At 41.7% G+C, this 71,757-nt stretch overlaps 3 protein-coding genes and 1 pseudogene across 6 annotated transcripts; 3 read left to right on the plus strand and 1 right to left on the minus strand.

Moving 5' to 3' along the window:
- Positions 1–4,930: 4,930 nt before the first annotated feature.
- On the plus strand, positions 4,931–10,688 carry LOC146960726 (protein NLRC3-like). 3 transcript variants are annotated; one of them, XM_085772113.1, is made up of 10 exons: positions 4,931–5,042; positions 5,260–5,370; positions 5,997–6,075; positions 6,262–6,490; positions 6,591–8,379; positions 8,502–8,675; positions 9,126–9,299; positions 9,425–9,471; positions 10,048–10,256; positions 10,421–10,688. In XM_085772113.1, exons 1-10 carry the CDS (start codon positions 4,933–4,935, stop codon positions 10,478–10,480), a joined length of 2,982 nt encoding a protein of 993 aa, XP_085628239.1. In that variant the 5' UTR covers positions 4,931–4,932; the 3' UTR covers positions 10,481–10,688. The 3 variants fall into 3 exon arrangements, with proteins under 3 accessions (XP_085628239.1, XP_085628236.1, XP_085628238.1); XM_085772110.1 differs by having other exon boundaries at positions 10,048–10,688; XM_085772112.1 differs by lacking the exon at positions 5,260–5,370 and having other exon boundaries at positions 10,048–10,688.
- Positions 10,689–11,779: 1,091 nt separating this feature from the next.
- Positions 11,780–38,630, plus strand: LOC146960727 (protein NLRC3-like). Of its 2 annotated transcripts, XM_085772115.1 has the most exons (12): positions 11,780–11,857; positions 12,454–12,551; positions 19,027–19,067; positions 20,290–20,392; positions 20,528–20,715; positions 33,302–33,378; positions 33,510–33,711; positions 33,864–35,667; positions 35,755–35,928; positions 36,107–36,280; positions 36,367–36,413; positions 37,965–38,630. In XM_085772115.1, exons 4-12 carry the CDS (start codon positions 20,304–20,306, stop codon positions 38,489–38,491), a joined length of 3,282 nt encoding a protein of 1,093 aa, XP_085628241.1. In that variant the 5' UTR covers positions 11,780–11,857; positions 12,454–12,551; positions 19,027–19,067; positions 20,290–20,303; the 3' UTR covers positions 38,492–38,630. The 2 variants fall into 2 exon arrangements, with proteins under 2 accessions (XP_085628241.1, XP_085628240.1); XM_085772114.1 differs by lacking the exons at positions 11,780–11,857; positions 12,454–12,551; positions 19,027–19,067; positions 20,290–20,392; positions 20,528–20,715 and having other exon boundaries at positions 33,292–33,378.
- Positions 38,631–53,346: 14,716 nt separating this feature from the next.
- Positions 53,347–68,767, plus strand: LOC146960728 (uncharacterized; the record flags this gene model as incomplete). Its single annotated transcript, XM_085772109.1, has 14 exons — positions 53,347–53,408; positions 54,738–54,836; positions 55,944–56,006; positions 57,024–57,099; positions 57,291–57,519; positions 57,661–59,464; positions 59,916–60,023; positions 60,428–60,535; positions 65,542–65,620; positions 65,818–66,046; positions 66,191–66,360; positions 66,481–67,976; positions 68,076–68,249; positions 68,705–68,767. Coding segments are annotated over exons 1-14 (4,760 nt in total), but the record flags the coding sequence as incomplete, so codon positions are not given.
- On the minus strand, positions 63,877–64,795 carry LOC146960729 (uncharacterized; annotated as a pseudogene).
- Positions 68,768–71,757: the final 2,990 nt, after the last annotated feature.

Here is a 71,757-nt window from a genome sequence, read left to right on the forward strand (position 1 = left end):
AAGCAGAAGTAAGTGATATATTTGTGTTAATATAAGTCTTAAATAGTTATATCTTCCGACAGCAATCACTTACATAGAGTGTTTGGTCTGAAACACGGGTCTGTCAGTCACTCTGCTCTGCTCTGAGCCGAGGAGAAAACATGTATCGTATCCTACAGTTTTTATCCAATGAGGAGAGAGAACGGCATGCAGGGCTGTGTGTGCAGCCAAGGGACGCCGTGAATGTGGCGACGTAGGGACGAGGACTGTTATGGTGCGTTCAAGGAAACTCGTATTTTTCCGACCGTGAAGTCGTACCAGTTCGATCTGGTACGAGTTCCCCGGTCGGAAGTTACGAGTGGCCGTTATAGTGACTTTCACCGGTAAAACAGGTCGGAAAAACACGAGTGGGTTGCCTGAAACGCTACAAAGTCGTAAGTTGTGACTTGAAGCTGTAATTTACGATTTCAAAAGCCTGCCTGGAACGCAGCATTCACGAAAACGACCAGACCACTTACTTCTGCTTTAAGTGTGTTAGCAAGGTATGTTGAGTCTAATGCCAGGCTCTCCTGTACTACAAAGGTGGCTTAACCCGGCTAGATCACCATGGTAACTTATACTTAGCTCATAACCTGGTCCCTCTGCTATGTTCAGAGTTTCATCCTAAAATCGGTTATAAAAGCACCTCTGTTTCACAATTTATGTAGAATAGGGAGTTCTGGTTTACAAGGGTTGGATAGTACTCACCCTATATATGATAATTATTTTTGTCTGGATCCAGCCTGTCTGATATCTGTTTCACTGTCTGGGCAGCTCTTGCAGCCTAAATCAGACATTACTGTTGATAAATTCAGAACATATTATCAACAATGAGTCTGTGGATTGATTCATTTAAAGGGATAGTTCAACATTTTGGCAAATTGGCCCATTGCCATAATCGCTATAGTCATAGCAGTAGGTTCATTACCTTTAATTGTAGGTGTAAGCTATTTTCAGTACGGCGGAGCGCAGCAGCTGGCTGCTCAGAGCTACGCTATGGAGGCTAACGGAATTTCTTGGTTTCCCTCATTAAACTCATCAAATTCAACATCCCAAAACTCCACAGCGCTTTTGTAGACAAGTTGTGACCTGCACAACCACCACGCTATGAGATAATGACGGAACGATACGAAACAGAGCCGTTTTCGAGGTAAATTCATACAAAACCGCTGATGCGCGTTGCGTTCAGGGACAGTTTTTCAGCAAGCAGTCTCCGTATTTACCCTGTATTTACCTCGAAAACGGCTCCGTTTCGTATCGTTCCGTCATTATCTCATAGCGTGGTGGTTGTGCAGGTCACAACTTGTCTACAAAAGCGCTGTGGAGTTTTGGGATGTTGAATTTGATGAGTTTAATGAGGGAAACCAAGAAATTCCGTTAGCCTCCATAGCGTAGCTCTGAGCAGCCAGCTGCTGCGCTCCGCCGTACTGAAAATAGCTTACACCTACAATTAAAGGTAATGAACCTACTGCTATGACTATAGCGATTATGGCAATGGGCCAATTTGCCAAAATGTTGAACTATCCCTTTAAAAAAAATGAAGTGTAGGCCTGTTTGGTCTGTGATGATCATCAGCAAGAATTCAAAATTGATGTTAAAATGCTTTCATAAAATTACAGTTACAGTTTTAGAGATAAACTGCAAGTTTGATCCAAATTATTGATGCTGAGCTGATCTTTATCTCGTTGGATTATCACTTACCACCATCTAGTGGACAGAGGGTAGAACTGCACCATATGATGTGTGATTTATCTAATACACAGGTTAGACTGGTTTTGATTTCACTCTGATGTACTTTAATGTTTGGACACGTTGTGATTCATTCTCAGATTAAACAGGATCAAACACTCGAGCTGCTTCTTTTCTCCAAATGTTCCCTCTGCTCATGAAGGTGGAAAGTGTTTGTAAGTCGATCTGAAGTAAATTTAAATTCAGCAGTCTGGAAAATCTGTGAGTGTCTGATGACCAGTGTCTCTTTGATCTCATTGTGTGGTTGTCATGTGTTGTCTCGGAAAGGTTTAGAAAGGTTTCTGCCGAGTGACTGGTTCAATTTATCTTTCTAATGTTTGAAAGTGTGAATTTCATGAGCAATTTCTATGACAGTTAATGTCAGTGAATTTGAGTGTGATGTGAATCTATTACTGAAGCTGCAGTAAAGTTAACTGACTGACTTCTACATAGTTTGTTCATTTTGTTTATTGCTCTCACTAGAGTTGACACCAAATTTGTTTGTTTTGTTTGGAAATGTCTCTAAATGTGATCACTATTAATTTTAACTTCACTAAATCATGATTTAAAATTTACATCAGGTAGTATGATTAAATTAATTCACCTAAAATGGGGTAGTGTTTCTGGGACTCAACTACGCTACAGTTCAATCGGAAACTAAGCGCTGGACATTACTGACAACATGTTTCAATTGGCCTGCAGCTTGGCTATGCTTGGCTGAGGTGAACAGTTACTTTAGAGTGAGTTTGAGTTAGTCTCTTTTTAGTATTTGTCACAACTTAAGTAGCCTAGTAGTGGGGGGAGGGCTATACCAAACTTCAAAATAAAACTTGACTATTAGCCTATATTATAGGGCCCATTCTAAAGCGTGTTCCCCACTTTTCTGCACAATACAGAACTGCTACCATTAACAACATTGTAAAAGACCAACACCACACATTTAGGCCCAGCTAACTGGGCCCCCACTGCTGCTGCTGCTGCTGCTGAGATGCACTGCCTGGCTGCCACTATGGCGGGTGGTCGTGGTATGTGTTACAGTTCATTTGGGTTCTTATAATAAAATAACACTCTTTGAGTTAATATTGACTTGTTGGCAGCAGCTTAACTTTACTGAGAGCGTCAGGTGATGAGATAATAACACAGGCATCAGCAATCGAACAACGAACTTCTCAGCCTAGGTCTGTCAAACCATACCAGAGTATAATATCACAGTATCGCGGCAAAGATACTCCGTAGATATCACCCATCTTTGATCACGGTATGTGGTGTGTTTCATGTGCGAGCTACTGCGCATGTACAACTCATAAGGAAAGTCTGCTGTGTTCAAAACAACTCGGAAGTCAGAATTCCCAACTTGGAAATGTCCGACTTCCGACATCATTGTGTTCACGCTGCAGTAACTTGAAAGAGAAAAAAACATTGACCAGTGTTTCCCATAGATTAATTTATTTGTGGCGACCCAGGTCAGGTCAGAACCTCTGGTTTCGGGCAGACAGGTTTTTCCGAAGACCTCTAGGGCGTGGTAAAAACTCATACAGTCCGATGGCTGGTCTTGACTACGCAAAAATGAGGGACGGCTGGCTTGACCGCAGTCCCAAAATAGCGGCATCTGCCACATCCCTGGTGCCACTCCTTAGATGCTACGGCAGATGTCACGGGTAGCGGCATAAGCAGTGGCACCAACGAACAGTGGTACAAGCAGTGACACCTCCAACAAACAGTGGCACAAGCAGTTCATGTTGTTCCCTATTGAGGTAAAGCCTTTTCAGTTCTTTGGGGCAGACAGCACTTTTTCTGCCCTGTTCCCTTCCTTTACTTTGCCATTGTCATTTTTGTTAATTAATAACCTCCGAAAAATAATACTATAAACCTATTTATCTGGTTGTTTTATGATACTTCCCTCTTCCCATCACAAACAGGAACTGGGTTGTAACACTGTTTATCCGTCACAGTGAAGCAGGAAGTGAGATTCTGTCTCAGCTTCTCTTATGACAGAATGAACACAGTCTGTTCTTCCTGTGACGACCTCTTTTCATATGGAAAGTTTTTCTCTGTCTTTATTTCACCTGCTTCTGTTCTGCTGTGGATGTTTTCTCCATGTGAAGTTTTGGTAAGTGACAGTTTTCAATGTGTTGTTGGGTCATTTAAATACAACATTACATCCTGTTTTATCATCAGCTGTTTCTGTCTTTTCTGTTTTGGATGTAAAATCTACAATTTGAAAGTAAGTTACTGGTAATCTGTCAGATGAATGTAATACATTTTTGTCTCATTTGGTTGTAGCAGAGGAGGAACTTTTTTTTTAAGTGTGTGTGTGTGTGGGGGGGGGGGGGCAGAAATTCTAAATACAAGAAAGAGAAGGAGTTTAAACATTTGTAAAAGTTTGATGCTGTTTCAGATCAGAATCAAACTGTCAGACGGTGGATGTGCATGTGCTCATGTCAGCTTTTCTTTCCCAACATTGAGCTGAGAGGTATCAGAGGGATCAAACAGGAAGTGAGAGAGGTTTTCATGTGACACATATTTGATCAAAACATCACTTGATGTTTTTCATTGCTCACTCAAATTTCTGCTAAATCTAAAGAGATGGCCTTATTCAAAGATTCACTTCCTCATCCACACAGTTGGTTTCAAACCACACGTCTGACCACAGTAACTTGTGACAAGTTAACGCCCGGGGAAAAATCCATATGAAGTCTCCTGACTGTTTTTGATAGAGACATAATGTGTGGGCTTTCTCTCTCCTTTCCTCTGCAGCTGAAGCTACAATGTCTCTGTGACTGGATGTATGTTCCGTATCGGAGATTCACCCACAGGAACAACTGACTGAAGCTCTTTCAGCGGGTGAACTTTCAGCTATGAGTGAGGACAAAGAGGAGGGAGCCGCTCCCTCTAAAACACACGAGAGCCAGTCCATGGCTCAGAGGTGAGATGAGGATCTATAACTGTTCTGAATGAATCTTCTCCATGTCAGAGCTCAGGACTCGCATCACTGTACCATCATATTTCACACTCACTGTCACATCAACTACTCAATCACAGGTTAGAAGAACTAATAACTAACCACCCTCTAAGTGAAAGAAAAGCAAATCACTGATTAGTGAACTTATCTGAGGTCAAATCTGCTCAAACTTGAATTTTTTTCAAGTTAAGAGTGGTTTTCATTTATCATGTGTTTGTATCAGGATGCAGCAGCACAGACCAAACTCTCCTTTACCCAGCGGTGTGTCCATGAAGAGTGACGGGTCTGTGGGTCGTCTTATTGACTTTAAAGAACGACAACCTGCTGATGGACGGTAAGAACTGAAAACTGAACGTCTTCATTATTCAACTCATCAGAACTTGAGAAATTAGAAACATCATAGAGAAAATCTCTCAGTACACAACTGTCTTTTCCACATTCTTTACTTGATGAGGATACAACTGACATCAATTCAAACTCTCCTCCTCCTGGGTGAAATATGCTACTTATAAACCAGTATAATATTCCCAATCTGTATCTGTGTGATTTAGGACATGGCAGCAGAGACCAGACTCTCCTGATCCCAGCGGTGTGTCCATGAAGAGTGACCGGTCTATAGGACGTCCTATTTTCTTTGAAGGTGTACAGACTGCTGGTGGACGGTAAGAAATGAAAAGCTGAAGAAGAACTGTTGGATTTTTAGAAGAGGAAACATGTCTTGGGCCAGAGCTTCATGGTCTATTGTTGAGCACTAACTCCACAGTATTAAGAGTGTAAAAATGTCAGAGCAGCATTAGAAGATATTCTGAGGTAAATCTGACTTGTCCACACCAGTGAGCAGTGAATTCCTCAATGGTTGACTGAACAGCAGCTGTATTGCAAATTATATATAGATTTGAAATTCATCACAGACTCTGAGATGCAAAGGACTGAGGAGCATCCAGAGAGACATGGACTTTATCCACCTCACTGCGTCTAAACAGTATCAAGGTCCTGTATTTAGCTGGTCAAATGGTAATGCATTTCCAAACCCTGGTATTGCTCTGCTTCTAGACAGACAGTTAATGTCAATGAGAAGTCTGTGGCTGTTCTGTTAGGGTCTGATTCACCTTGGTTTGGGAGGCACAAAAATACAACTCTGTGAACCATCCTCACTCTCTGGCTTGTGACTTATTGCTGAGTCGTCACCTGCCATCCTCAGTGGAGGACTTTAATATCAGTCACCTTCCATAAATTGTGTCAGATTTGAGTCATTCATTTTCCTTAAAGTTAATGTTTTTCTCCACAGAGTTCAACAGAAGATCTCAGAGGTCCACAGTGATCAGTCTGAACAGCACCATCAACCAGACCTGGACTCCATATTTATGGTCTGTACATGTACAATCACACAGTTACTGCTGAACTCCATCAACCAAAGATTAAATGTTGAACTCTCCTTCAAGTCCTAACAGTCTCCACGTTGCTCTGTTTAGACCAGCAGACCTTCAGGCTGATACATGACTCACTTCTTGTCTTCAGTTTAAATTAAATGATCAGTTTATCATCTGTTCCAGCTGCTGGAGGAGAACATTGTCACTTTTGTGAGGAATGAGCTGAAGAGAGTCCAGAGGGTCCTGAGACCAGATTACCCAGAATGCTTAGAGACTCAGGGGGAGGATGAGGAGATGTTGCGCAGTGAGGATGAAGAGCAGAGGAGGAGCAGCAGAGAGGCATTTCTGAAGATCACAGTAAACTTCCTGAAGAGAATGAAGCAGGAGGAGCTGGCTGACTGTCTGCAGAGCAGTAAGAGCATTTCAGTTAATATGATGGATACATTTACATAAGTCTTGACTCTTGACCTTATGGTTTATTCATTGACCTTATTTCTTGTGTTATCATTCAGAAATTCATGCTGCAGTTTGTCAACATAAACTCAAATCCAACCTGAAGAAGAAGTTCCAATGTGTGTTTGAGGGGATCTCCAAAGCAGGAAACCCAACTCTTCTGAACCAGATCTACACAGAGCTCTACATCACAGAGGGAGGGACTGGAGAGGTCAATGATGAACATGAGGTCAGACAGATTGAAACAGCGTCCAGGAGACCAGACAGACCAGAAACAACCATCAGACATGAAGACATCTTTAAAGCCTCACCTGGAAGAGATGAACCAATCAGAACAGTGATGACAAAGGGAGTGGCTGGCATTGGGAAAACAGTCTTAACACAGAAGTTCACTCTGGACTGGGCTGAAGACAAAACTAACCAGGACATAGAGTTCACATTTCCATTCACTTTCAGAGAGCTGAATGTGCTGAAAGAGAAAAAGTTCAGCTTGGTGGAACTTGTTCATCACTTCTTCACTGAAACCAAAGAAGCAGGAATCAGCAGGTTTGATCAGTTCAAGGTCGTCTTCATCTTTGACGGTCTGGACGAGTGTCGACTTCCTCTGGACTTCCACAACACTGAGATCCTGACTGATGTGACAGAGTCCACCTCAGTCAACGTGCTGCTGACCAACCTCATCAGGAGGAAACTGCTTCCCTCTGCTCGCCTCTGGATAACCACAAGACCTGCAGCAGCCAATCAGATCCCTCCTGAGTGTGTTGACATGGTGACAGAGGTCAGAGGCTTCACTGACCCACAGAAGGAGGAGTACTTCAGGAAGAGGTTCAGAGATGAGGAGCAGTCCAGAGAGATCATCTCCCACATCAAGACATCACGAAGCCTCCACATCATGTGCCACATCCCAGTCTTCTGCTGGATCACTGCTACAGTTCTGGAGGAGGTGTTGAAGACCAGAGAGGAAGGAGAGCTGCCCAAGACCCTGACTGAGATGTACATCCACTTCCTGGTGGTTCAGACCAAACTAAAGAAGATCAAGTATGATGAAGGAACAGATCCACACTGGAGTCAAGAGAGCAGGGAGATGATTGAGTCTCTGGGAAAACTGGCTTTTGAGCAGCTGCAGAAAGGAAACCTGATCTTCTATGAATCAGACCTGAGAGAGGCTGGCATCGATATCAGAGCAGCCTCAGTGTACTCAGGAGTGTTCACACAGATCTTTAGAGAGGAGAGCGGCCTGTACCAGGACAAGGTGTTCTGCTTCGTCCATCTGAGTGTCCAGGAGTTTCTGGCTGCTCTTCATGTTCATCTGACCTTCTTCAACTCTGGAGTCAATCTGCTGTCAGAAGAACAATCAGACTCTTTGTGGACTAAAGTGTTTGGAGGAAAATCAACACTCTTCTACCAGAGTGCTGTGGACAAAGCCTTACAGAGTCCAAATGGACACCTGGACTTGTTCCTCCGCTTCCTCCTGGGTCTTTCACTGGAGACCAAGACTGTTCAACGAGGTCTAATGTCACAGAGAGGAAGTAGCTCACAGACCAATCATGAAACAGCACAGTACATAAAGAAGAACATCAGTGAGAATCTGTCTCCAGAGAAAAGCATCAATCTGTTTCACTGTCTGATTGAACTGAATGATCGTTCTCTAGTGGAGGAGATCCAACAGTCCCTGAGATCAGGACGTCTCTCCACAGATGAACTGTCTCCTGCTCAGTGGTCAGCTCTGGTCTTCATCTTACTGTCATCAGAAAAAGATCTGAACGTGTTTGACCTAAAGAAATATTCTGCTTCAGAGGAGGCTCTTCTGAGGCTGCTGCCAGTGGTCAAAGCCTCCAACAAAGCTCTGTATGTGCACATACTGGTTTCACTGTGTTCTTTTTGTCTGTCAAAACAAAAATCACCTTTTTATATACAGTATACAGGATATGTATAACTCAGACCTTTTGGTTTCATTGTTTACTTTTCAGACTGAGTGGCTGTAACCTCTCAGAGAGAAGTTGTGAAGCTCTGTCCTCAGTCCTCAGCTCCCAGTCCTCTAGTCTGAGAGAACTGGACCTGAGTAACAACGACCTGCAGGATTCAGGGGTTCAGCTGTTGTCTGTTGGACTGAAGAGTCAACACTGTAAACTGGGAAGTCTTAGGTAGGGTGATTTTTCTCAAGGCTTTGATTCATGTAGCTCTTCAATAATTGTTGTACCTGCTGAAATCTTGATGATTTCTAATCATTTGTCTGAGTTATGTCCTCTTTTCTGATTAATTGGATTGTAATACAGTTCCAGTAACATGACCTTTACCTAAATACTCTGGTGAGAAGACCTGACACCAGACCTGATGTTTGGTGAATAATCACAGACCACAGTCAGTTTGTCTCAACAACTCTTACATATAGACATATAGGTTCAACCTTCTCCCTCGGCCTGCATGATATGAATGGACACAGATCTGTGAATGAACCAGTGGTGGTGAAGAATACTAGAAACAGCTGATACATCAACCAGTACAATTCACACCCCCTGTCTGTGTGTGTGTGTGTGTGTGTGTGTGTGTGTGTGTGTGTGTGTGTGTGTGTGTGTGTGTGTGTGTGTGTTCAGTCTGTCAGGTTGTCTGGTCACAGAAGAAGGCTGTTCTTCTCTGGCCTCAGCTCTGAGCTCCAACCCCTCCCATCTGAGAGAGCTGGACCTGAGCTACAATCATCCAGGAGACTCAGGAGTGAATCTGCTGTCTGCTGGACTAGAGGATCCACACTGGAGACTGGACACTCTCAGGTATGGACAGATGGACAGACAACAGCAGCTCTCACACTGTGTCTCTGTCTCTCTGACTAACTGAGGAACTCTGCTTCACGTTTCATGGTGGATGAAGTTGATCCTGACTTTGTTTCCTCCTCCAGGGTGGACCATTGTGAACCTCACACACAGAGACCTGGTCTGAGGAAGTGTGAGTGTTTTTCTGTCTCACCAGAGCTGCTTGATGTTAGATATCAGTCAATTTAAAATCCACAAAAAACAACAAACCATTGATCCAACAAAACAGTGGAACAGTGGGATGTCACAAAGATGGTGAAAAGATGAGTGAAGTGAGCTGTGTTTTTTTAGAGTCAGCTGCAGATGACTGAGTTGAGCTTTTTATAAGCTTTTCGACCAAAACAACCAGACTGTTGTGAAAGACGACAGTTCGAGATTTGATGTCAAAGGTGTGAACTCTGTGCTGAGTGTGAGCTCTTTGATGGAGGTGATGACAGTTTTAAAAAGGAGATGGTTCAAAGCTTCTTTGTGCTGCAGTGGAAGATGTTGATCCAGTTTCATTAGTGACACTTTATTCACTCACACCAGAAGATAAGCAGAACATTGTTGACGTCTTGACTCTCATGTTCAGTCACTGTTGATGTTGGATTTTAATTTAAATGTAGTGAAACATTATTCACAGCATAATAGTGTAAACTTGAATTATTAACTTTCATTAATTGTCAGTGATGTTGATGAATGAACAGATGTGTCTTGTTCTCTCCATCAGATGCCTGTGAACTGGAACTGGACATGAACACAGTGAACAAACACCTCAAACTGACCAACAACAACAAGACAGTGAGATGTGTGGAAAATGATCAGTTATATCCTGATCATCCAGACAGATTTGACTTCTGGTATCAGCTGCTGTGTAGAAATGGTCTGACTGGTCGCTGTTACTGGGAGGTCGACTGGGTAGGAGAGGTTACTACATCAGTGAGTTACAGAGGAATTAGAAGGAATGGAGGAGACAGTAAAGATAGTGTGTTTGGAGGAAATGATCAGTCTTGGAGTCTGAGGTGCTCGGATGATGGTGGTCGTTACTCTGTCTGTCACAACAACAGACCAACATCCATCTCCTCCTCCTGTGTCTCTCACAGAGTAGCAGTGTATGTGGACTGTCCTGGTGGCACTCTGTCCTTCTACAGTGTCTCCTCTGACAGACTGATCCACCTCCACACCTTCAACACCACATTCACTGAACCTCTGTATCCTGGGTTCTGTGTCAGTCTTGGTTCCTCTGTGTCTCTGTGTCCTCTGTCTGAGGGTCTTTGGCAGTAAAAGTGGTTTCACTTTGAAGCTTCTCAATGTGCAGGCCTCACCTCACATCTCAGACCTCAAAGCTCATCCTTCCAACATGCGCCACACTTGTGTCTAAAACTAAAAGCTGACAGAGCCTGCAAAGTGTCTTCTCAAAAACTATTGGACCTTCTGCCAGCTGATATCAGGTGAGCTCCCTCCATCTCCAGTTTCAAATTGAGGTTTTTAGTTCACTCACCTTCTTGTCCATTGTCATAAATATCTGCTTCTTATTTTCCTCCTTTTAATGCATTTACATGACACCTATATAATTTTTTTTACATTGTTGTACTGTATTATTTTGTGTCACCAACTTATTTTGTGTATTTTAATTGTCCTTTGTACAGCACTTTGGTCAAAGATGAAGAGAAAATGTGCTTGTTACTGTCTTTGCAGTACTAAATGTTACCCTTTCTCCACTAGCTTGTGATAAAGCATTTTGATTTAACCCGTTTTGAATTAAAAATTGAACTTTCCCTGTTTTAGTTTGTTCTTGAAGCAACCTTGTGTAATGGAGGTGCACTCACTCACCCATCTCATTAAGCTCTTGGCAAAACGGTTTGCATCGTCGCCTGCCGTGTGGGAGACCAAGGTTCGAACCCCACCTGGGGCAATCCTGAGAAACACAATGCAGAGGGCCAGATTGACATTGGTTACACTTGCATGCACCCTTAATGTTGGAGCTCAGGGAGAAATCAAATTCCCCCCAAATGATGAATGCATAGCGACAGTGTCTGAAGATAACATTGCAGCAGCTCCTCCAGGTGTATAAATCAAGATGGTGGCAGTCTGTGTCTTTGAAGAAGGACTGGGTTCTGGGAGTGGGAGTCTGATGTTTGTTGACTTTTATCAGTGAGACTTTTTAAATTACATCATTCCCAACTGAGCTGCCCATTAGATGTGTAGTTGCACCATCTAGTGGGCAAATACTAAAAATACTTTACTGCTCTTGTAGTTTTCTTAGTTCACTCACACACAAACTCAGGAACGAGACAGCATTCAGCAGCAACCGGGGTTTATTAAGAGACACAATATGACAGATTTTCCACAACACTCTCAAGGTTCTCTTGGCACAGACTGTGTTCTGTCCACAGGTTGGACCAGCTAAGTCAACACTGTCATGTTTATTTTATGCTTGGACTTTAGAGTTTTGAGGTTGTGACTCGTCCTCTGCTCAGACAAACAGGCACCAGGACTGACGAAGGAGAACCAGCAGCTTCTCTAATGTTTTAGAGACAGTAAGTAACATTTGTGCCTAAAAAAAGGAGGTCGGTGGAAGGCAGGGTAACGTGTTTATTATACACAAGAACAATTGTTTCTATAGACCAGATGTGTTGATTATGTTTAGGCTTTATACTTGCAAAGGCTTCACTCATAATAATTAACCTTTGTCATTTCAATCTGAAGTTTACTTCACCATTCTGCTGTGACACATACAATATGGGTCGACAATAGACAATAATACAATAGAGAGAACTGAATAATCTTACAGAAAATATTAAAGAAAATTGTGTGGGGAAGTGGGAAAAAAATAATTGAAATAAGGTCTGTAGGATTTTCCTAGAAAAAACTAAATACAGACTTATATGAAAAAAAAACCTTCTTAATCATCACCTATGGACTATGGACTACTCGTGTGTTGGTAACTGTCTGCAGAGCCACGTATTTGCACCTCATTTAGCCTATACGTCTATATATACTGTAGCTAACATTCGTATATAACAGTAAATGTTTGGTTTGCACCATCTAGTGGACAGACATTAACTACATCTCCAAAGATTGTGTCTCTGCCACAAATTATACGTGGTTTTGACGTCACTGATGTTTTTTCCAGACAGGTGCCCTCATGAGGGTGTAACTCACACAAACACCAGCCAGACGAAGGAGAATGAGCAGCTTCTTTTCATCCAAATGTTTCCTCTACACATGAAGGTGGAAAGCTTCTGAAAGTCAACCTGAAGTGGTTTTAGGTGAGAATCCTACCTGAGAAATCTGTAAATGCCTGAACAGGATCACTGGTCACATTGTGATGTATAATTATCTGACTGGAAATTATAAATAATTATTGATGATGATTAGCTGGTTTAGGATTTCTGTTTTTATTTGGTGCTTGCTGCTATAAATATCCTCAAGTCTTGATGAAGAATGATTTCAGGTTAAGCTGCATGCTTTATTTTAAGTGAATCTGACGCAGAACAAGCAGCAGTTTGAGTTGATCTGAGCTCACATGATCACAGAACAATGTAAGAACTAGTCTGAGAGCTTGAGTGAACTTGTCTGAGGTGCATTTTAACAACAACCAAATACCTGCAAGGATTAAAAGAGAGAGAAAGAGATTCAAACCCATGGCCACTGCATCTATTCATGTATAATTAAAATCACACAACACATTTACGTAAAAAATGTCTTTGAAGGAAAAGTAGAGGTTTAAAATCAGATACTCAAATGACATCATGATGGCCTCCGACTCCAACAAATGCACAATCCTGGTTCTACTCGATTTGAGTGCAGCGTTCGACACGGTAGATCACGGCATCCTTGTGGACAGGCTGAGAGACTGGGTGGGAATATCAGGGACTGCCCTAAATTGGTTTAGGTCCTATTTGTCCGACAGGTCTTTCTCTGTAGTTGTTGGCCCGCACAAGTCAGAGTCGGTCCCCTTTTCTTGTGGTGTTCCCCAGGGTTCGGTTTTGGGGCCCATCCTATTTTCATTGTATATGCTGCCTCTCAGGGAAATCATCTCAAAATTCGATGGCATCTCATATCATATGTATGCAGATGACCACCAGTTATATGTTTACTATGACCCTGACAGCACAGAACTGATTACTTCTCTGCAGGACTGTTTTACCAACACAGTCTCACCCCTTTGCGTCAAACGGTTGACGCTTGGTCAAGGCCCCTTACGTCAATATACTGACGTGGAGGGGGTACCCTCGAGGTCGTTTCTCGACGAATAGGGCCACTCATAGACTTGAATGCGAATCCCTCATCGTCGGATTTTGCAGTTCTCACTCCCAGTGCGTCAACAGCCTGACGAACGGTCACTGTCCCTCATCGTCACATTTTTTTTTTTTTTTTTTCTCAAAAAACTTTATTGAAAGTGACCAGCACATACAAATGCAAATACCATACAATACGTTGTTGCTGGTGTAAACATCAACACAACACCGAGAGAACAAAACATTAACAAAGAGATGAGAGGTGAAGGAAAAAAAAGAAAAAAAAGGAGAGAGAGAGAAAAATAAAAATAATATTAGCAGCAATAAAAGTAAATAAATAGTAATAAAATAAAGAGGTGCGAGAATAAGTTATCAGATTACGTAAATACCTTAAAAGAACAGCATACACTCAGAGTTTTGATTGCTTTTTTGTTTTGTGAGGGGGAAATTGTTGAAATATACTGTTCCATTTCTTTCATAAACACAGTGAAGTTAGGTTTTTTGCTTGTGAATTTACATTTGTGAATGTGAAATTTAGCTAACAGTAAAATCAGATCAATAAGAAAAAAAGCATCCTCATTTTTACAGCTGTGTTCATAACAACCAAATAAAACATTTTTATAGTATAAGACAAGGTCTGGGAAAATACAGGCAGCTATAAATCTATTAATCTCATTCCACAGATCATGAGTAAATTCACAGTACCAAAATAAATGAGAACATGTTTCAGGAAGAGCTTCACAGAAGGAGCATTTTACATCAATATCATTCTTCAATTTTTGTAAGAAATGCTTGACTGGATAGAATCTATGTATCAGTTTAAATGAAACTTCCTTTACCTTATTAGTTAGAAGAAACTTTTGTGGTAACGACCAAACTTTTTTCCAGTTAATATTACTAACAAAATTGCTCCAGTAAAATGTTGCTGCAGGAGCAGAAACCAAATCCCCCTGAAACAGGGCTCTTACCTTGGAATTCATACGTTTATTAAAAGAAAAGCAAAATTTACCTAATGGGGTTTCTAATGGATCAGAAGGTGACAACGACAAGGGTGGAGAGTGGTTAGCATTCTTAAATAATATACACAGACCAGATGGGATTGCATCAAAGATTACAGCGAATTCTTTTGGAGTTACAGGTAAATTATAACGGGCGAGAAATTCAGAGTAACTGTACAAAAATCCCCTACAATTAAACAATTGACTCACTAAAATAATCCCGTTGTTGAACCATTTATCATAAAATAGTGACTTATTCTTGTACAAGATATTACAGTTATTCCAAATATAGCATTTATGTGGGGAAAAATTATGTTTGTAAATCAGCGCCCACGCTAAAAGTACCTGCTGATGAAAGTTGGACAGTTTAAGTGGGATTTTTTGAATATTATAATTACAAAGCAGAATGAACTTAAGGCCACCCAAATGGGAAAAGACATGATGAGAGATAAAGTTCCAGATAGAGGTTGGATTTTTTTAGATATTGTTTAATCCAGTTTATCTTAAATGTATTATTAAGAGAGCTGAAGTCTATAAAATTTAGTCCACCTTTGTCATATTCATTTAAAACAACAGATTTTCGCATGTAGTGTGTTTTGTTTTTCCATAAGAAGTTGCTGACGATCCTATCAATAGATTTACATATGGAATTATTAACATACAATGATTGAGCAGCATAGGTGAGCCTAAGATGGCGCTCTAATCACCCGCGTTTGGACGAGCTCCGCAAACCTAACTGTTTTTTAAAAGTGTAAAGTGCGAACAGACGAACTACCTTAATTGATAACGACTGTATCTTCACTCGGATACTTCTGGAGAATGTCGAAATCCAAAACGAAAACTTCTGAGAAAAGAAAAAGTGATGCTTTGAAGATGCTAGCGAGCACTGCTAACTATCCTAGCAAGCTTGCTACGCCCACGCCTCCCGCTCCTGACGGGCTAACTGGAGCCAAGAATACACTCATTGACACCATGCATGACTACTTCGATGCGAACAACGACCAAGTACAGGTATCACTCATGGAAGAAGAGTTTCCACCTCTACCCATTACACCGTCGAAGCCTCCTGCAGTTAAACAGAGAAGAGTTGAAGACACGGACACGGCTGCCATCCTGTCCCAGTTCTCCTCTCTCTCGCAACTGATAAACAACAGAGCGGACGCCCTGGAAAAGATGGTTAGTGGCAACTCAAGAGTGATTGCAGAGGTATATTTCGGCTTTTCTGACTAAGAGGGTCTCTCAAGCTTTAAGTCTGACAGACTCTGAGTCTGAAAAGCCGAAATAGACAAAACACATTTCCAAAAGTCGTACAGTTCTGATTTCGTAATATATGGTTCGGGGGCCCAAGACGAACGCGTAGATGTGTGTTTGGTCCTGATTGAGCCATTACTTTTCGAGAGGCGGGGCTTCAAACAGTCGCATTCCTCTGTATCCTTGAGGCCGCCGTTTCCATAGAAACCGACCAAATCACTTGAAACTTGGCCTGTGGACTCATGGTGAGGCCCTTATCCATCACCCCGAGACCCAACTCTGTGGGAGCATGGGAAAGCCAAGTGGCCCCCCGGGGCCCCCTGGGGCCCCTAGAGCAACGGGACCAAAATATTCTGATAGAGGACTCTCTGATATACAACCTATTAATATTTCATGATGATAACTTAAAGCGTGTATGTTTTGTTGAGAAAAAGCAGGAATGGCTGGATTCACTTTGATGTTTGACCCCTGTGACCTTTGACACTTACCAATTGGCTTTATGCACAGCTCCCCTACTTCCTGATCGTACACCAGCTCCTTTAGCTAAAAATTCAGCCTGATAGGCCAAAGCATCTGGAAGCTATTAAAGAATTGCATTTCTCCTTTAATATGAGGTCAGAGAAAGGAGCATTGCTTTTTGGCTATTTGTGACCCTTCTGAATGTCACAGAGCTCTGAATCTTTTGCACACACAATCTACTAGACATTCTGGACCACATATTTAAAAGCTCATCTTCCTGCATCAAAGTCTTGGTGTTTTATTCAAGGAAACGGGGTCAAAAAGGTCACAGATCAGCGACCTTTGACACTTGTGAAGGTCGCACGGGTTTGAAATTGCACATGGTGGATGGCCTTAGGCCCCGGACAAATGCATGAAACTTTCAGCCTTATAACCCCAAGGATGTAGACGTTATTAGACAAAAGGCTTCTAAATCTAGGCTTTGAAGGCCGAGAAACGAGCCTGGACGGTCAGCTGTGACCCTTCTGGACGTCCGACAGGTCTGAAATTCTACAGAAACTTTGTCCCTAGTGCTCTGAACAAAATCAAATCAAAATCTCAGCTTCCCGCATCAAAGTCTTAGTGATTTATTCAAGGAAACAGGGTCAAAAAGGTTAAATTTAACACTAATCAGTGACCTCTGACCCTTGAATTCATAATAATGTTTTTCAGATAAAAAATAAAATGTCACTCATTTCACTCATTGAATTAAAAATTACAATAAATGTGATGTGATGTGGACCAGAAAGATGCTGGTGAAAATTATGAAAAAAAAGAAAAAAAGAAAGAAGTCAAGCCAACTTTTATGCACTTTATTGTTGAATTTTAACAATATAGCACTCTTTTTTTATTCAATGTTGAAAACAAAAAAGATGTTAAGACCTTTTAAGAAAATAATATAAGCTCAATTTGTTTTATTTTTTCATTTGCTGGTAACAGCAAGCTCAACCAATCAGACACGTCGCTGATAAATATGAGGATTATGGGTAATGTAGTGCTTCTCTGTGATATGACATTGGAAACAAAGCGTGTTTTCTTAAAATAAAGTTGATATTACACAGAGCTTTTGGACTCAGCAGAAGCACATAATATTGTTACACAGTCTTCCTTGGATGGTTACAGCGTTATGGCTAATAATCAGATCTTGCTTCAGAATATTGATTAAACAGAGCAGCTTTTTGAACGCGGAAGTGGTCTTCACCTGTAGAATCCACAACCCCCCCCCTCCTGGTCTGACGCAGCTTCCGACAAGGACGTAATTTATTTATTTATTGATTGATTGATTATTCTGCACCAAACACCATGATCACTAAATAAATAAATAAATAACCGAAAGGACGTCCTTGCCGAAAGCTACGTCAGACACAGCTCTCTGCAGAGAGAGAGAGAGAGAGAGCTGACGTGTAGCTCACCTGCGGCTCACCTGCAGCTGTCAGAGGAGCCTCGCTAGTTCTCTCTCTCGCCTGCACTTTGTTTAAAAGTTCAACATGTGAAGATCTAACTACCATCTGCACACCAGTCAGTTGAGCCAGTGGACGTGGCTGGTGTAGGCTCGCTATTTTATACTGTAACGGCAAGAAAAAAATAATCGTCCTCAATTGCTGATTGTCTGATAGTGTGTGTACATTTGTCGGGCTGATCTTCCATCATGGACTGCGCTGCATACTGATCATCACCCCGTCACCCTGTCTGTCACAGCTACAGCTATGGTCTAACTTCAGCTTACTCCCCTGTCCCTCCTCTCTCTTTCTGCCCGTTCTAACTCCATCTGACGAAGTTCAGCATCATATTCAGGTTCATAAAGGCTCTGTGCTCTGTGCTAAAACAATCTGTCATAGTAAAAACTTGTCGTATGTGCAGCATCGTGACCTCATACATTGTCCGTCACGAAGAGAAATTTTCTGGCATGTCAGAAATTTGTCGGGAGGACGACTCGTCTTTAGGACGTCGGGACGTGACGCAGAGCCTCACTAACCATACGTCCCGATTATGCTCACGACCCCGCGATCCCACTACGATTATGCAAATTAGGCTGCGACTCGTCTGGGACAAGAAAATTGTGGCAAAATCGTGCAGTGTAAGCCCGCCTTTAGCGACCTTGCACTGGCTCCCGGTAAAATTCAGAATTCAATATAAAATCCTCACCCTCACATACAGTACAGAGCCCTCAACGGCCAGGCCCCTCCATACTTAGCAGATCTCCTCTCTCTTCACCACCCCATGAGGTCACTGCGTTCCGCTGGAAGCCTACTACTCAGTGTTCCACACAGCAGACTGAAAACTAGAGGTGATAGGGCTTTTCAGTCTGCTGCGCCAAAATGGTGGAACTCTCTCCCTTTAGTGTTAAGAGCTGCTTCTTCTGCTGACACTTTTAAAAAACAATTAAAAACATATCTGTTTAGGCAGGCATTTGAATGAGTCCGGGGGTTTGTATTGGGTCGCTGTAAAATGTGGTGCTGCTTTTGTTGTTATACTTGTGTACCGTTGGTATGATGTTTGTGTTTTTATGTATCTTGTGAAGCACTTTCTGAGTCTTCTCTGTGAGAAGTGCTATATGAATAAATTTTACTTACTTACTTACTTACACCATCTGTTGATATTGAGGTTGTGTTGATTCTCTAAAGTTATGAGGATGTGACTCGTCTTCAGCTTAAACACAGACCCCGGACTGGCGAGGAAAATGAGAAGCCTCTTCTCTCCAAATGTTTCTACTTGAAGGTGGAAAGTGTCTGTGAGTCGACCTGAGGTGAGTTCAGCAGGTGAGAATCCTCCCTGAGAAATCTGCCTGCTGCGCAGCATCACACTCTGTTGTTTGACGGGACAGTAGAAACATTTCTGGATGATCTGATGAATGATTCAGTTTTTTATTGAAGAGTTGTATTCTTTGGTTTCCCTCTGAGTTAAGGCAGAGTGATTTGAGAAGGATTTTCATGTTTTACTGTTGGGAGTTGTTTGATTTTAACCTGAGCTCAGTGATCAGTGAAGCGTTCAAGGTCAGAACTGGTTGGACAGTTTGAATCAACTTGGCTGAGGTTTAATACAAACACATAACAATCTTGTGACTCAGATACACAGACATAATGTGACTGAAAGGTCATTTCCATGATCTATGTGTCCGGTTCAATGATTATTTTTGTACAAATGGATTTTACGAAGAATAGTGTGAAGTAGTAACATTCAATAGTTTGCATTACAATGTGGTTAAAGTAATTGTTAAAAGTGAATGGCACACACAGTAAGACACCAGCTGCACAGAAGTTTGGTGGTACAATGGATTTTTGTCTTGTCAGTGACAGTTACAGGTTGAAACATTTTCAGTGGCATGAAGTGCATGAAGGAGCATTTCACAGATCATATTGTCCAAAACTTTGAGGACTTTAATTCTCAAAAGTTGTTAAAGTTTTGGAAACAAACCCTTGCAATTCAATTAATACATTTTGAAAAAAAATTATGTCAAAAAAGTTACTATGGGGTAAATGTCCTCTTATTGTGTCAGTTAATACATGTTGGTAGTGCTATAGTAAGAGAAATAGTTTGTACATCAGTCCATGATGGTTCTCAATCATCCAGGTCATTTTATTCTAGTGGTTTGTACATCAATTTGTTGGACAGGAGAGGGACGTGTAGATTCCCAAATATAACTTTTTTTCCTCTTTTTTTGGCCTAAAAGGTCACAGGACGTAATTGTTGCAGCCATTAAAGATTTTTGTGCAAGTATCCGTGTGCGGGGGAGTCTGTATATTTGGTGGTGCTATTCTGAAATTAACAAAAACTGAAAAGGATTTAGAGGAAATTTAATGAGGTGTTACATTGCATTATGTAAATAAAAAAACCAAACAAAAAATAAATGTTGGCCACTATACCACTTTCATGGTGCTAATAAATACATTTTGGTGGTGCTAGAGTGAAATTTGTAAAAAAAAAAAAAAGTTATGAAACCTTTTGAAAATCGGTTGTTGTTGTGATGTGTTGTGTGTGAAGGTGTGGGCTCTGCTATGAATCAGTGTGAGGACAGAGAGGAGGGAGCTCCTCCTTCTAAAACCACTCTGTGGGGGGAACATGAGAGCCAGACCGAAGCTCAGAGGTAACTCACACTCACTGTCACAAAACTAGTAATCAGGTATAATAACTTATAATCAACTATTAACCACCAACCACTGATTAATTAACTGATTAAATTAAGTTAAAATCTAAATCTTTATTTACTGTTTTATATCAGGATGCACCTGCAAAGACCAGACCCTCCTGAACCCAGCTGTGTCTCAATGAAGAGTGACAGGTCTATGGATCATCCTATCTTCTTTAAAGGTGGACAGCCTGCTGAACCCAGCTGTGTGTCCATGAAGAGTGACAGGTCTATGGATCATCCTATCTTCTTTAAAGGTGGACAGCCTGCTGAACCCAGCTGTGTGTCCATGAAGAGTGACAGGTCTATGGATCATCCTATCTTCTTTAAAAGTGGACAACACTCTTTTGATGAGTAAGATTTGAAAACTCAACTTTGTTAAAATTGGACTTTTAAAAGACCAAACATGTCTTGGTCCAAAGCTTCATTATCTGTTTTTGGACGGGACAACCTTCTTAGTTAGCTGCTGATGTCTTTTGTTCGTTTGTTGAAAGTGTTTGTTTTCCAGGGGGAAAACTTCTCTTTGTACTACTGTTTTCAACAAATTTGACCAGCAAAACTTCACTGCTAATGTCAATGAGTTCTGATTAATTGCTTGATGAGTGTAAATGCACATTTTAATTGGATCACTTTATTCCACGTCCATGTAAACAGTGAAGTTGGAATTTTACGATCAGAATGATGACAATCAGATTGTAGAAAAAATGCACATGTAAACGTGGCTACTGTTGGAGTTGAAAGTCTGCAGTCCTTAGTTGACTGAGCAATGATATGAATCCAAAGTGATCTGTGATCTTAACTTCCACTTATGAGGACATTCAAACTTTAAATTTGTCAGCCAAGCCAGACTTGTTCACACCTTTGAACTGGGCCTTGGCTTCATGTGTGGTTGACCATACAGTAGCTGTGTCAGCTCAGAGGTTTTGCAAAGGGTGTTGACTGGTTTCTCTCCCACGTGTAATGGGTAGAAAGAAGTTAACAATCACTTCCCCAAAAGGTGTCAGGGACCTGGCAATCCGATGCTCTGCTGCCAAGGACTTTTGACACTGTAAAGTCGTTCATGGATTGTCTGTCAGGGATCTGTTCCACTAAATTTTGACTCATAGAATCAGCACTTTTACACCGTTTTAGTCATTGCAGCTGTGTTTCTAAATTGAAACTTTTTTGGCCACTATTCAGTTACTGTGGTGTTACTTTATGCAGAGGCCATTTTTGGCAATTTCCGCCTGTCTTTGTATCACTGCATTAAAGCTTTATAACTACAGAAGTACTAATCCCACAACTATGGTTTATGGCTTAAATGAAAGACAACCTTTGTCCCTTCACATATATATCTATAAAATATTGAATTGAGTCATTCCATAAAAAATTGAGCTTCTGAAAATACAATTTTTTTTGGAAAAAAAAAACGAGTTCGACATTTTTGGTGATATTTCAAAATCCTAATTATAAAACAGGTTGAATTTTACATATATGGTTCACACACTCCCTGTCCACATATGTACCAAATTTTCGGTTGATATGTAAAACTACTGAGGCACTATAGAGTTTTTCCAAACAGTGTCCCTTGGCGATGTCCAGTGTGCCAAACCTGTCCAAAATTGTCCAATTTGGCTAAAATGCACACTGCAAGATTTTAGTGAGATTTTTTTTTCCAACAGATAACCTATTGGGGCTAATCACAAACTTGATGGCTTTTAGGAACACCAGTTACATAAGTAAAATGCCATTTGAAAATTTAATTTAGGAGGATGAATATTTAGTGTCCAAAACCCATCCAAACGTGAATTTGACCTATTTTCGCCTGTATTATATTGTTATTTTCCTTTATAACTCCAGAAGTAAACATCCCACAACCACCAGTGATGGCTTAAACTTTTTGTGGAGACTTGTATTGCTTACTTGGTGACACTAGGGGGAGAGGCAACCAAAGGAACCAGCTGGATGTAGGCTTAAGATTTGCCCAATCCGGGATCATTATATATCAGGTGACACCTTAGAGTCTCTTCTTTTTGACGAAAAACATGTCACCCCCGTGACTTTGATTGACAGGCCACCAGACCTGTGCGACGCGGGTGCGCAGTCTGACGGAGAATGACTTTAGCATTAGCACTGCGGGGAAACGTGACAACACTATGGATTATCTGGTCACAATGGATAAAATCAAACCAGGCAGTATTGTTGAGGATATCTTCAGCTTTAAAGCAGTACTAAAGAACTTTCAGTTTTGGTTGAGTTTGGCGGTGCCAGTGGCCCAAAGCGGTAGTGTTTTGCCTGAAGGAAGACTCCATTTCCCATGAGCACTAGCTAGTGTTGTAGTACTCGAGAATGGTCTTGGTCTCGAGACCGGTCTCGAGACTGCATTTTCAAGGTCTTGGTCTCGCCTCGGTCTCGACTGCATTTTTACTCGGTCTTGTCTCGGTCTCGGTCGAGCTGGTCTTGGGATTTTTTGTCAAGACCAGCCGAGACCACAGCTGCTGTGATTTTTTTTTTAAACCGCAAGAACTTCCCGAATTAAAATGAAACAATACGGTATTTTATTTTGAAAGTGTTTACGCTGCCACCTACGTGTCAGAGAGGAGAAAAAGAGGGAGAAAGGAAGGTACTGGCTGTGGCAGAGATGCCGTCAAAGTCATCAATCATTCAATTTTATTATTCAGCCTACATTTATCTATCTTTTCGTTCCAGGGGACGGTAAAAGTTTGACGTCGCCCCAGCCACCAGCGAATGTCGCTTTATGTTACACTCGGCGGAGCGTCTTTTTTTCCCAGTTAATTTAAGCTGTAGCTACACACACACACACATAAAGATAAGCTGTCTGATGACAAAAGATCAGCCGAATATTGACCGTTTCAATCAAAAGTCGTGTGTGAGATGTGAGAGAGAGAGAGGGGGGGGCGTGGGGGGGAGAGAGAGAGAGAGAGCGAGAGAGAAAGAAAGAGAGAGAGAGAGAGAGACTTGAATCATTTTGAGAAAAATGACAACAACAAAAAAATCATGTAGGCTACAGTATTTTTTTTTTTTTCCATCAGAGAATCACCTTTCAAGTGTTGTTCTTCATACATTGGTTGTAAGAGCACCATTGCTGCTTTTGAAAGCACCATGTAAAAAGGGTTAAGTACTTCTGCAAGGCTGCGTGGCTTTACCAACAGTTTGAAATACATTTATTTTTCAATATGACAAATAGACTATAATTATTTTGTTTGGTCTCGGTCTTGGACTTGGTCTCGCCCCTCCACGGTCTTGGTCTTGTCTTGGTCTCGGCCCCTCAAAGTCTTGGTCTTGTCTTGGTCTCGGCCCCTCAAAGTCTTGGTCTTGTCTTGGTCTTGGTATACTCTGGTCTCGGCCTTGTCTTCGTCTCGGGTTAGGTGGTCTTGACTACAACACTAGCACTAGCGCGTAGCGCCGTAAACATCCTGATCTCCCGGTGCATGGAAATTAACAGAAGACGTCCAGACTAAGTTTCTGTTACCAGCGGATCATTTCACAGTAAACACACATACACAATCCGACGGAAAGGTGCCGCATTGCCTGCTCATCGTGACTCGCAAAAGTGAAAGTGAAACTTAAGTGAGAGCCGGGTTCCTAAAGTTGCTTAGTGCCAGTGAAGGCGATACAGACCCCCTCAGGCCATGACAGAGGTGTCATTCAACCTGTTATAAGTCGATGTACCATCACAAAAGTTATGAAAATATTATATGAAGGTTGAAAAGTTCCTTAGTGTTGGTTTAAGAAGAGGGTAAGCTTGTAATTTTATTCAGTGTTTTAGTGGGTCTTTGACTGATGAATGTCCGTATTTTTCGGCACTCGAAAATGACTTCCAGGTTTGTTTGTGTTCAGTGAGAAGGCTTGTTTAAAACTTTGATGGGATAAAAACCGTATTTTTGTTCTTTGCTTTTGTTTATATGACAGTATACGATTTTTTGGTGGTGAAAGAAGAGGTGTATGTACAGATGGTACATATGTTTAAATCACCTTCATTGTTGACGTGACGTCGCTTGTGGGCTGCCGTAGTCTGATATTGTCTGAGACATTTTCATAGCCTGACAAGCCAGACTATATCATTAAAATGTATAGTGTGGCAACGACCGGTAGACCTCGGCTCAATCCAGGGGGCGGGATGAAGGCTGTCTTTCAAACTGCCTCTGCACGCAATAGGGTAGCGCTACGACTAATCAGAGCAAAGAGCAGGATGACGTTAGCCTGACAAGCCAATTAAAGTGAAATTCCGGCATAAGTGTAAACCATGGTCAAACACACCGTAACACCGAGTTAGACCCCCCCTCGAGAGATCATTTGCCCGACCGCTACATTCACGAGATCCACCAACTTCAGCAAATACCGCAATATCGCCACACACGGCGCTCTCCGGATCCACTGTCTGACCGCAACCAAAACGCCACCATTTGCCCAAAATAATGCTCAGAACTGCACCAAATGTCATCAATAGTACACACAGGGTCCCAGCACGTAGTACGAGTTGTCAAACATCTGCTAGCTTTGCCTGTTTTCTTTAGCAAGGAGATGCAACTCAACTCACCTACTTCTCCTCCTGGAGCGGCTTGTTGGTGAGGAAGCCCTGACGAGTCGATCACCGAGTGCACCGGAGTTCCGCAGCTCTTAAAAATGCTCATTTGCGCCTATATCGTGGCCAGCACTCGATAATAATAGTTATAAAGTGATATGCAAGATAAAAAAAAACAAAACTCTGATTGTATTTCCATGAGGTAATTGTTGATTGAGCTGCGGAACTCCGGTGCACTCGGTGATCGATGTGGTATATTGATGTGTTGATGAAAAGAAGGGATCACCGCCGACACGTCTTCATTTGTATTTAAAAAGAAGTTTATTAACAAGTAGAAGAACAGTGTACAAAAAATGCCGAATCCTGAAGCATCCCTGGTGCCAAAGTGAGATCTTCCTCCCAATGGCTCAACACCATGATCATATATACTTTCTAACTCCAAAACTCCACCTTCTCCCAACATAAGGATATAGCTTACCATAATAGGCATTAAGTGTTCAACATTGCATAACATGAACAATTCCTGTAAGTGTTTAACATACACAGTTCATGTCTTGCGTCTATGGACATGAGACAGGATCTAGCCTATAGAGTTTTACGACCTTGCATTCATACTCCGGACAAGTCTAACATAAACTTAAGCAAGGCTCTCACAGGAAAAATGTGAACAACAGGAAAGATATTCTCCTAGGGTACATTTCACAAGAGCCACTCACTATCTAATCTATTACTGTTAACTAAACACCTAATGCAACATCTTTATATCTATAAATGTATGTGCGTCTTTCTCTCTTATAACATCTACCTTCGATTTGTTTACTTCTAAGCAAAACATATCCATGAAGCAGAGCACCAATTCACACTTTCCTTCAATTCTCAAAAAAAGGCACACATACAAAAAATAAACATAATACATGATGTTAAAGCTAAAAGTTCAGGTGAATAATACACTACATATTCCCCCCTTCGAGGCTCGTAGAGTCTCGACGCATAAAAGATATCATACACTTTAATGATTATCATAATGAAACTAACAGATACATATATACTGTATATATTGCTAACAACAAAACAATAATTAGCAATAAAACAATTTGTGGAGTGTGAGAGCGAAAACCTGCCAGGCAGCCAATCTTCCTTGAAGTTTCCATCAAACAATCAAGACAGGAAATTCTCTCACGGTCCCTCTGCCTTAGGCAACCACATTTTTGTACTCCAGACCAATCAAAAATAAAGAATTCTTAAAGCTTATATGAAATAACACAAGTAGATACATATGAAGACCTCAGACAAATAAAATCAAACAATATCCAATTTCAGGCTGGTCAACCCATCGGATCCTCCATTGGACCTATCCCTGCCTAACATTACTCTTCCTAAACGTCAAAAAGAAAAGAAAACATCTGAGGTTTCAATATATCCACATACTAGCAAAAACATATCATGGACAATGGCAAACTTACATACATGAAAACATGAAAACATAAAATCACATTATCAAGACACTGCAGCTCCTTCGCAGCGTCCGGTTCCCATTGTAGGCTTCATCAGTTCACGTTCAGTCCATTCTTCATTGTCCACAATCAGATACATCTTTTCAGGAACTCAGGGTCCCTGAAGAATCACTCTTATGGTTGTCTTCTTCCAATATCATTCTAAGAGGACAGAAAACACACAGCAGTATTTTTTGCAACAAACAACAAATACAAATTAAAACATCAAACGCACATAAACACATCACACTTAAATCCCTATTGTTACAAAATCTTTTTTTCTTTTATTTTATCCACAGACTCTCATCCATTATCTAAGAATGTTCAATCTAGAAGTCCTCATATATGACTTCTCTAGACAAAAACTTGGCAAAAACCTTGCAAAAAATTTTTTTGACAAAACTTGGTTAACTTGGCAAGTGACTGAGCATCCACCTGGTTATAACCCAATCAATCTATTTAAACAAGCAAATAAAATTCATACTATAACCTCCCCCCTTGCAACATGGGCCAACCCATGTGCTTCTTGAATCGTCAGACCTAAGAGGTCTAAGAGCACTATTATCAATCCTTCATGATTCTCCAAAGACCAATAGAATCTTAAGTGTCACCTCTGTCTAACCACAAGAACAGCTTCCTGTTTGTAATTATCTCAACTTTCTAAGGTAACCACACAACTTCATATTGTGTAAATTAAGCGCTTTGGATATACTGTATGTTGCTGCAATGAGTGTAGTAAGCTTGCTAAATTTCAAATTTTTCCTTGTATTATTTAATTATACATTTTACACTGGAACTTTAAGAGGCAGCAGCCTCACACGTTGGCTCAAATTGGGCCACTGACCTGAGTGAGTAGTGGATCCCACACTTGTACTGGAGACACACAATTTTCTTACCATGTCATGTTCTGTCCTATTTCATTTTTTTTTATGAGAAAGCCAGTTTTGTGGATAATTAATGTATTTTTTTTTCAACAGTAAACCAACTAATCAACATTTACCAACACAATACTAAAACCACTACATGCTAGAAAGATTTGTTATGCAGGCCTACGTTTCATTTTATTACACTATGGCAATAACAATAATTCTTAACTGTATGAAGGAAAAGATGGAGAATGAAAACAACAACTGTTTAGACTTCAGAAATTATACTCATACTGTACTACATGTTACTGCCAAAGCAGTGCAATTTTACTGTCTTTACTTTAGCATCTGATGCATGTCAGTTTGGTCAATAAATGCTAAACTACAACTTATGAATTCTAAGAGGTTTCATTACTATCAACAAAAATCAAAACAATACAACACATGAGTGTTGAGGAGTGGCTGTTCAACACTGCAACATTAACCTCATTCAGACAAGTATAAGTCAAAATATGTCCTTATCCTGATGTTGATATTTTACCCTGCACTTCCTAAATGTTTACATCATGTTTTAATAATATGCCAGCCAATGCAATGGACAGTTGAGACGTAGAAGGAGAACAAATTAACTGGTTTTAATGCTAGTGTCATCACAGAACACAAAGCATCTCTTCCCAAAAGAACAGATAGATGTATGCTCCTGATTTTTCTAACAGAGATCTATTTGTTTTTGTAAAAGGTCTCCCTAAAATCCTAGCTCCGGACCCCTAAAAGGATTCACTGGTCCCCAGAATGTCATTGGCTGACCTCTAAAGCCTCCTCTTGGGATTCCTCTGGAGTTTCCTCTTTTTCTGTTACATGAACGAGACAAATGACCAACTAGTCCACAATTATAACACACTTCAGGGACTTGTTGAAAATTTGGATTGAAATTTCCTCTTGTTCTCCCTAAATGTCCTCGACCTCTTCCTCTCCATACCTGCTGCTGACCAAAGGTTGGCTGTGAATTAGGAAAAATTGATAAAGGCTGTGGTGCCGGACACTGAAACTGATTTGACTGTAGTTGTGGCTGTTGCTGTGGCTGTGGCTGTGGCTGTGGCATGAACTGATTTGTCTCAGGCTGGTTCTGCATAACTACTTGCTTCTCCTCCTTCTTATTATCCACCAATTGAATTTGATTGAGCTTTCTGAAGATCTCCTGATCTTGCTCCTTCTGTTCATGCTCTTTCTTTCTATACAGCTCTACTTGGTGTGCTATGTGATCTGTATAAACACTCTTTGTCATGCTCCCTAAGCCAACCACTTCTGCTAACTTGCTCCTCACTGACAGGGGCAACCCCTTCTGAATCTTAGCTCGCAAGACTGATTGTTCCAGCTGACTCTCCTCTGGATCATTCCCTGTAACATTTCTCCATAACTGATAGGCTCGACACATAGGATCTCGGATTTTCTTCTTGTCCTAATGATTCAACATGAATATTATCAGGGTGTACATTTGTTGGAAATGTATCTCTTAACGCTCTATACAGTCGACCTCTATTTGCTGCAAACAGCTCTGAATCATTCACAGTAGAACCCACATATCGATTATATCCAGCTTTCTGTAAAATCTCTTCCATGGCTGGTACCCCAATAATGTTTACCAGAAGTCTCTTAAAGTCTCCCATGGTAGGCTTCGTTCCCAACATAATCTCTTCCAACTTTAAAATCCAAGGATGTGCTCCATCCTGGAGAATGGGTAATTTCTCAAATAAATCTTGCATAACTGTATCATCCCAAGATTTATACACCAGATTCTGTCCTCTGATAACCACTGGACAGATCTTATCAGACTTATCTTCGTTCCTTGGTGATTTTTGGGAGGCTTTTTTCAATAACTTTTTCTTTTGCATTTGCAAGTCCTGTAATTGTTCCTGTAACAATCTCCGGCCTTTTGGTGTGGTGTATTGGTCCAAATATTTAAGGCATTGATCTATACTTTTATCAATCCTACTTAAAGTTTGTCGTCTCTCTTCTTCTTCCCTAGAAACAGGATTTTTCTTGGCATGCCTTCTTGAAAATGAAGGATTCTCATTATCCATCTTTGACCCTCCTTTTCAAGCAACTGGAGAATGTCAAGCTCTATTTGTCTCTTCTCTTTATATATATTTTTTAAATATCTTTTATTGATTTTTTATTTATTTATTTTTATTATTTTATTTTTTCCGATCACCTTATATATGAACACCAGCAACTTTATTGTTTAAATTATATCTCTATTGAGAGTTTCTTCCACTAACCATGGATAATCAATTACTCTACTACACTAGTTCAACAGCAGTAACTACTTTTAGATTGTTTACATCTATTTTATCAATGTCATGGCTCCCATTTATTCTTGTGCTTAACTTTAACTTAACTTAACTAATTAAATATTATTTAGTTTATTTTTATTGATTAATTCATTTATAACCTCTGTATTGCCAAGGTCAGCAAAAGAAAGAGGAAACAAATAACTTCAAAGGAATTCAAAGTCTTATCAGATCTATCAAATTACAAAAGCTCAACATCAGTTAGCCTTGATTAATCAGTCAGTTGCCAAGTCTTCCTTCCAAATAACATACAATTTTGGGTTTTATGTATGTGAGCAAATGAATGCACTCTGTTAATCCAAACTACCAATCAAATTAAATGTGCAACCAAATGTACACACTTTCATTTAAAAGCAGGTATTCTATTACAAAGAGTTTGTGGATAAAATCACACTGGCCTTAATCACTGGCTACAGATGCATGCGCTGTCGTCCGCAAGCCTCAATCCTTGTGATCCAAGCCAGCTGTCCTCTGTCCTCCTCTAGACACACCTCTTAGGCTCTGGTCTCCTCCTTGAACTCTCGCTCCATGAAAGGAAGACAGACAAATAGTTCAGTGCTTTATAAAATCACAAGATGCACAAAACACATTCCTACTGCAAGTTTTTCCTTTCTTTCAAAAATTCTGTATTATAACTTTTGAACGTTATAATTTTATAAAAACATTCTCACTTCAAATAAGTGTTTTCCCAAAATTAATCAGGCTTTATCAAAAAATTCTCCACCACATAAAAAGTTCTTCTTCCAGGGTTCATAAGTTTCTTACAGATTTATTTTCCAAAGTCTTCTAAACAGATCTCTACCAAAAAATCCCCATAGAAAGCTCATAAATTCTATCAAACGTCCTTTAAAGTTCATTTAGACAAAATATCTTATCTCATAAATTCCTATTAATGTATATATTATCATTATTACTACTATTACTATTATTATTATGTTTCTCAAGTTCTATTACCTCTTATGCCTTATTCAACATAGAATCTATCACATTGGCCACATACATACAACAAAAATCAACAGACAACAAACACAGAACATTCAAATGTACCGGTAAGTGATCACATATGTCTCTACCTAATGGCTGAAGCTTCTTTCTTTCTAAATTTTAACTTCTTTTTAACTAGAAAACTATTTCAATTTCATTTTCTTCTTTTATCTTCTTTTTATCATTTAGGCTTACTCTTTATTGTCCTCTTTTAATCCTTCACTTAACTTCTATTTTCTTTCCTTGTTCTTATTCTTTATAATTTGTTACTTTTAAAATTTCCAAATTCCCCCCTGGGCCCAGGAGTTCTCTTCTTTCTTTACTCTTATTTAATTTTCCTTTAATCCAATTCCATTTAAAACCAATTCCTTTTAAAGCCAATTTTCACATAGCGACCAAAAACACATGTCTTACTATTTAGGTGTACAGGCTCCTCTACGTAACTCTTTATGTTTAGTAGTTAAAGGAAACTATATCTAACTCTTGCACTGTATCATACACATGTCTTACTGAGTAGATCACAGACGCCGTCACCAATTTTTGCTGCTTTTTAGTTCAACTCATGTTACTAACTCAAGCTTTTTACTCTTATTTCTTCTTCTCTTATTTTCCTATTTCTTCATTCTCTTATTTACTCTTACTCTTATCTGTAGGCCTGTTTTACTTCAAGTTTCCTATATTCTTCCTATATTCCTATTCTCTTCTTTATCCTTAGTTCTCTATTGTCCTAGGTTTCTTTTTTTTTTTCCTCTTGATTCTCTACTTCCCCCCTTTTTGCGTTGCCTGCAACACAAACAAAAACCAAAAACCCCCTAATTTAGATAAATTTAGAACGATAACCTTCTTCTAATCATCAGAACAACAATCACCCACACAAAGATCTTTAACGGTGTGACCCAGCAGCAGACAGCAGCTCCAACGAGCAAACCAGCACACAATATTGTGAAAAACTCACCCTTTTAATAAGCCGCGGACAGTGCGGAAGTCGGCTGGTCGAAGCTGAAGAAAAACGCTGAAAGGGCCACAAACACGCCCAAGTTCGTGACGCCAAAATTGTGGTATATTGATGTGTTGATGAAAAGAAGGGATCACCGCCGACACGTCTTCATTTGTATTTAAAAAGAAGTTTATTAACAAGTAGAAGAACAGTGTACAAAAAATGCCGCATCCTGAAGCATCCCTGGTGCCAAAGTGAGATCTTCCTCCCAATGGCTCAACACCATGATCATATATACTTTCTAACTCCAAAACTCCACCTTCTCCCAACATAAGGATATAGCTTACCATAATAGGCATTAAGTGTTCAACATTGCATAACATGAACAATTCCTGTAAGTGTTTAACATACACAGTTCATGTCTTGCGTCTATGGACATGAGACAGGATCTAGCCTATAGAGTTTTACGACCTTGCATTCATACTCCGGACAAGTCTAACATAAACTTAAGCAAGGCTCTCACAGGAAAAATGTGAACAACAGGAAAGATATTCTCCTAGGGTACATTTCACAAGAGCCACTCACTATCTAATCTATTACTGTTAACTAAACACCTAATGCAACATCTTTATATCTATAAATGTATGTGCGTCTTTCTCTCTTATAACATCTACCTTCGATTTGTTTACTTCTAAGCAAAACATATCCATGAAGCAGAGCACCAATTCACACTTTCCTTCAATTCTCAAAAAAAGGCACACATACAAAAAATAAACATAATACATGATGTTAAAGCTAAAAGTTCAGGTGAATAATACACTACATCGACTCGTCAGGGCTTCCTCACCAACGAGCGGCTCCCGGAGGAGAAGTAGGTGAGTTGAGTTGCATCTCCTTGCTAAAGAAAACAGGCAAAGCTAGCAGATGTTTGACAACTCGTACTACGTGCTGGGACCCTGTGTGTACTATTGATGACATTTGGTGCAGTTCTGAGCATTATTTTGGGCAAATGGTGGCGTTTTGGTTGCGGTCAGACAGTGGATCCGGAGAGCGCCGTGTGTGGCTGTTGGTGGATCTCGTGAATGTAGCGGTCGGGCAAATTGATCTCTCAAGGGGGGGGTCTAACTCGGTGTTACGGTGTGTTTGACCATGGTTTACACTTACGCCAGAATTTCACTTTAAATGTCGTCATCGCATTAAGCCCGCCCAACAACTCTCTAAACAGATGGAGCGCTGTGATTGGTGAACACAAACGGTGTTCGAGACTCAAAATGTTCCTATGGCTCGTTTCTAGACCCACCTATGGAGCAAATATATTTGCTGCAGCTAGGGTGCGTCTAGATTTCTAGGCTAACATTTTCAGTGACTGTGAAAAAACCGTAGCACCTAGAAACTTCTTTTTTTTTCTACATGTTGCCAAAAGTGTCCTTAAAATGTCTGTGTTGAAATCTTCATTACACCATGCCTACTTTCATTGTATAAAGGATGCCTTTCATGTGTTAATTAATTTGGGACGCCGGCGTCCCAACCACTAGGGGGCCTGCGCGAACAGGTTAACTTTGTGACTTCTGTGAACCATCCTTATTTCTTTATTTCTCTAGAGTGATGACTGAGTCGTCTGAGTCAGTTTCCATCCTCGCTTCATCAATGTTGGAATTTAAACTCATTTAGTAATTAATTTCCCTGTGATTTTGATCTTTTCTTTGCAGAGCTCAGCAGGAGATCTCAGAGGTCCAAACTAGTCAGTCTGCCCAGCAGCATCAACCAGACCTGGACTCGATATTTATGGTTTGTACATGTACAATCACACTGTTACTGTTTAAAAATCACAGATTTAATGTGGAAGGATTTGAGACTGACACGTGAATCACATGTGTTATTCAGTTTAAATTCAATGTTCATTTTATCATCTGTTCCAGCTGCTGGAGGAAAACATTGTCACTTTTGTGAAGAATGAGCTGAAGAGAATCCAGAGGGTTCTACAGCCTAAAATGGAGGATGAGGAGATTATGGACGTTGAGGATGAAGAGCAGAGGAGCAGCAGAGAGGCATTTCTGAAGATCACAGTGAACTTCCTGAGGAGAATGAAGCTGGAGGACCTGGCTGACTGTCTGCAGAAAAGTAAGAGCATTTCTCTAAACATTCAACATGATGGAGAAATGAGACATTTACTGACATGATAGGGGAAAATATGTTTGAAAGGAAATGTTTATACATAGTTATCATATCAGATATAATTGATTGATTATTTTATTTGTTGCTTGTTCATTTAGAAAGTCATGCTGCAGCTTGTCGACATAAGCTCAAATCCAACCTGAAGAAGAAGTTCCAGTGTGTGTTTGAGGTGATCTCTAAAGCAGGAAACCCAACTCTTCTGCACGAGGTCTACACAGAGCTCTACATCACAGAGGGAGGGACTGGAGAGGTCAATGATGAACATGAGGTCAGACAGATTGAAACAGCGTCCAGGAGACCAGACAGACCAGAAACAACCATCAGACAAGAAGATATCTTTAAAGCCTCACCTGGAAGAGATGAACCAATCAGAACAGTGATGACAAAGGGAGTGGCTGGCATTGGGAAAACAGTCTTAACACAGAAGTTCACTCTGGACTGGGCTGAAGACAAAGACAACCAGGACATACACTTCACATTTCCATTCACTTTCAGAGAGCTGAATGTGCTGAAAGAGAAAAAGTTCAGCTTGGTGGAACTTGTTCATCACTTCTTCTCTGAAACCAAAGAAGCAGGAATCTGCAGCTTTGATCAGTTCCAGGTCGTCTTTATCTTTGACGGTCTGGACGAGTGTCGACTTCCTCTGGACTTCCACAACACTGAGATCCTGACTGATGTGACAGAGTCCACCTCAGTCAACGTGCTGCTGACAAACCTCATCAGGGGGAAACTGCTTCCCTCTGCTCACCTCTGGATAACTACAAGACCTGCAGCAGCCAATCAGATCCCTCCTGAGTGTGTTGACTTGGTGACAGAAGTCAGAGGGTTCACTGACCCACAGAAGGAGCAGTACTTCAGGAAGAGGTTCAGAGATGAGGAGCAGTCCAGAGAGATCATCTCCCACATCAAGACCTCACGAAGCCTCCACATCATGTGCCACATCCCAGTCTTCTGCTGGATCACTGCTACAGTTCTGGAGGAGGTGTTGAAGACCAGAGGGGGAGGAGAGCTGCCCAAGACCCTGACTGAGATGTACATCCACTTCCTGGTGGTTCAGTCCAAAGTGAAGAAGATCAAGTATGATGGAGGAGCTGAGACAGATCCACCCTGGAGTCCAGAGAGCAGGAAGATGATTGAGTCTCTGGGAAAACTGGCTTTTGAACAACTGCAGAGAGGAAACCTGATCTTCGATGAATCAGACCTGACAGAGTGTGGCATCAATATCAGAGCAGCCTCAGTGTACTCAGGAGTGTTCACACAGATCTTTAGAGAGGAGAGCGGCCTGTACCAGAACAAGGTGTTCTGCTTCGTCCATCTGAGTGTTCAGGAGTTTCTGGCTGCTCTTCATGTTCATCTGACCTTCATAATGTATGGAATCAATCTGTTGTCAAAAGCACAATCAACCTATCGGTGGTTAATGGTGATTAGAGACAAACATGAACCAACACTCCTCTACCAAAGTGCTGTGGACGAGGCCTTACAGAGTCCAAATGGACACCTGGACTTGTTCCTTCGTTTCCTCCTGGGTCTTTCACTGGAGACTAATCAAACTCTTCTACGGGGCCTGATTTCAAAGACAGGAAGTAGCCCACAGACCAATCAGGAAGCAGTCCAATACATCAAGAAGAAGATCACTGAGAATCTGTCTCCAGAGAAAAGCATCAATCTGTTCCACTGTCTGAATGAACTGAATGATAGTTCTCTAGTGGAGGAGATCCAACAGTCCTTGAGATCAGGACGTCTCTCCACAGATGAACTGTCTCCTGCTCAATGGTCAGCTCTGGTCTTCATCTTACTGTCATCAGAGGAAGATCTGGATGTGTTTGACCTGAAGAAATACTCTGGTTCAGAGGAGGCTCTTATGAGGCTGCTGCCAGTGGTCAAAGCTTCAAACAAAGCTCTGTACGTAGATGCAAAACCTGTTATGTATGCTTAATATTTTACTTTTGGCAAAAGTTTTCTTGGTGTTAATTACTCTTCATTCTCCAGACTGAGTGGCTGTAACCTCTCCAAGAGAAGCTGTGAAGCTCTGTCCTCAGTCCTCAGCTCCTTGTCCTCTGGTCTGAGAGAACTGGACCTGAGTAACAACAACCTGCAGGATTCAGGAGTGAAGCTGTTGTCTGTTGGACTGACGAGTCCACACTGTAAACTGGAAACTCTCAAGTAAGGATCATGTTACATCATGCTACAAAGGCAACAACATTCAGTGTTGTGGCACTGCAATGTGTCCTTGAGCATCTGGATAGTAGTTGTAATGTGCATCTAATAGCCCTAATGCCTGGTTATGTAGGTGGTGGTGGCTTTCGTTTATTTCACAAAAAAATTGTGTTTATGTGTTCAGTCTGTCAGGTTGTCTGGTCACAGAAGAAGGCTGTTCTTCTCTGGCCTCAGCTCTGAGCTCCAACCCCTCCCATCTGAGAGAGCTGGACCTGAGCTACAATCATCCAGGAGACTCAGGAGTGAATCTTCTGTCTGCTGGACTAGAGGATCCACACTGGAGACTGGACACTCTCAGGTATGGACAGATGGACTCTGCTTAATTTTTCATGGTGGATGAGTGAAGGTGGATGAAGTTGATCTTAACTTTGTTTCCTCCTCCAGGGTGGATCATTGTGGACCTCAGAGACTGAGACCTAGTCTGAGGAAATGTGAGTTTGTTTTATGTTTGATTCATGACAACACAGCTGCACGTGTTACACTAGATTTTTATATTTTCCAGACGTACAAAGTCTGATTTCTCCAGAGTTTCATTCAGGATTCAGTTTTCGTTTGTGTCAGTGTGGCTGGAAAAATGTTAGAATCCAATCAATTTAAAATCCACAAACAACAAACCAATCACATTGATCCTATGAAACTAATCAATACTTCTGTCAGGACCACGATGTCAAAATAAAATGTATTTACTTGCACGAGTTTTATTTGGCGGTATGGTACTGTTCTGGGACCCCCTGTTCTTCCACGCGCTTGCGTGGAAAGCCTGAGGTAGGAAGAGCACACCTTCCTGCCCTTCATGAGCCATCATGAACGGCATAAGCAGAGAGCGCAGCAGCAAAGAAAACCCAAACAGAGCAGAGCAACCAACAAGATACAATGATGAGGTTCATGACAGATAACAGGAGGAGCTGAGGTGGAGGTGGGTTGCAAATAAGCCAGCTGAGGAAGCAGCAGAAGGAAGGTGACATCGGGCTAGAGCAGTTTAAATAGCGCGCTCTGAGTGCAATTCCCCAATAGGAAGCGGCCACGGGGAGTCAGCTGAGCCATCAGTTGATCTGCTCGGTGTTGACAGCTACGCTGTGCTGATTTAGAGCTTGACGTCATGGCCTGCCAGAACTAATGCTACGCTTGATATGTTATTAACAGTGGAGCCAACAGAAACCCTAATCACAACAGGATATAATTAATGTCACAAAGATGTTGAAAATATGATTAAAGTGATCAGAACACACACTGTTAAATACATGAACTGGTGTCAACATTGATCTCCCAATTTACAATTTCAAATCACCAATCAAAGTCATATTGATGAGCTTCATGATTAGATAGTCACATCCAGAATGTTGAGAAACTTGTGTGTAGCAGACGTCAGTTTGAGATTTGGGGCTCTAATTTCGTGGCGCAACGCAGGGTGGCGCAGCGCGGCGCAGTGGTAATTTCGTCCGGCAAAAGCCCGCCAGCTCCAACCACTCTCAGCACAAGGCAAAGTGCAGCCGGCGCAGTGGTAGTTTGGCTGACCGGCGCATAGTGTGCACACGTCACCAAGACCTCACAGGCAGGTTTCCACAGTTCCGGGCACATTTAAATGCAATAAAAAATCACAACGACCACTATTCAATGTTACGGAGCCCCCTAGGGGACAATGTAGCTATCTGAATCAGCACATAAATTAATATCTATATCAATTGTCCCGTCGCATCTGATGACTGTTGCGTGCATAATGGAAACTCGACCTGACTGAATTAACACAGATGAAACCAGGGACTGACTGGGACTAAAAAGCAGCTGCGGATGTCCCAAGAGCAGGACTGTGAGGGTGGATGACTGCATGTCGCTGCTGTGCTGACACTACGTACTGTGCCGTTGTGATGATCCGCTCTGTTTATTTATTTACCCAGAGGAACACAATTGTCAATGAAGCTGTTGATACAGTAGATGAACAGATGATAAACTGCAGCTGTGTTGTGTCTTGTTCTCTCCATCAGATGCCTGTGAACTGGAACTGGACATGAACACAGTGAACAAACAGCTCAAACTGTCTGACAACAACAGGAAGGTGACATATGTGACAGAGGATCAGTCATATCCTGATCATCCAGACAGATTTGACCACAGGCCTCAGCTGCTGTGTAGAAATGGTCTGACTGGTCGCTGTTACTGGGAGGTCGAATGGAGAGGACGGGTTCATATATCAGTGAGTTACAGAGGAATCAGAAAGAAAGGAGACAGAAAAGACTGTTTGTTTGGAAAAAATGATCAGTCCTGGAGTCTGATCTGCTCTGATGGTCGTTACTCTGCCTGTCACAGCAACAGACAAACATCCATATTCTCCTCCTCTGTCACTAACAGAGTAGCAGTGTATGTGGACTATCCTGCTGGCACTCTGTCCTTCTACAGTGTCTCCTCTGACAGACTGATCCACCTCCACACCTTCAACACCACATTCACTGAACCTCTGTATCCTGGGTTCTGGATCTGGTCTGATTCCTCAGTGTCTCTGTGTCGTCTGTAGGTCTCACTGTCTCTCCTGAGGACAGAAACTCTGCTGACTCCAGGTCAGATGCTGAAGTCAAAGTTGACTGTGTTCACTATCACACACTCTGTACTATGAAGCAGATCTCTATTAGACACACACACTAAATATTCATTTGTCTGATAAGATCATTGTGATCAGTATCGTCCTCACCATCATCACTGTAGTCACAGTCATGGCTTGGTCAGGTTTAGGAAAAGACAATAACAACATGTTTAAATTTGTTCTGAGGTTAAACAAAACTGCAGGTTTCAACCAGGTGATGTTAACCCCCGTCGCTTGCCGAGTTGTTTGACACGGGTCGACGCGGGTTGGTGCGCCTTTCCCACTGCCACCAAAAGCCGATTGTTAGCTAATTTAAACAGGTTTTTTGGCCAGTGGGAAAGGGGCATTAGTGGGTTGAGTAGGTGCCCCATATGCAGAAGCTATAGTCCTCGCAGCAGCCAACCCCAGTTCAAATCTTGAATCCGGTGGCCCTTTGCTGCATGTCATTCCCCCTCTCTCTGCCTCCCCATTTCTTGTCTCTCTCTGCTATATCAATTAAAGGCAAAAATACTTTAAAAAATAAATAAATAAATAAAATGTTGTTTTGCACTTATTTTAATAAGCCCACTAACGAATCCACTGTTTTCAATTTGATGCTAAATCTGAAAAGAAAAATAGATGGATGGATGGCAATGGATCACGCCTGGGTGTGATAGAATTTCATGTTTTATCTAATTTCAATCATTGATGTTTAAAACTGTGGAAACAAATTATATTTAATTGGTATAAAAAAAAAGACATATCGTGCACATTAACTGGGACATTTTAAAGTGCCAATATTCACCTGTCATCATCACTGGACAAAGTCACATAGTTTTGAAATTATATTCATTCATCTAATTTTGCACTGAGTGAGTGCAGTTTCTTTTACGGTATCAGGTGAAATATACAGTGATTAGCTCTATTAATGGAAAGAAAAGATGTATAAAAGGAAAACAAACTGAAAAGTGTTGGGTAACTTTCTGTTACTCATATCATAAATGTGTTCAGTGAATGTTGCTATCGATAACTGACAATGCTATTGTGGGTTAACAGTTGTGTCAGAGTTATTTTTTGTTGGTTCACATGTACATACAAGGTGATTTTATTTTGTTTTGCTGCTTGTATGTTTAGTTTTTATTTTCACTGGGCTTTTCTGAACATGTCGGGAGAGTCAAGATGAAGTGTCGAATGGAATTCCCTTCCGGGTCACATCTCTAAAACCCAGGGCAGAAACAGAGTAGTTTCAAAAAACAGGTGAAGAAACACCTCATGACTGCTCACACAAGGTTGTAGTGTACCCAATTAATGAATGATTTATTTCCTGAGTGTATCGCTGTATCTGATTGTGTGTTTTGACACTGTATGTGTGTGTCTCTATATCTGATTAGATGTTTAGATTATTGGTTATATGCTGTCACTTTTACATACTGTATGTTGTCTATGTAGACTATTTATGGAGAATTTATGTGTGTAAATCTTTTGTTATGCTTTGCTTGTGTATGTGTATTTCTGAATTGTATTTTTTTTATTGTTACACTGATCAGACCCCAGGAAGAATAGTTGATGTGTATTACATCAGCTAATGGGGATCCAAATAAAATCAAATAAATAGTGACTGACAAGGCCTTTGTTTCAGTCTCTAGTGCTGGTGGTTTTACTGTGACATCTAGTGGCAGTGACAGTAGTTGTTTTGTTTTTTGTTATTTTGTTTTTTTACATGTTGGAGTAAATCACTACAACAACAGTTTATAAAGAACAATGAAATTAACAACTACAAAATAAATTAATAGATAACAGAACTTTACTCTGGCAGCCTCAGCTTGTGCTCCAGTGTATAATTCAGTTGATAGTGAGTATTACTTTTTTAATAAATATTTAAACATTGGGTTCAGTTCTTGTTCTAATTCATTCTGTTATTATTTTGTACTTTGCCAATAAGGCATTGCAATTGTAACTCCTAAAACTATAAAGCAACACCACGGAAAACAAAACATTTAAAATTACAATACATTTTTAGAGGTTTCCCTGAGCTACAGCAGCAGGTCTGGGAGCAGCGCTCTGCCTCGATGTCCAGGCTGCAACTAACAGCTCATCACTGTCAACAGCATGTAGCCTATCACCTCAGTATCTCCAAGACATCCCTCAATATCATAAAACATGCTTTAAATATCCTGACTGATTATTTTAACACATAGTGGAAAGAAATAACATATAACTGAATGGTTAATGGTTAAACACAATAACACAGCTACTTAAGCTAACCCGGAATATCCCTTTACCCCAGTGTGGTAGGCCCCCATGAGGAAACACTGGAGCTAAAAAAAAACGGAGGGACTAAAACAGTAACATAAGATAAGAGGTACAAAATTAACAATATAGATAAAGTGCTCCTTGGCTCATAAAATTAATAATATTAGTAAACCTAAAAATAAATTAATACATAAAAACATGTAACATGTAGCTAAAAATAAAAAGAGAGATTAAATATGATAAGAACCCTGATTAAAAGGAACAAAATAAATCAAACAAATCATTTAAAAGCCTGATTAAAAAGGTGAGTCTTGAGCCTCTTTTTAAAAACATCAACAGTTTCTGTGGCCCTGAGGTTTTCCGGCAGGCTTTTCCACAATTGGGGGCCATAATGACTGAAAGCCGCCTCCCCATGTGTTTTGGATCTAACTTTTGGAATGGTTAAAGCCAGTGCCGGAGGACCTCAGGGTCTGCAAGGGTTAATATGGTAAAAATAAGTCAGATAAATAAGAGGGCCCAAGACCATTAAGACATCTAAAAACAAGTAAAAGAGACTGACAGACAAGACTGTCTTTAACATCTTGTGTTGAATGCTTCAGTGTTTGTCTGCTTAGTTTTGTTTCTTGTTCGAAACTTATTGGAAATGGTCACCTGTTTGGATGACCTCAAGTTGCATATCATGACTTTGTTTTACAGACAAACACCCTCTGGCCTGTAGAAGACAGTGACAGTGACACTGACACTGTTCAACACCACCATAATTTTAGAGTCTCTCTGTTTTTCATATAAATACCCTCATAAATTCATAGTTATGAACATAGGCATAGGATTCCATGGGTGCTCCGGTGCTGAACAGGTTGAGCACCCACTGGGGGCAGACCACTGATTGGATTGGATATTTAATTAGATGTGCGACCTCCCCTGAAGTGAGTTCAACAGGTGAGAATCCTACCTGAGAAATCTGTAAACAGAATCTATGTGGTCACATTGTGATGTAGGCTATCACTGTTTAACTGTACAATAGATGCTGAATGGCATTTACAAAACGTGCTTAAAAAAAGAAAGAAAAACATAATAACTTCTGAGAATTAAAGAAGCTAATACCTCGGGAGATGCTAACAGTTCATCACTGTCAACAGCATGTAGCCTCACCTCAATATCCCAGAGACATCCCTCAATACCGGGTTCTATGTTCCCCCATAGGGGGAAAAGGGTCCTATGTTCCCCGGTCACAATACATACTGGCGAACATAGGACCTTTTTTCAAAAAAAGAGTCCTATGTTCCCCGCTGTTGCCGGTCGATGGACTCTCTCTACTTACTCTCTCTACTAAACAATTCCACTTCTCACTCAAAATCACAACTCAACTTCTCACTCAAAAATAGGCAAAAATCTGCAAAGTCACAAGTCCACTTATGGAGGTATGGGTACAAAAATTGCATGTTCCTTGGGTCCTTTTGGGGAAAAGTGGGGAACATAGGACCCTTTTTCTAAAATAGGGTTCTATGTTCCCCGGTCCGGACACAGCAGGGAACATATGACCCGGGGAATATAGGGATGACCCCCTTTAAATATCCTGACTGGTATTTTAACACATACTGGAAAGAAATAACATGTAACTGAATGGTTCATTAAAGCAGAAGTAAGTGGTCCGGTCGTTTTCGCTAATGCTGCATTCCAGGCAGGCTTTTGAAATCGTAAATTACAGCTTCAAGTCACGACTTACGACTTTGTAGCGTTCCAGGCAACCCACTCGTGTTTTTCCGACCTGTTTTACCTGTGAAAGTCACTATAACGGCCACTCATAACTTCCGACCGGTGAACTCGTACCAGATCGAACTGGTACCACTTCACGGTCGGAAAAATACGAGTTTCCTTGAACGCACCATAACAGTCCTCGTCCCTACGTCACAACATTCACGGCGTCCCTTGGCTGCACACACAGCCCTGCATGCCGTTCTCTCTCCTCATTGGATAAAAACTGTAGGATACGATAAATGTTTTCTCTTCGGCTCAGAGCAGAGCAGAGTGACTGACAGACCCGTGTTTCAGTCCAAACACTCTATGTAAGTGATTGCTGTCGGAAGATATAACTATTTAAGACTTATATTAACACAAATATATCACTTACTTCTGCTTTAAGGGACACAATAAGGCCCCATTCACATGGAGCGCCTGAAAACGCGTGCAAAACGGCAGCTGGAGCGTTTTGCACGCGTTTTTCAAAGCGCTTCTGAGCTCGTGTCTATGGTCGCGTCTGCCGTTACTAAGCAACCAAAAGAACCTGTCACATTTTTACATTTATAGTGGTGTGCTTCTGTCATTTAACCAGGAATTGAGTAAACACAGAGCTGATCAGATTTCAAGCACTGTGAATCCCTCTCAGCAGCTTCACTGCTCGATCTGTCTGTCTGTCTGTCTGTCAGTTTGAACAGAGGACTCACCGCCGTGTGGAGAGGAGGGAGGCAGGCGAGACGTGAACTCCCTACCTTGTGTCTAATAAAAGTTAAAAATGCGGTTAAATGTACTGGTATCACACTGCTGCTACGGCAGCTATGGAGTAGAGATCCGGGCTGGACCGGGGGAGAACTGAACTGCCGCTCGCCGAGAGGGAGCTGCTGAAAGCGGGCAAGCACTGAGAGCCGGGCTGCTTGTTGCTGCTGGATTCTGATCACATGACACGCGGTGCGCGTGCGGCATTCGAAAAAGTTGAGATATTTTCATCTCGGTGCGCCTCGGACGCGCACGGAAAAAAAGGCGCGTCGCACCGCGTGCGCGTCGTCGTCGCTTCGGATTTTGTGCGCGTTTACATTGAAAACAATGGAAACGCTTGCGCAAAAGACGCTCTATGTGAATGGGCCCTAATACAGCTACTTAAGCTAACCCAAGCAGCTAACTCACCAGGATGATCTTCAGAAATTTGAAGAAACACTTGGACAGAGTTTCTCCTACAGCTAACCTCTATCTCACAGGATACTTCTTCCCTCTCTCTTGTAGCGACACTTCTAACGCGCGTTCTCTCTTAAACATCAATCACGAGAAATGATCGTGTCCTGTGCTAATGTAACGGAGTTAAGAGTGTGATTCCACTTGCCATAAAAACTCATCACACAACACAAAAACTTGTTTTTCCTATGGTAATTAAATGCAGCACCCCTGTGGATTAGGGTCGTGCACCCCGGGGGGTAACAGCAGCCGGACCTCGCTGTCTACCTGGTATGAACTATGAGCTCCGCCATTGTTTCATATTAATTACTTTAATTTTAATACTAAGGGGTGGTTTAAGTTGTATTTTTTAAGCATATAGCTCTCGAACAGTCGAGCACGTCCTTTTTCATAAAAAGTTGACCGTGTTTTTCTCTTATTTTTGGCAAGGTAAAGAGGGCCCGGGCGGGGATTGACACCCACACCTCCCGGGTAATAGTCATGCGCGCTTGCCAGCCAGTCACCCAAAGGGACATCCCCTTGGCCAAGTAGCCAGGGCGCATGATCAATTGGAGGCATAGTGGCAAGACCCGTCAACTGTCACATTTACAAAATGGCTAGTGCTACACGTTGTTAGCTAACCTGCACTTTCTTTTCATTTTACATTTTTCAGACGTGTATACATGTGAGAGAGGAACCGGGACTGACTGTATTATTAATCCCTCTGCCAGGTACGCTTTGTATGTTATTATATGTTCATTTTGAAACTAGTTGAGCAGTCGGACCTCGCTGTCTCCCTGGCATGTATATGTGGGTGTGAGAGGAATCGGGACTGACTGTATTATTAATCCCTCTGCCAGGCCAGCCCATGTCCAAAATAAATGGCAAGACTGCCAAAAGTGAAGGTCTCCTTCGTCTATAAAATTACACAATGCAATGATACAACGCCACTACAAGTATAACGGATGTGCACTCACTCACCCATAAAGGACGTGCTAACCCGATCGCCAAGTAGTCATTACCCTCTTGGTGAAACAGGAGACCAAGGGTTCGAACCCCACCTGGGGCAGTCCGTACCGAGAGAAGCAGAGGGCCAGATATGACATCAGCTACACTAACATCAGCAGCGGCTCTGTGGCGCAATCACATTTCTCTGTCTGTCTCACCTTCTTCACACACCGACAGGTGACAATGATGCTTGTACAGAACCTCGGAAATCTCTAAACTGACAGAAAATGGCAACGAAGATAAGGTAGAAAGCAGTGACGCTCCTTTCCTCATCATTGAATTCATCCAGTTCTCATTCAGTTAGGAACCTAAGGCTTTGAACTGAACCCTTGTATAGACTTCACTTTAAGCAGACAGGTTTTTATCATTATTTATTATTATTTAAGTAGCTACAGACTTGAGGGAGATTTTAAACAGAAAAAGAACTTTAAATCATCAGTCAGCTGTGTCTCTCTCTTCCTCACAGTGGCCCTCATTTATCAAACTTGCGTACACCAAAAAAATGGGTGTACACCAAATTCACCGCAAGGATCGGCATTTATTAATCTGAGCGTGAGCGTACGGTACGCACAAATCTCACGCCAGCTCTGACCAGGTGTACGCACATTTGGAACCAGCGTAGAACATGCAGGAAGGAGTGCTGCTGTGTCAAAATGATTATTAAACCATAGTCTAATAACGCAGCGATGTGGACCACATGTTGTTGTTGTTTATATTGATAAAAAGATAAAAAGTAGCCAAAAAAAAACGATACAACCAAGTCCGTGTTGAAAATTTAACTCGACTTTTATTTTGAGCAACTGAGATGAATTAAAAACCACGATGTGACAGATGCTCGTTAATCAGCTGTGTAAACAGAAACAGTCAATGACAGACAGACCTGTTATTGTAGATCACACACACACAAACTTCCAACATCTGCAGCACCAGAGCATGACCGAACGGCTCCTCAGTCTCTCTCTCTCTGCCGGACACCGGGGAGCCCCGTTTGGGGGGGGGGGGCTGACTCCGCTACCTGTCCAGGTGCAGCTGATGTCCGCGGCGGAGTGTTTTTTTTTTCTTTTTTCCCCCCGTCACCGGGACCTGTCAGCGGGAGATCGGGCCGGTGTTTCACATCCCTCCATCAGCCGAACCATGCCAGCGGTACTGATGGTCATAAAGTAGCGTTCGCAGCAGTAATATGCCTATATGATTTCTCCTCAGTCACTTGTGTTTAGTAAACTGCAGGAGCATTTCATGAGGTCGCTGGGTTTCCTGACGTGGTCGGTGACACGTGCGTCTGCAGCCTCCATCCACCGGGATGACGCTTATCAATCACAAAATCTATCAATCTATCAATGTCCAGATATTTAATGTTGCCGCCCTCTCCCTGTTCAACGCGGTAATGTCAGTAAAGTCCCTCTTCTTGGCCGTCTTCCGTGTCTCCATGTCGTAAAAGGGGCAGGGCGACGCCTCTAAAGCTGGAATATATCGGGGCGTGACATTTAAATTACGCTCGTTTTCAGCTGCCGGATTTATCAACACCACGCCGGTTCTATGCCAAAATCAGCAGCGTACACACTTTTAGTAAATCACACGTGACACTTGGCGTACACTGATATTTACACCAGAATCTACACCAGATCCTGCGCAAATTTGATAAATGAGGGCCACTGTCCCTCACTGTTCCTCCAGTTTTTCATCTGTCTCCAGACCCAACACGTTCTCACTCCCAGTGCGTCCATAGCCTGACGAACGGTCACTGTCCCTCATCGTCACATGCCTGACTCATTAGGTACCCGTTTTTCGTCAGGTTTTGACGCGCTCGGCTTTCAGTTGATTCCAATGCAATCCCCTTCGCGGCGACATGTGACGCTCAGAGCAAGTGATCCAGCCGACCCGGCGTGCGGCACTGAAAGACGCTGTGAGCAGAGGATAACTTTTTTTACTTTTCCTTAAAGCTTTATTGAACCTGATGCTGCTGTGTCTGACGTAGCTTTCGACAAGGACGTCCTTTCGGTTATTTATTTATTTATTTATTTAGTGATCATGGTGTTGGTGCAGAATAATCAATAAATAAATAAATAAATTACGTCCTTGTCGGAAGCTACTACAGCACTACATTACCCATAATCCTCATATTTATCAGCGACGTGTCTGATTGGCTGAGCTTGCTGTTATCAGCAAATTAAAAAATAAAACAAATTGAGCTAATATTATTTTCTTAGTAACTAAAAGGTCTTAACATCTTTTTTGTTTTCAACATTGAATAAAAAAACGTTGCTATATTGTTAAAATTCAACAATAAAGTGCATAAAAGTTGGCTTGACTTCTTTCTTTTTTTCTTTTTTTTCATAATTTTCACCAGCATCTTTCTGGTCCACATCACATCACATTTATTGTAATTTTTAATTCAATGAGTGAAATTTTATTTTTTATCTGAAAAACATTATTATGAATTCAAGGGTCAGAGGTCACTGATTTAGTGTTAAATTAAACCTTTTTGACCCTGTTTCCTTGAATGAATCACTAAGACTTTGATGCAGGAAGCTGAGATTTTGATAGGTTGTTCAGAGCACTAGGGACAAAGTTTCTGTAGAATTTCAGACCTGTCGGACCTCCAGAAGGGTCACAGCTGACCGTCCAGGCTCGTTTCTCGGCCTTCAAAGCCTAGATTTAGAAGCCTTTTGTCTAATAACGTCCACATTCTTGGGGTTATAAGGCTGAAAGTTTAATGTATTTGTCCGGGGCCTAAGGCCATCCACCATGTGCAATTTCAAACCCGTGCGACCTTCACAAGTGTCAAAGGTCACTGATCTGTGACCTTTTTGACCCTGTTTCCTTGAATAAAACACCAAGACTTTGATGCGGGAAGCTGAGATTTTAATATGTGGTCCAGAATGTCTAGTAGATTGTGTGTGCAAAGATTCAGAGCTCTGTGACATTCAGAAGGGTCACAAATAGCCAAAAAGCAATGCTCCTTTCTCTGACCTCATATTAAAGGAGAAATATTTCAACAGCAATTCTTTAATAGCTTCCAGATGCTTTGGCCTATCAGGCTGAATTTTTAGCTGAAGGAGCTGGTGTACGATCAGGAAGTAGGGGAGCTGTGCATAAAGCCAATTGGTAAGTGTCAAAGGTCACAGGGGTCAAACATCAAAGTGTAGTATTAAAAAATTAGAACTGTACGACTTTTGGAAATGTGTTTTGTCTATTTCGGCTTTTCTGACTAAGAGGGTCTCTCACGCTTTAAGTCTGACAGACTCTGAGTCTGAAAAGCCGAAATAGACAAAACACATTTCCAAAAGTCGTACAATTCTAATTTTTTAATACATAGTTCGGGGGCCCAAGACGAACGCATAGATGTGTGTTCGGTCCTGATCGAGCCATAACTTTTCGAGAGGCGGGGCTTCAAACAGCCGCATTCCTCTGTATCCTTGAGGCCGCCGTTTCCATAGAAACCAACCAAATCACTTGAAACTTGGCCTGTGGACTCATGGTGAGGCCCTTATCCATCACTCCGAGACCCAACTCTGTGGGAGCATGGGAAAGCCAAGTGGCCCCCCGGGGCCCCTAGAGCAACGGGACCAAAATATTCTGATAGAGGACTCTCTGATATACAACATATTTATATTTCATGATGATAACTTAAAGCGTGTATGTTTTGTTGAGAAAAAGCAGGAATGGCTGGATTCACTTTGATGTTTGACCCCTGTGACCTTTGACACTTACCAATTGGCTTTATGCACAGCTCCCCTACTTCCTGATCGTACACCAGCTCCTTTAGCTAAAAATTCAGCCTGATAGGCCAAAGCATCTGGAGGCTATTAAAGAATTGCTGTTGAAACATTTCTCCTTTAATATGAGGTCAGAGAAAGGAGCATTGCTTTTTGGCTATTTGTGACCCTTCTGAATGTCACAGAGCTCTGAATCTTTGCACACACAATCTACTAGACATTCTGGACCACATCTCAGCTTCCCGCATCAAAGTCTTGGTGTTTTATTCAAGGAAACAGGGTCCAAAAGGTCACAGATCAGCAACCTTTGACACTTGTGAAGGTTGCACGGGTTTGAAATTGCACATGGTGGATGGCCTTAGGCCCCGGACAAATACATTAAACTTTCAGCCTTATAACCCCAAGAATGTGGACGTTATTAGACAAAAGGCTTCTAAATCCAGGCTTTGAAGGCCAAGAAACGAGCCTGGACGGTCAGCTGTGACCCTTCTGGAGGTCCGACAGGTCTGAAATTCTACAGAAACTTTGTTCCTAGTGCTCTGAACAACCTATCAAAATCTCAGCTTCCCGCATCAAAATCTTAGTGATTTATTCAAGGAAACAGGGTTAAAAAGGTTAAATTTAACACTAAATCAGTGACCTCTGACCCTTGAATTCTCTAACCCTTTTCAGATAAAAAATAAAATTTCACTCATTGAATCAAAAATTACAATAAATGTGATGTGATGTGGACCAGAAAGATGCTGGTGAAAATTATGAAAAAAAAGAAAGAAGTCAAGCCAACTTTTATGCACTTTATTGTTGAATTTTAACAATATAGCACCGTTTTTTTATTCAATGTTGAAAACAAAAAAAGATGTTAAGACCTTTTAGTTACTAAGAAAATAATATAAGCTCAATTTGTTTTATTTTTTCATTTGCTGGTAACAGCAAGCTCAACCAATCAGACACGTCGCTGATAAATATGAGGATTATGGGTAATGTAGTGCTTCTCCGTGATATGACATTGGAAACAAAGCGTGTTTTCTTAAAATAAAGTTGATATTACACAGGGCTTTTGGACTCAGCAGAAGCACATAATATTGTTACACAGTCTTCCTTGGATGGTTACAGCGTTATGGCTAATAATCAGATCTTTCTTCAGAATATTGATTAAACAGAGCAGCTTTTTGAACGCGGAAGTGGTCTTCACCTGTAGAATCCACAACTCCCCCCTCCTTGGTTTGACGTAGCTTCCGACAAGGACGTAATTTATTTATTTATTGATTGATTATTCTGCACCAACACCATGATCACTAAATAAATAAATAAATAACCGAAAGGACGTCCTTGCCGAAAGCTACGTCAGACACAGCAGCATCAGGTTCAATAAAGCTTTAAGGAAAAGTAAAAAAAACAAAGTTATCCTCTGCTCACAGCGTCTTTCAGTGCCGCACGCCGGGTCAGCTGGATCACTTGCTCTGAGCGTCACATATCGCCGCAAAGGGGATTGCATTGGAATCAACTGAAAGCCGAGCGGGTCAAAACCTGACGAAAAACAGGCACGTAATGAGTCAGGCATGTGACGATGAGGGACAGTGACCATTCGTCAGGCTGTTGACGCACTGGGGGTGAGAACGTTTTGCCAGACCCTGTCTTTCTCTGTCTTCCTGTCTGATTAGTGCATTATTGTTGACAGTCACCTGACCCTTTTCCTCTGTACACCTGCCGAACAGGCCAACAGTACACTCAAATCAAATCAGAATAATAAAGTAAAATTTTATTTTATATGGCACTTTTCATACATAAAAGTTACACAAAGTGCCTCACAGAGGCTAAAAACAACATGGACAAAAAGCCAACCCTCCCACTCCCACAAATACAGACAGACAGACAGACAGACAGACAGACAGACAGACAGACAGACAGACAGACAGACAGACAGACAGACACTCACTCTCTCTCTCTCTCACACACACACACACACACACACACACACACACTAGCTTTCATTAGAGAGACATGGCCGGGCACCGAAACCTGGGGCAAGGAGAAAGCTACCTTTCGGGGGCCAACCACAGGAGAGCACCCCTATCTGTAGACCAAAGAGCAACTCCCAGTGTGCTAGGCCCCCCATGAGGAAATACTGGAGCTAAAAAACTGAGGAACTAAAACAGAAACATAAGATAAAAGCCAAGGTATAAAATGAACAATATAGATAAAGTGCTCTTTAGCTCATAAAATTAAAAACATTAGTAAAACTAAAATTAAATGAATAAATAAAAACATGTAGTTACAGTAAAACACGTAGCTAAAAATAATATAAATGATAGATTAAATATGCTAAAAACCCTGATTAAAATGAATAACAGAAATCAATTAAAAGCCTGATTAAAAAGGTGAGTCTTGAGCCTCTTTTTAAAAACATCAACAGTCTCTGTGGCCCTGAGGCTGTTCCACAATCGGGGGCCATAATACTGTAACTGAAAGCCGCCTCCCCATGGGTCTTCAATCAAACTTTTGGTATGGTTAAAGGCCAGTGCTGGAGGGTCCGCGAGGGTTGATATGGTAAAAGGCCCAAGACCATTAAGACATCTAAAAACGAGTAAAATAGACTGACTGACAAGACTGTCTTTAACATATTGTGTTGAATGCTTCAGTGTTTGTCTGCTTAGTTTTGTTTCTTTTCTAAACTTATTGGAAATGGTCACTTTGGATGACCTCAAGTTGCATATCATGACTTTGTTTTACAGACAAACACCCTCTGGCCTGTAGAAGACAGTGACAGCGACACTGTTCAACACCACCATAACTAAAGTCTGTTTTTCATATAAACACCCTCATAAATTCAGAGTTATAAGCATAGGCACCGATTCCATGGGTGCTCCAGTGCCCGAGTAGACAGTGAACAGGTTAAGAACCCACTGGGGACAGGGCCTAATTTGACTGCCAACCTGAACCGGTACCTATTTGATTGGATGCGAGACCTCCTTAGTCATTCAAAATCTATGGAAAGTGTCTGAAACTCGACCTGAAGACCTGAAGTGAGTTCAACAGGTGAGAATCCTACCTAAGAAATCTATAAATATCTGAACAGAATCTGTGGTCACATTGTGATGTATTACTGTTTAACTGTACAATAGATGCTGAAGGGCTTTTACAAAATGTGTTAAAAATCACAATAACTTCTGAGAATTAAAGAAGAATGATTTGAGATTCACTTACATTTATGTTGGTCAATTAAGTTGTCATGGGTTAGCAGTTTTAAAGTTTATTACAGCTTGAGAAAGTCAAGGTTTTAAAACCAGTCATATTTCCTGGATTGGACAAATTTGACCAAGGAGGATGTAAATTGATATTTTACTGTAGCTGATAACTTGTTAAGTAATATTGAGCTGCCTATGGATGCGCTACTGTGTTTTAACATTAACTGTAAAAACCCAAATCATAGTATCAAATTTTGTGGCATGTACGACAATATAGTGACTGCCAGGCCTGGAATTTCGTCATTTTAGGGGCAGGGCCACTTGGCCTTACGTGTTGTCAATTTTTTGAGGGCACAAAGGCCAAAAGCCAGGGCAGCAAGGCCATAAAATAGAACAATGATTTTAAATCCACATCTTTAATGGATTTACTAACTACCGGTATCTGTTAAATTAAAGCAGAAGTAAGTGATATATTTGTGTTAATATAAGTCTTAAATAGTTATATCTTCCGACAGCAATCACTTACATAGAGTGTTTGGACCGAAACACGGGTCTGTCAGTCACTCTGCTCTGCTCTGAGCCGAGGAGAAAACATTTATCGTATCCTACAGTTTTTATCCAATGAGGAGAGAGAACGGCATGCAGGGCTGTGTGTGCAGCCAAGGGACGCCGTGAATGTGGCGACGTAGGGACGAGGACTGTTATGGTGCGTTCAAGGCAACTCGTAACTCGTGTTTTTCTGACCTGTGAAGTCGTAGGACCAGTTCGATCTGGTACGAGTTCACGGGTCGGAAGTTACGAGTGGCCGTTATAGTGACTTTCACCGGTAAAACAGGTCGGAAAAACACGAGTGGGTTGCCTGGAACGCTACAAAGTCGTAAGTTGTGACTTGAAGCTGTAATTTACGGTTTCAAAAGCCTACCTGGAACGCAGCATTAGCCAAAACGACCGGATCGCTTACTTCTGCTTTAATACATAAAGCTGGCTCAAGCAAACCAGAAATTTTCTACTTTAAATTCATTTATGCATTACATTTTTTGCACAAGGGTCCAGTCCTATGCAGCTATGTTTTGAAATTCCTATCTTACTTGTTCACTATTGCACTGGGCGATATGAGAAAAAATCCTATCACGCTATTTTTTTTTCATATCAGTCAACATCAATTTATATCACGATATAACTCAAATCACTATTTTGGTCAAGCTTAAATATTCCCTTATTGTCACAAGTGAGATTTGAAGTTATCAGGAGGTTATTTTGTGAATTTTTTTTTTCCTGTCAAAAATTGAACATGACAGATGTAATGATGAACATTATACAACAGTAGTATCATATAAATAAAACAGATGTTAGTATAGTAGCTTGCCTGGGTCTGGGCAGTGTTCAGGTCGGCACAGTTGATCTTTACGCCCGAGTGCGGTGCGTTTGTGTCGGTGTGAACACAACAGTCGCTCTGGGCTGAGCAGCAGCAGAGCGACCGATTTAAATTCTCCCAACGATCGGCTCGTAAAACGGTCGGCGGCGACAATCGTAAATATTGAACATGTCCAGTATTTATGATTGCTGGTCGCAAGCCGTCCATCTCGAGTCACCGGCTCTGCGGTATGTGACATGAAATTTAATGTAACCAATAAAGAAGCAGCTGACTGCAGCACACGTAGCATAACAAACCAGTGTGGCTAACGGCTCCATGGCATGGATCTATATAATACATCCATGCACCATGGCTACCATCAACAGACTACGTCAGATCACGTTTGATCACGAGATTTCTGGCGTGTTACTGTACGTCAATTTTAAATAGCTTTATTGGCATGAGAAGGCAGTGCTTATATTGACAAAGCATATCACAATAGAATATTAATAAAAATAAATAAATGAATAAGTGGCAGAACATTAACAATAAAATATAAACAACTTAACAATTGAGGCGTGGGTCATGATCTTTACTTATCATTAATTATAATCGATTTGTTTGGGACTCGAAACAAAAATCTTAGGACTTGGTTGGGACTTGAAAGAAAATCTTAGGACTTGGTTGGGACTCGAAACAAAAATCTTAGGACTTGGACTTGACTTGGGACTTGAGAGCAAGGACTTGAGACTCTACTCGAGACTTGAGAGCAAAGACTTGAGACTCTACTTGGACTTGCAACATAGAGACTTTCTCCCACCTCTGCAAATCAACTTTATTTATATAGCACTTTAAAACAACCATAGCTGAAAATAAAGAGACGTAAAACAATTAAACGCAATAAAATAAATAAAACAGACAGTAGAATGGTTGTTGACTTTAATCAGGTCCGTTTGTTTTTGTTGTTTTGTCAACTAACGTGAACATGTAGAAGGGTTATTTTAATGTTTGTTCATAGTCACAGCAACTAGTTCAGCAGCTAATTGTCTGTGTGCACACACACACACACTCTCAAGGTCATGAACAAACACTCTCAAGGTCATCATACCCTCAGAACCGCATACTGACCCAAGTCTGTCAACACGGAATCAACAGAGGTCTGATTTTCACCTGTGAAAAATACAGGATGCGTCTGAACTGGTAGGACAACTTTGATCAACGTGACTGAAGACTTCTTGTTTTGTTGCTGTTATTAACAAACCATATCAAAACAGAATCAATACTGTTACTAAGACTAAGCCTTCTTTACCGGAGCCCTGTTCCCAGATTTGTTGGCTGTGTCTAATGAAGAAACTGGTTCAACTAGAATCATTTCTCAGGCAAGAGCTTCACAATCTGTTGTTGGACTGTTGCCTCTACAACAGTCACATGAAAAGTGCACAAAGGGAGAAAACAAAGGGAAAACTTGTCACTTTTCAGTGGTTTTGTCTTTTCTGTTTTTAATTGCAGCAAAATTCATCTCATTAAAACTGTACCAGTCACAAATGTGAACAAGCATACAGTCAGTAGTTTCATACACTGGCCAGAAAATCAGCCAGGATAATATTTCTGTCTCTGTCTCAGTCACATGTGACATGTATGTCCATGTAACATTTTAACTACATTAGTTGTCTCCATTATTATTATCACAGCCAGATAAAAAAAAAAATCAGACAATATTTTGATAAACTTTTTATTACCTGTTTGTTTGTTTGTATCAGGATGCAGCAGCAGAGTGCAGAACCCAGCTGTGTGTCCATTAAGAGTGATGGGTCTATGTTCCGTCCTGTTAACTTCAAAGATGAACAACCTGGTAGAAGGTAAAAATGTTCAAGTATTTTTTTATCACTCACTCTCCTGAGAAGGGGAAACAAACAAAAGTCAGTAGTAGACAACATCTGTGTTCATGTAAAAGTACTGACATTGTGTAAAAGCAATATGTAAAAATGTGGAGGTTGTGACTTTGTAAAGAAAAGTACTCAGGTAGGCTCAGAGGTCCTCAACATAACTCACTGTTAGAGCACACATGATTATAAAACAAATAGACACTTCTGTAGAGACTTAGTAAAAAGAAAAAAAAATCATACTGCATCGTCATCAATTGTCATAAAATCAGCTACATTTACATCAGAACAATATTTCTAATCTCTGTTTCAGTCATGTGACAAAAACATTCATTTTATTCTATTCTATAAAGACTGTTAAATTACATTTTTTGCTAAGTGTGTCATTATATAATCAGATTATCACTGCCAGATTAAAAAGAAATGATCTGACATTTTCATAATCTTTTTCAAAATAATTGTATCACCTGTTTGTTTTTATCAGGATGCAGCAGCAGAGAGCAGAACCAGCTGAACCCAGCTGCGTGTCAATGAGGAGTGATGGGTCAATGTTTCATGATATTGACTTCAAAAATGAACAACCTGATGACTGGTAAAAATGTAAAACTAAATATTTATATTATCTTGCTCTCCTGAGAAGGGTATAGTTGTGTCTTAGTCAGAGCTTCATGGTCTTTTGATGGACTGAACAATAACTAAATTCATCATGTGCACTTGTACAGTCACATTAAAATTAGATCAGGACACAGAAAACAAAGAGAAAAGTTTTGTCACTTTTCAGTGGTTTTGTCATGTCTGTTTTTTCTTGCAAGAGAATCCATGTCAGGGAAACTATAGCATGTGAAATAATGAGCAAACGTACAGTCAGTAGTAGGCCCTCTGACCAGAGGTGAGTAGATGACCTAACTGCTGTAAAGCAAAAGTAATGTCACTGTGAAAAAATAAGTATGTCTGTGACATTAATTTTATATCTAGACGGTTTAACTACATGAGTTGTCTCCTATATAATCAGATTATCACAGCCAGATTTTTTTTTAAATCAGAGAATATTTTGATAAACTCTTTATCCCCTGTTTGTATCAGGATTCAGCAGCAGAGTGCAGAACCACCTCCTGTTGACTTCAAAGATGAACAAACTGGTGGAAGGTAATAGTAATAGTTGTACTAACACAATTGAAAACCTTCTGTATTCTCCTTGGAAAATATTTTAAACTGGAATGGGGGTGTGTACAGAGTACTATTGAGGTTATCACATGACGTAGCTATAGGCCGGGAAGGGCTACTTGTTTGATCCAAAACAAATATCATAAATATTCATGCCTATATTTGAAGAGGCTGTCACGTTACACATGTAATGATTCCTCACAACAGCCAAATGATTAACAGTAATTTACCATGGTTTTTGAAACACATGCAAATAAAAATGCATCTGCACAACGGGGAACAGGCAAGAGCATGTCCGTACAAGAGCGTAGAACAGCAATGGTTAGAATGTGTCCTACAGACGATACTATGATTTCTGCTTTGTTGGAGTTCTGACAAAATGCCGGATCTTTACAGAACACAGCCAGAGCGATGCTGCATTCATGACAACTTGGAAATACGGGACAAAGCCCGTCCCGTATTGATTCAAAACGGTGACGCACTATTTAATTTTAAAATACGGAACAATTACATATTTTAAGGGATGGGTTTATTCTTGCCCAATGAGGTTCTCAAGACCTTGTGCTGTCGACAAACTGTACCTTAAATTTCAAATTGCATCACTGAAAATGATCTGCTAAAACAGGCCATGAATATATTTCAGTCAGCCACAACAATTAAACAACTTGATGTGGATACAGTCGAGTATCTATTCCTTTGACATTGTCCTACCTATTTGGCCCATGTACAGACTTAAAGCTCTGTAAGGCTTCTCATTGGGAGGTGATCATGGTGGAAGTTGCTCTGACCAACAAAGACAATTGTAGACATATACTTTGAATTTTTGAGGCAGATACAGATTGTTTCTGAACCACTCCTGTGACATGCTGATTTATTTATTTTTCTCTTTACTTGTGAGTTATGATCTGTCATCTTCATTTCATTACTAGATACATTTGAACTCATTACTTTTGATAAGTCATTAATTTTCCTTAAATTTACCTAATGTTTTCTCCACAGAGTTCACCAGCAGATCTCAGAGGTCCACAATGATGGGTCTGAACAGCAGCATCAGCCAGACTTGGACATATTTATGGTCTGTATTCTGTACATGTGTAATCACACTGTTACTGTTGAACTACATGAACCCACAGGTTGAACGTTGAACTTCACTTCAAGTCCTAACATTCTCAATGCTGCTCTGTTTTGACCAGCAGACCTTCAAATTGACACAATTACATGTTGTCTTCAGTTGAAATAAAATGTTCAGTTAATCATCTATTCTAGGTGCTGGAGGAGAATATTGTCACATTTGTGAAGAAAGAAATTAAGAGGGTTCAGAGGCTCCTTAGACGAGATTACCCAGAATGCTTTGAAAGTCAGAGGGAAGATAAGGAGATGGAGGATGGGGATGATGAAGTGGAGAGGAGGAGCAGCAGAGAGGCATTTCTGAAGATCACACTGAACTTACTGAGGAGAATGAAGCAGGAGGAGCTGGCTGACTGTCTGCAGAAAAGTAAGAGGATTTCTCTAAAGATTTAGGGGCAAGATGGAGGGAAATATTTATATAATTGTCCTTTAGTGGAAGGAAGTGTTTAAACATGGTTGTTGTAATTTATTAAACATCATCAATCTTATTTTCTGCTTATTCTTTTAGAAATTAATGTTGCTGTTTGTCGACATAAACTCAAATCCAACCTAAAGAAGAAGTTCCAGAGTGTGTTTGAGGGGATCTCTAAAGCAGGAAACCCAACTCTTCTGAATCAGATCTACACAGAGCTCTACATCACAGAGGGAGGGACTGGAGAGGTCAATGATGAACATGAGGTCAGACAAATTGAAACAGCATTCAGGAGACCAGTCAGACCAGAAACAACCATCAGACAAGAAGACATCTTTAAAGCCTCACCTGGAGGAGATGAATCAATCAGAACAGTGATGACAAAGGGAGTGGCTGGCATTGGGAAAACAGTCTTAACACAGAAGTTCACTCTGGACTGGGCTGAATACAAAGCCAACCAGGACATACACTTCACATTTCCATTCACTTTCAGAGAGCTGAATGTTCTGAAAGAGAAAAGGTTCAGCTTGGTGGAACTTGTTCATCACTTCTTCTCTGAAACCAAAGAAGCAGGAATCTGCAGGTTTGATCAGTTCCAGGTCGTCTTCATCTTTGACGGTCTGGACGAGTGTCGACTTCCTCTGGACTTCCACAACACTGAGATCCTGACTGATGTGACAGAGTCCACCTCAGTCAACGTGCTGCTGACCAACCTCATCAGGGGGAAACTGCTTCCCTCTGCTCGCCTCTGGATAACCACACGACCTGCAGCAGCCAATCAGATCCCTCCTGAGTGTGTTGACTTGGTGACAGAGGTCAGAGGGTTCACTGGCCCACAGAAGGAGGAGTACTTCAGGAAGAGGTTCAGAGATGAGGAGCAGGCCAGAGAGATCATCTCCCACATCAAGACATCACGAAGCCTCCACATCATGTGCCGCATCCCAGTCTTCTGCTGGATCACTGCTACAGTTCTGGAGGAGGTGTTGAAGACCAGAGAGGGAGGAGAGCTGCCCAAGACCCTGACTGAGATGTACATCCACTTCCTGGTGGTTCAGACCAAACTGAAGAAGATCAAGTATGATGGAGGAGCTGAGACAGATCCAAACTGGAGTAAAAAGAACAGGAAGATGATTGAGTCTCTGGGAAAACTGGCCTTTGAGCAGCTGCAGAAAGGAAACCTGATCTTCTATGAATCAGACCTGAGAAAGTGTGGCATCGATATTAGAGCAGCCTCAGTGTACTCAGGAGTGTTCACACAGATCTTTAGAGAGGAGAGAGGTCTGTACCAGGACAAGGTGTTCTGCTTCATCCATCTGAGTGTTCAGGAGTTTCTGGCTGCTCTTCATATTCATCTGACCTTCATCAAATCTGGAGTCAATCTGCTGTCAAAAGCACAATTAACCTACCGATGGTTAATAGTGATGAGAGACAAACATGAACCAACACTCCTCTACCAAAGTGCTGTGGACAAGGCCTTACAGAGTCCTAATGGACACCTGGACTTGTTCCTTCGTTTCCTCCTGGGTCTTTCATTGGAAACTAATCAGACTCTTCTACGAGGCCTGATGTCACAGACAGGAAGTAGCCCACAGACCAATCAGGGAACAGTCCAGTACATCAAGAAGAAGATCGGTGAGAATCTGCCTCCAGAGAAAAGCATCAATCTATTTCACTGTCTGAATGAACTGAATGATCGTTCTCTAGTGGAGGAGATTCAACAGTCCCTGAGATCAGGACGTCTCTCCACAGATGAACTGTCTCCTGCTCAGTGGTCAGCTCTGGTCTTCATCTTACTGTCATCAGAAAAAGATCTGAACGTGTTTGACCTGAATAAATACTCTGCTTCAGAGGAGGCTCTTCTGAGGCTGCTGCCAGTGGTCAAAGCCTCCAACAAAGCTTGGTACGTAGGTGCAAAACTGGTTATGTATGTTGAATATTTTAATTTTGACAAAACATTTTGTTGGTGTTAATTACTCCTCCTTCCCCAGACTGAGTGGGGACAACAGTCACATGAAAATGTGAATAAAGGGAGAAAACAAAAGGAAAACTTGTCACTTCTTGGTGGTTTTGTCTTTTCTATTTTTAATTGCAGCAAAATTCATCTCATTAAAACTGTAACAGTCACAAATGGGAACAAACATACAGTCAGTAGTTTCATACACTGGCCAGAAAATGAGCCAGGACAATATTTCTGTCTCAGTCACATGTGACATGTATGCCCATGTAACATTAATTTCATATCTAGATGGTTTAAATACATTAGTTGTCTCCTATATTATCAGATTATCACAGCCAGATAAAAAAAAATCTGACAATATTTTGATAAACTCTTTATCACCTTTTTATATCAGGATGCAGCAGCAGAGTGCAGAACCACCTGAACCCAGCTGTGTGTCCATTAAGAGTGATGGGTCTATGTTCCGTCCTATTCACTTCAAAGATGAACAACCTGGTGGAAGGTAAAAATTAAAAAAAAAAAAAAAAAAAAAATTATCACTCACTCTCCTTAGAGAGTGAGTGATCAAGTCACTTACTTGAACACGCCTCTACCCAGAGCCGTTGGAGAGGCTCGACGTTGATTGGCTCTCGAAAAAGAGGGTGGAGTTCCCGAAAATTCGGGAGACAGAAATCCAGTTAATAGCACGGTTGGCCAGACTAGCAGTCAGCAGCGCTTTTGCGAGGCGTGACGTCACTAGTGTGGGCGCGACCAGGCTACAAAAGTACTGTCACTGTGAAAAAACAAGTAGCCTACTAAAAGTGGGGGGGTCTGTTTGTGACTGATCCCAGCCCAGGAATGCAAGCTACAAACTATTTTTCATTTGTATGTTGTTTGTTTGTTTGTTTGTTTGTTTGTATCTATCAGGATGCAGCAGCAGAGAGCAGAACCACCTGGACCCAGCTGTGTGTCTCTGAAGAGTGACAGGTCAATATATCATAATATTGACTTCAAAGATGAACAACCTGATGGAAGGTGAGCATTTAAAACTGAGCTTTGTTATTATCAGACTAGGAATCATTACTTAATCCAGAGCTTCATAGTCTCTTATTTAACCCAACTGTAACTTCAATGTTTGAGCTGATGTTTCTCTCCATCAGCTCCACTGTTGTTGATGACTCCTTATACAACAACAAAAGGAAATCATTGGATATTCAGGCTTTACATTTGTCTGGTAATCCTAACGTACCCAGTGATCTGAGCACTGAATACCATTGAATTGGTTGATTTAATAGGCAAGGCAAGGCAATTTTATTTGTATAGCCCGTTTTTACAAACAGTTTGTCTCAAAGGGCTTTACATGGCATCGTAGAAACATCCTCTGTCCTTAGACTCTCACATCGACTGAGGAAAAACTCCATGGAAAACCCTTTTAACAGGGAAAAATCGTAGAAACCTCAGGGTGAGCAACAGAGGACGGACAGACTAGGACGGACAGACGTGCAATAGATGTTGTTACAGACAAGAAAACAGTTTACAGTTTATGTCACAGAATGTGCGAAATATGGAAATGTTAGCAGGAGTTGATGAAGGCAGTCTCTGGTGGGGGGGGGGGGGGGGGGGGGCAGGGAGAGCTGGCCAGCTCGATGGGAGGACTGCGGAAACACAGAGAGAGTGCAAGACACCAAGGCCAAACTACAAAGTACAACAGAAAATGACAGTTCAAAAATATACTGAGGAGAGGAGAGGAGAGGAGAGGAGAGGAGAGGAGAGGAAAGGAGAGGGCTCTGTCTGGGCCGTAAAGTATACCCCCTGCTGCTCCAGGACAATCTTCTCAAGGATCTTAGAGATGTAAGGAAGGTTGGATATAGGCCGATAGTTGGCTAGGACATCTGGGTCAAGAGAAGGTTTTTTAAGTAAAGGGTTAATGACAGCCACCTTGAAGGCCTGTGGCACGTAGCCTGTGGCTAAGGAAAGATTGATTTGGTTCAGAAAATAAATGTTAATTAAGGGGAAGACATCCTTAAGTAGTCTTGTCGGGACTGGATCCAGCAAACATGTGGCTGACTTGGAAGAAGTAATTGCAGAAGTTAAGTCTGACAGGTCGATAGGAGAGAAGCTGTCCAAGTGTGTACCAAGTCTGGGAGGTGCTTCTATGGGTACCGTAATCTGTGCTCCATTACTGGCAATTTTCGTTCTAATATTAACTATCTTTTCGGTAAAGAAAGTTAGGAAATCATTACTGCTGAGAGTTGGAGGGATGGATGGCCCAACGACACTATGGTTCTTGGTTAGCCTGGCCACAGTGTTGAAAAGGAACCTGGGGTTGTTCTTATTCTTTTCTATTAGAGATGAATAGTAATTGCTTCTAGCATTACCAAGTTCTTTTTTATATATTAATAAACTATCCTTCCAGGCTTGACGGTCTTCCTCATGTTGGCTGGAATGTGTTTTCCTTTCCAGCTGTCTGGTCTTCTGTTTCAAAGCGCGTAAGTTTGGGCTGTACCAGGGAGCTATTCTTTTCTGGTTGATAACTTTCTTTTTCAGGGGAGCTACAGCATCAAGTGTCCCAAGGAGTGCTGCTGCAGTGCTATCCACAAGATAGTCCACCTGTGTGGGGGTGAAATCAGCGTAACTGCCCATAATATTGTTACAGGATGTGGCAGCAAACTCTGCTGGAATAAGCTCTTTAAATCTAGAAACAGCAGTGTCAGATAGACATCTACTGTAGCGGGATTTTTTCCCAGGTAGGATATAATTTGTTAAAGTAAATTCAAATGTTATTGTCAGACAAGACGGGGTTCTGAGGAAGAACTGTGACATGGTCAGCTTCTATTCCATAAGTAAGTACTAAGTCAAGGATATGATTAAAAGTGTGAGTGGGTTTGTTTACCCTCTGAGAGAAGCTGACTGAATCCAAAAGTGTCACACCACACAATTAGGAATAAAAGCTTAAAAGTTTAAAAGGTTCTAGAACTTGGATTGGTTGGGAACCACGTTGAGTTAAAATAACAAAGACACAAGTTGGAATAAAAGGGGAGACACTGTTTATTCACAATAGAATGTGCATTTCTGTTGGGCTGGATTTAAGATGCAGCACGGCCTTCAATCAGGGGAGGGGCAGCAGGACAATCTATTCCTAAAAGGACACAGCACAGATTTAAAACAAGTCCAGGAGATGGTTTATAATAAAAACCAAAATTGATAAGACAGAGGTCTCGTTACCTCGACTCTTGTTAGATTCATCTCATCATGAGGCTTTAGTAGAACTCCAAGGGGGAAGGGGCCCACTCCTTCCGCAGTACTACACCGTTTGATGCCTCAGCCTTTGTTGAGCTTGCTCTCCTCCAACCTGTTGATTTCTAGGAGAGAGTTAGAACCAGAGAGAGGTGAACATGGAAAAGTATCCAACTTTCCTCTTCTTTAGGGTGCCAGTGATCCTCTGTGAGGGGGGGGGGGTTCCAGGTAAGTGGGGGGAGTCCTCTTCTGCCCAACACAGTCCAGCACAGCACAGCACAGCAGCCTCCTCTTCACAGCCAGTCTTCCCACTGAATGTCTGAAACACAGTCTTCATACCACTCCACACTGATTAGTTAATTTAATGCAGCTGTCACCTCCAGCTCCTCATGGTGCGTTCAGGTGCACTGACACTGTTGTCCAAAACACACTAAGGCTGGTTCAAAACACCATGTTATGACAGCCGGACAATCATCATCGACGTCCACATGAATGTTAAAGTCACCTACTATAATGACTTTGTCTGAGCTCATTGCTAAATTTGACAGAAAGTCAGGGAATTCTTATAGGAACTCAGAATAAGGTGCAGGAGGACGATACACTACAGCAAGTAAGAGTGGTTTTTCTGCTTTCCAGTCTGGGTGAGAGAGGCTGACAGTAAGGCTTTCAAATGTATTATATGAACTATTATGTCTAGGGTTGATAATCAGATTTGACTGATAAATAGCAGCCACTCCTCCTCCTCGGCCAGTGTTACGAGGCACATGACAGTTAATGTAACTAGGAGGGGTAGATTCATTCAAACTAACATATTCATCTTGCTGCAACCAGGTCTCAGTTAGTGTTAATATGTCAATATGGTGACTTGTAATTAAGTCATTCACTAGGAGAGACTTGGATGGGAGAGAACGAATATTGAGCAAACCACATTTAATAGTTCTATTAGGTTGGCTTGCTGGAGCAGTGGTTTTGATTTTAACTAAGTTGATATAAACAACTCCTCTAGATTCGGGTTTAGGCTTAGACAGCCTCGAGGCAGACACAGTTTCTATAGGCTGGGTGGGTGACAACACGAAGGACCCAGCAGAGGGGCGTGTTAAACTGCGGCTCTGCCTGCTGGTCTGAACTCTGGGTGCTTGTCAGGGATTAGCATGGCTAATAAAGATAAAGTTCCCTATATTCCTAGATAGGAGGGATGTGCCATCCAGAGTAGGATGGACGCCATCTCTCCGAATCAGACCAGTCTTTCCCCAGAAGGAGGTCCAGTTATCTATGTAAGCCACGTTGTTATCTAAGCACCACCTAGACATCCAGCGATGGAATGAACGCATGCAGCTAAACATATCGTCGCTCACTAAATTGGGCAGCGGGCCAGAGAAAATTACGGAGTCCGACATTGTCTTTGCAAAGTTGCACACCAAAGCCATATTAATCTTAGTTAACTCCGACTGGCGAAGCCGGGTGTCATTAGCGCCGACATGGATTACAATCTTACTGTATTTAACCTTACGTTTACATGCCAGCAGCTTCAGATTAGCCTCAACGTCGCCCGCTCTGGCCCTGGATGCACTTTATGCTCGCTGGAGTCTCTACCTTCACGTTCCGTAAAATAGAGCTGCCAATGACTAATGCCGACTTCACAGCGGGGCTGTGAGCAACAGAGCCGACACGTTGAGTTACGTTCTCAGCGGGTGTGTCGCTGAGTGGGGAATAGTAGTTGGAGACGTGAAGGGGTTGGTGGGCCAACACGGGCTTATTGCGTCTATGTTTCCCTCGGTTTGTCACCCAGCCGAACTGGCTAGTTCCCGGCTGCATGGGGGCTGGGGGGGAACTGCTAGCGGCAGCTAGGCTAGGTGGCTCCGCACCGGCTAAGCTGGACTGTGAAGCTACTGTAGCTGGACTAGCCTCCATGGTGCGGAGCCGGGACTCTAACTCGCTGAGCCTCGCCTCCAGAGCTACAAACATGCTACACTTATTACACATACCATTATCACTAAAGGAGGCAGAGCTAAACATCTGACACACAGAGCAGGAGAGGGAGGGGGAGGGAGAAGCCATAAATTGGCAGAACACTAGATGGAGGATTGAGAAAGTCCAACACAACACAGCAACAGTGCAGCAGGTACAGGCAGGAAATGACGTAACACGCTCACCGTAAGTCTCGAGGAGTCTCGCCTAGGGACTCCGCTCTGATCAGAGGACAGACGAATAGAAGTTGTATCTCAACGATTGTAGATTGTAGATTTTATCAAGGCTCCTAAACCAAACCACAACTTTGTCCTGAAACTGTGACACTGATTAAACTGGCTTTCAGTTTATTCTTGCCCAATGAGGTTCTCAAGACCTTGTGCTGTCGACAAACTGCACCTTAAATTTCAAATTGCATCACTGAAAATGATCTGTTAAAACAGGCCATGGATATATTTCAGTAAGCCACAACAATTAAACATCTTGATGTGGATACAGTCGGGTCTCCATCTATTCCTTTGACATTGCCCTACCTACCAGCTCCTGATATTTGGCCCATGTACGGACTTAAACCTCTGTAAGGCTTACTGTAGATCTTCTCACTGGGAGGTGATCATAGTGGAAGTTGCTCTGACCAACAAAGAAAATTGTAGACATAAGTATACTTTGAATTTTTGAGGCAGATACAGATTGTTTCTGAACCACTCCTGTGAGATGCTGTTTTTTTCTCTTTACTTATGAGTTATCCTCTGTCATCTTCATTTCATTACTAGATAAATTTGAACTCATTATTAATGAGTCATTCATTTTCCTTAAAGTAAATGTTTTCTCCACAGAGTTCAGCAGAAGATCTCAGAGGTCCACAGTGATGGGTCTGAACAGCAGCATCAACCAGACCTGGACTCCATATGTACGGTCTGTACTCTGTGCATGACATGTGTAATCACACTGTTACTGTTGAACTACATAAAACCACAGGTTGAATGTTGAACTTCCCTTCAAGTCCTAACATTCTCAATGCTGCTCTGTTTTGACCAGCAGACCTTCAGACTGACACATGAATTACATGTTGTCTTCAGTTAAAATAATGTTCAGTTAATCATCTGTTCTAGGTGCTGGAGGAGAACATTGTCACGTTTGTGAGGAAAGAAATGAAGAGAGTTCAGAGGCTCCTTAGACGAGATTACCCAGAATGCTTTGAAAGTCAGAGAGAAGATAAGGAGATGGAGGATGGGGATGATGAAGTGGAGGGGAGGAGCAGCAGAGAGGCATTTCTGAAGATCATACTGAACTTCCTGAAGAAAATGGAGCAGGAGGAGCTGGCTGACTGTCTGCAGATCAGTAAGAGGATTTCTCTAAAAGATTTAGGGGCAAGATGGAGGGGAATATTTATATAATTGTTCTTTAGTGGAAGGAAATGTCTAAACATGGTCTTTGTAATTTATTAACCATGATCATTCTTATTTGCTTCTTGCTTATTCTTAGAAAGTCATGTTGCTGTTTGTCGACGTAAACTCAAATCCAACCTGAAGAAGATGTTCCAGTGTGTGTTTGAGGTGATCTCTAAAGCAGGAAACCCAACTCTTCTGAATCAGATCTACACAGAGCTCTACATCACAGAGGGAGGGACTGGAGAGGTCAATGATGAACATGAGGTCAGACAGTTTGAAACAGCATCCAGGAGACCAGACAGACCAGAAACAACCATCAGACAAGAAGACATCTTTAAAGCCACACATGGAAGAGATAAACCAATCAGAACAGTGATGACAAAGGGAGTGGCTGGCATTGGGAAAACAGTCTTAACACAGAAGTTCACTCTGGACTGGGCTGAAGACAAAGCCAACCAGGACATACACTTCACATTTCCATTCACTTTCAGAGAGCTGAATGTGCTGAAAGAGAAAAAGTTCAGCTTGGTGGAACTTGTTCATCACTTCTTCTCTGAAACCAAAGAAGCAAGAATCTGCAGGTTTGATCAGTTCCAGGTCGTCTTCATCTTTGACGGTCTGGACGAGTGTCGACTTCCTCTGGACTTCCACAACACTGAGATCCTGACTGATGTGACAGAGTCCACCTCAGTCAACGTGCTGCTGACCAACCTCATCAGGGGGAAACTGCTTCCCTCTGCTCGCCTCTGGATAACCACAAGACCTGCAGCAGCCAATCAGATCCCTCCTGGTTGTGTTGACATAGTTACAGAGGTCAGAGGGTTCACTGACCCACAGAAGGAAGAGTACTTCAGGAAGAGGTTCAGAGATGAGCAGCAGGCCAGAGAGATAATCTCCCACATCAAGACATCACGAAGCCTCCACATCATGTGCCACATCCCAGTCTTCTGCTGGATCACTGCTACAGTTCTGGAGAAGCTGTTGAAGACCAGAGAGGGAGGAGAGCTGCCCAAGACCCTGACTGAGATGTACATCCACTTCCTGGTGGTTCAGTGCAAACTAAAGAACATCAAGTATGATGGAGGAGCTGAGACAGATCCACACTGGAGTCCAGAGAACAGGAAGTTAATTAGGTCTCTGGGAAAACTTGCTTTTGAGCAGCTGCAGAAACAAAACCTGATCTTCTATGACTCAGACCTAACAGAGTGTGGCATCGATATCAGAGAAGCCTCAGTGTGCTCAGGAGTGTTCACACAGATCTTTAGAGAGGAGAGAGGTCTGTACCAGGACAAGGTGTTCTGCTTTGTCCATCTGAGTGTTCAGGAGTTTCTGGCTGCTCTTCATGTTCATCTGATCTTCATCAACTCTGGAGTCAATCTGATGTCAGAAGAACAATCGGACTCAGTGTTGGGAGGAAAACCAACACTGTTCTACCAGTGCGCTGTGGACAAGGCCTTACAGAGTCCAAATGGACACCTGGACTTGTTCCTCCGCTTCCTCCTTGGTCTTTCACTGGATACCAATCAGATTCTTCTACGAGGTCTAATGTCACAGACAGGAAGTAGCTCACAGACCAATCAGGGAACAGTCCAGTACATCAAGAAGAAGATCACTGAGAATCTGTCTCCAGAGAAAAGCATTAATCTGTTCCACTGTCTGAATGAACTGAATGATAGTTCTCTAGTGGACGAGATCCAACAGTCCCTGAGATCAGGACGTCTCTCCACAGATGAACTGTCTCCTGCTCAGTGGTCAGCGCTGGTCTTCATCTTACTGTCATCAGAAAAAGATCTGGACGTGTTTGACCTGAAGAAATACTCTGCTTCAGAGGAGGCTCTTCTGAGGCTGCTGCCAGTGGTCAAAGCCTCCAACAAAGCTCTGTATGTGCACATGTATCTGCCTTAACTATGTTGTTTTCTTTTGTCAAAACAAATCACATTATTGAAACTGGTGCCTTTTGTTTTGTTGTTTACGTTCAGACTGAGTGACTGTAACCTCTCCAGGAGAAGCTGTGAAGCTCTGTCCTCAGTCCTCAGCTCCCAGTCCTCTAGTCTGAGAGAACTGGACCTGAGTAACAACGACCTGAAGGATTCAGGAGTGAAGCTGCTGTCTGTTGGACTGGAGAGTCCACACTGGAAACTGGAAACTCTCAGGTAGGGTGATTTTGTGTCAAAGCTTTGATTCATGTAGCTCTTCAATACTTGTACCTACCTGTGTGTGTGTGTGTGTGTGTGTGTGTGTGTGTGTGTGTGTGTGTGTGTGTGTGTGTGTGTGTGTGTGTGTGTGTGTGTGTGTGTGTGTGTGTGTGTTCAGTCTGTCAGGTTGTCAGGTCACAGAGGAAGGCTGTTCTTCTCTGGCCTCAGCTCTGAGCTCCAACCCCTCCCATCTCAGTGAGCTGGACCTGAGCTACAATCATCCAGGAGACTCAGGAGTTAAGCTGCTGTCTGCTGGACTGGAGGATCCACACTGGAGACTGGACACTCTCAGGTATGAACAGATGGACAGACAACAGCAGCTCTCACACTGTGTCTCTGTCTCTCTGATGGAGGAACTCAGTTTCATGTTTCATGGTGGATGAACTTGATCCTGACTTTGTTTCCTCCTCCAGGGTGGACCATTGTGGACCTCAGAGACTGAGACCTGGTCTGAGGAAGTGTGAGTGTGTTTTAACGTACTGTAATGGAAAATTTTGATGTTAACCCGTACTGTGTCCTGTTGAAATTGTACGCGATTGTTGTGTCCTGGTGGTGAGACTAGGCAGAACCACCAGAGGTGCCATATTCTGTCTACTGGTATGTGTTTGGGAACTATAAAGATAGTGAGCCTGAGAACATCTTCAGTTCACTCACCAACTGACCATGTGTTGTTCAGTTGTATGTAAGTCTAATTTCTCCAGAGTTGCATTCAGGATACAGCTTTTGTTTGCGTCAGTGTGGCTGGAAAAATGTTAGAATTCAATCAATTTAACAAACCGTTCACATTGATCCCATGAAACTAATCAATACATGCTATTAACAGTGGAGCCAACAGAAAACCTAAACACAACAGGATATAGGCCTAGTTAATGTCACAATTGATGTTGAAAATATGATTAAAGTGATCTGAGGTGGATTTATCTTCCAATTTTTGTCAGACGTGGTGCCAGATGTGTGACACATCTGTACAAATACCAGACATACTCTGTGTTAAATATATGAACTGGTGTTTGTATTAGTGTATGGATGTTTTCTAGATCCAGCTGGAGATGATACAGTGGAAATAGGTTAGGTTTTTTATTTATTTATTTTATTTTTTTCAGGCTCAACGTTGATCTTCCAATTTACAATTACAAATCACCAATCAAAGGCATATTGATGAGCTTCATGATTAGATAATCACATCCAGACTGTTGAGAAACTTGTTTGTAGCAGACGTCAGAGATTTGATGTCAAAGGTATGAACTTATTGCTGAGTGTGAGCTCCTTGATGGAGATAATGCCAGTTTTAGAAAGCAGTTGGTTCAGAGATTCTTAGTCCTGCAGTGGAAGAATATGATCCAGTTTCATTAGTGACACTTTATTCACTCCCTGTATTAATTGGTGTGGATCTCCATCAGCCTCATCCTCAGGTCCACACCAGAAGAAAAGCAGAACATTGTTGACATCTTGATTCTCATGTTCAGTAACTGTTGATGTTGTTATAGATGGATTGTTGGATTTCCATTTAAAGGGATATTCCTGTGCAAGGTTAACCAATACCCTTTTTCCACTGGCCAAAAAACCCGTTTAAACCCGCTAACAATTGGCTTTGGGTGGCAATGGGAAAGGCGCACCGAGACGCGGCAAACGACTCGGCAAACGACACGGGTTAAAACCGGCTTCAATCGGCTCGGCTCCAATCGGCTTGCAGTGGGAATACCAGACCCGGGTCAACCCGCTAATTTACGTGATGACGTTGAGCGTTACGTGACGCCACGTCATCGCGCCAGTCGTGTTTCATGTAACGTACCAAAACAAAGCTCTTCTCTCATCCGAGACTGGGATCAAAAGATCAAAGAACACTGACCAAAAACGATTTAAAAAAAAAAGAAAAGAAACGACAGTCTGTTTTAAACTGACGCATTGTGCCGCGGACATCCGTCATACGGCCGCGGCAGACTCGCTGTCCTCCGCGGTCCTGCTGCTCCGCAGGTCAGCCAGACGCCTCATCTGCCTCTCGGCGGACGCTACGTCACACTTAATTCGAATCATCAACTAAAACCCGGCCCAAGCGAGCGTATTTCAGTTTGTGCGAATCAGGGGATTTTAATTTGAATCACGGCGTTTCCATCATCATTTTCCGATGCAATACATCTCGATGCGCATCTAAACAGCTGATGGAAACGCAACTAGTGTGAGTTCTACACCTACTGGCCAGGAGGAATTATGATGCGTTCCAGGCAACCCGTAACCAGTGGCGGCCGGTCAATAGGGGGCGCTAGGGCGCCGCCCCCATCAAAATTTCAGGAAAAAAGTGTAGACACAGTAAACATAAATATAATAAAAAGTAATTACCATATCTGTTCAGTGTTCACTCATACAATGGGTTTTACTTTGAAATTCGTAAGCCTTTCCATTCCATATTGGGTTTATTCTGGGTTGTTTCATACATTTCAATAGCGAGGGGCGCCGGCCTAATGAGTGTGTATGTGGGCTCTTAAACTTTTGGCTTCCATGTGACTTCATGCTGGTCTCTAATTGGTCACTTCAAGATTCTCCTCCGGGCGCAGCTCTCTGCGCCCGTGGCCAATCAGCGCGTTTGGGTCATTTTTTCATCCAATCGGATTGATTCATGATACCTGACCTGTCAATCAAAGTCACTCCCCTGGCAGCGGCGACGTGCCTGTCACTCAAACAGCTACAGACTCACCCGCGTGCACCGTTAATATAATACATCCATGGCGTGCACACGGAGCAGACAGAAAACAACAACAAGACAGGAGACAATGGCGGCCGCAGCAAAAGAAAAATCTGTTGTTTCAGGTTATGTTCAGAGTTTCATCCTAAAATCAGCTATAAAGGCGCCGCTGTTTCACTATTTAGTGAAACAGCGAACTAGCTGAACTAATTTTCAGCTGCGTCACCTTTACTTTGAAAGTCCAGTGGGGCTCGATCAGAACGGAGCGTTTGTACGGAGGGAGAGATCAGCTGATCCGCTGCTGACTGCTGTTTACTGCTGGATGTGAAGTTAGCAATGCTCTTTATTTATCTTATTTATCTGACGCCCCCCCTATTTATTTTAGCACCAGCCGCCACTGCCCGTAACTCGTGTTTTTCTGACCTGTTCCTATGGTTACCCGTTAGAACGTACAGTCAAACTCGTAACTTGTGTATGACCTGAGGAAGAGCAATAGCTCGAAACGTTGTCACTATTAAATTATATTTATAGGAGCCCTTGCAGGGTAAAGGTCCGTCCGCCGAGGCAGATGAGGCGTCTGGCTGACCTGCGGAGCACCAGGACCGCGGAGGACAGCGAGTTTGCCAACCACAAACTTCTCTAGTTGTAGTGACTTCAGCACAGACAGCCAGATAGCAAAACACTGCTCTCTTTTTAGGCACGAGCCAACCGCAATCAAAAAAGCTACTCATAGCCACAAATAATGCTCAGAACAGAAGGGTCCCAGCACACCCAGAGGAACACAAT

This window comes from Trachurus japonicus, unplaced genomic scaffold, assembly GCF_045865225.1.
Source record: "Trachurus japonicus isolate A0001 unplaced genomic scaffold, Traja_1.0 AP030063.1".
Classification (NCBI taxonomy): domain Eukaryota; kingdom Metazoa; phylum Chordata; class Actinopteri; order Carangiformes; family Carangidae; genus Trachurus; species Trachurus japonicus.

Excerpts from the sequence above, each read along its gene's own strand:
- LOC146960727 (XM_085772115.1), top strand. The coding sequence starts at position 20,304 with ATGAATCAGTGTGAGGACAGAGAGGAGGGAGCTCCTCCTTCTAAAACC. Across the intron at positions 20,393-20,527 it reads AGCCAGACCGAAGCTCAGAG|GATGCACCTGCAAAGACCAG; the intron begins GTAACTCACACT and ends GTTTTATATCAG. Across the intron at positions 36,414-37,964 it reads GAGACCTAGTCTGAGGAAAT|ATGCCTGTGAACTGGAACTG; the intron begins GTGAGTTTGTTT and ends TCTCTCCATCAG.
- LOC146960726 (XM_085772110.1), top strand. The coding sequence starts at position 4,933 with ATGCAGCAGCACAGACCAAACTCTCCTTTACCCAGCGGTGTGTCCATG. Across the intron at positions 5,043-5,259 it reads CGACAACCTGCTGATGGACG|GACATGGCAGCAGAGACCAG; the intron begins GTAAGAACTGAA and ends TGTGTGATTTAG. Across the intron at positions 9,300-9,424 it reads TGGAGACTGGACACTCTCAG|GGTGGACCATTGTGAACCTC; the intron begins GTATGGACAGAT and ends TTCCTCCTCCAG.